Source organism: Rhinoraja longicauda, chromosome 10 (genome assembly GCF_053455715.1).
Source record: "Rhinoraja longicauda isolate Sanriku21f chromosome 10, sRhiLon1.1, whole genome shotgun sequence".
NCBI lineage: Eukaryota > Metazoa > Chordata > Chondrichthyes > Rajiformes > Arhynchobatidae > Rhinoraja > Rhinoraja longicauda.
The window spans coordinates 32,509,065-32,581,153 of record NC_135962.1 but is presented as its reverse complement, the minus strand read 5'-3'; positions in this window follow the sequence as shown (position 1 = coordinate 32,581,153).

Genomic DNA, 72,089 nt, shown 5'->3' with positions numbered 1-72,089 from the left:
CATGGGGAGAGACAGGGTTAGGTGGGCAATGGTTCAGAAGGAGATGAACCAAGAGAACCTACCTAACTAGAGTCCATAGCCCCAGACCAGGATCTGCTCAGGAGCAGTGCTATTAAAACATGGTTGTCCAGAGAAGAACTAATGTAATCAAATTTCTTTAGGACTGCTTTACAGGAGTATTGCATGGGGACACATAACAGGTGTCATTGGCAACTGGATGCAATTGAAAATTTAACTAGGTATTGCCACAACCATGTGTAGGAAAGAACTGCAGATGCCGGTTTAAATCAAAGGTAGACACAAAATGCTGGAGTAACTCAGCAGGTCAGGCAGCATCTCTGGAGAGAAGGAATGGATGATGTTTCGGGCTGAGTCTGAAGAAGGGTCTCGACACAAAATGTCACCCATTCCTTCTCTCCAGAAATGCTGCCTGACCCGCTGAGTTACTCCAGCATTTTGTGTTTGCCACAATCATGTTCCACATTGGTCGGCATGGACTCGGTGGATTCACCCAAATGAATTACTTTGTCCCAGCAAAAGTATTTCAACATTCGGAGGTGTTTTGGCAGCCTTAATGTGCTCCTGTTGTAAATATGTAATTCTATGAAGTTATTACATTGCTCAGAGTATTGTTTGATAGGCTGGAGGTTATAGTCTCCTCGAATCTTCTTGACTAATGCTTGACTAATCTTCTGGATTTTTTTGAGGATGTGACAAGTAAAATGGATGAAGGGGAGCCAGTGGATGTAGTGTATCATGACTTTCAGAAAGCCTTTGATAAGGTCCCGCACGGGAGATTGGTGACTAAAATTAGAGCACATGGTATTGGGGGTAGGGTGTTGACATGGATAGAAAATTGGTTGGCAGACAGGAAGCAAAGAGTAGGACTAAACGGGTCCTTTTCAGAATGGCAGGCAGTGGCGACTGGAGTGCCGCAAGGCTCGGTGTTGGGGCCGCAACTGTTTACCATATATATTTATGATTTGGAAGAGGGAATTAGAAGCAACACTAGCAAGTTTGCGGATGACACAAAGCTGGGTGACAGTGTAAACTGTGAAGAGGATGTTAGGAGGTTGCAGGGTGACCTGGACAGGTTGAGTGAGTGGGCAGATGCATGGCAGATGCAGTATAATATAGATAAATGTGAGGTTATCCACTTTGGCAGCAGAAACAAGGAGGCAGATTATTATCTCAATGGAGTTAGGTTAGGTAAGGGGGAGGTGCAGCGAGACCTGGGTGTCCTTGTACACCAGTCACTGAAAGTTGGCGTGCAGGTACAGCAGGCAGTGAAGAAAGCTAATGGAATGTTGGCCTTCATAACAAGAGGATTTCAGTATAGGAGTAAAGAGGTTCTTCTGCAGTTGTATAGGGCCCTGGTAAGACCACATTTGGAGTATTGTGTACAGTTTTGATCTCCTAATTTGAGGAAGGACATCCTTGTAATTGAGGCAGTGCAGCGTAGGTTCACGAGATTGATCCCTGGGATGGCGGAACTGTCAAATGAGGAAAGATTGAAAAGACTAGGCTTGTATTCACTGGAGTTTAGAAGGATGAGAGGGGATCTTATAGAAACGTATAAAATTATAAAAGGACTGGACAAGCTAGATGCAGGAAAAATGTTCCCAATGTTGGGCAAGTCCAGAACCAGGGGCCACAGTCTTAGAATAAAGGGGAGGCCATTTAAAACTGAGGTGAAAAAAAACCTTTTCACCCAGAGTTGTGAATTTGTGGAATTCGCTGCCACAGAGGGCAGTGGAAGCCAAATCACTGGATGGATTTAAGAGAGAGTTAGATAGAGCTCTAGGGGCTAGTGGAATCAAGGGATATGGGGAGAAGGCAGGCACGGGTTATTGATTGGGGACGATTAGCCATGATCACAATGAATGGCGGTGCTGGCTCGAAGAGCCGAATGGCCTCCTCCTGCACCTACTTTCTATGTTTCTATGTTTCTATGAAAGTCCTAGTGTGCAGAGGTCTATTTCAGTGTCCATGGGTGGGATGTGTCATTCCCCTGTGACCTGCCTACGTCTCAGCACTTCATTGCTCAGTGCTGGTCATGGGAGCCATCTGTCATCAGTGTGTCAAACACATCATTGATTCAAGTTTCTTCTAAGAAAGTTCACAAGTACATTTCATTCCTTTGATTTTCTCTTTCCACAACTGTGCTCGGTTTTACGCTGGTCAACTAGTAACTCTGATTGTAAATTAATTGTATTGTTGATTATTGTATATCTACTTATGTTGTATATTTATTGTATACTAGACCAAGTGGACCCATTGGGCCCAAACTTCTCCTGCATTGGTGCAGCACCCTCTCCTCCCCCCTCCCTGCCCTTCCCCCCCACTCCCCCCTCCCCTTCCCCCATCCCCCTCCCCCTCCCCATCCCCCCTCCCCCCACCTACACTGCCCTCTGCCTCCTCCCCCTCCACCCTCTCCCTCCCCATCTCCCTCCCCCCAGCTCCCTGCTCTCCCCCTCCCCCCTTCCCATCCCCTTCCCCTCCTCTTCCCCTCCCCCCTTCCTCTTCCCCTCCCCCCTTCCCCTCCCCCCCATTCCATCCCCCTCAACACCCCTTATCCTCCCCCTTCCTTCCAACCCCCTCCCTCCCTAGGAGATAGATTTAAATTTTAAAATGTGAATAACTTTAAAATAACTTTAAATATATAACACCGATTTCAAAGAAACTTCTTCCATTAGCAGCAAAGGGACGACAATGAGTAATGTGGGCCTAAAATTGTCGCGCTATCGTGTACCATTTTGGCTGTAGTTCAGGAACAAACAAACAAACAAACGAGAGTTTTAGATTTACTTGTGTTGTTGCATTAAAGCAGCGGGAAGAAAGAATGTAATTGTTCCCGGTGCACATTGGTCTTGCTTAATTCGCGTTACTTTTTGCATGAATTTATTATATAGAAAAATGTATTATTATGGTGACGTGAAACATTAGTAGGGCCATCAAGCTATAGATTTATATTATCTATGTCAGAGGGAAAACAGGTCTGACCAGGCCTTTTAATGTCAGGTTGATTGCCTGTTTTATAAAGAGATGAGATCCAGCACCGAGTTGCATTGTTATGACGACAACATTACAAGATGCATCTTGAAAGAAAAAGACATCAAGGTATTCCGCAAGCTGGAAGGAATCAGTTAAATCCATTGCTGCAGCTTATGAGCAGCCTTGTTATGCATGATTGCATCAATGCACAAACACATACAGTTTAGTAAATATGACCACACAAAATGCAAACACTGATTCGAGCAAATGTTTCTGGTTGGCTGTAACTGTGTCAGCATGTTGGAAAGATAAAGAATATGTCACAACCACTTCTTGCTCACCCCTTTACTGAAGCACATTACATTGTCATCTATGTGTGAAGAGAAGTGGTAATAACATGCATACACTGCAAGCAGAGAGAGAATCGTGGATTTCTAGCACAAAGAAAGAAAAATTGGCTCATTTTTACATTTTTGTTAGATCTTTCACTGCATCTATCTGAATCTAATTCCCAACATCCTTCTTTTATATTTTCTTCTTCAAATGTTTGTTTGATTCTTATGTTCCAAAAGTGATCATTGTCAAACATTCTATGATTCAAATTGATTTCGTTGTCAAAACATTTATTTTAACATTGGTGCAGCTATTAGAAATGCTGCCCCTCAGCGCCAAAGACCTGGATTCGATCCTAACCACGGGTGCTGTCTTGCGGAGTTTGCCTGTTCTCCCTGTGACTGTACGGTATTCCTCTGGGTGCTCTGGTTTCACCCCATATTGCAAAGACAAGCAGGTTTGTAGATTAATTGGTCTCCGTAAAAGTAAATTGCCCGTAATGTGAAAGGGTGGATATGAAATTGGGATAACATTGAACAAGTGAGAAGAGGTGATCAATAGTGAGTATGGACGGTGGCCCAAACAGCCTGTTTCCATGTCATTTCTCTAAACTAAACCAAACGAAACTAAACTAAATAAACTAAACCAAATCTCCCTGTGCTAATCATAAACTAATCCTCCGGTTGAATCAAATTTTTTTTTGTAATTGCCACAACTTACAGTTTGCATCTGTAGAATGGGTTCTGGTTCACAGGTATCATCCCTGCCAACTACTCTGAGCTCGCTCGGACAATACCAATAATATTTGCATTCCACTGTGAGAGCTGAAGCTTGACATCTCATTGTCAATTACTAAGGAAGACGCCAGTGCTGCAGTAACTCAGAGATTCAGACAGCACCTCTGGAGAATGTGAACAGGCCAAGTTTTGAATCAGGACCCTTCTCCAGTCTGAAGAAGGATCCCAACCCATATTGTCATCTATCCACGTTCTCCACAAATGCGGCCTGACCTGTTGAGTTACTCCAGCACATCATGTCTTTTTTTTGGTAAACTTGCATCTGCAGTTCCTTGTGTCTTCTATTACTAAAGAGATGAATTTTAACTCATTCACTGTTAAGGTTTCTTATGGCAATTATGCCATCTGTTTTCCAAAGCAGCAACATTTCAAAGAGGATAGCTCCATATCAATTGATTTTGCAGGTAGACACAGTTCCTAACACCATTTCTAGGAAACTCCAGATTCTAATTTCAAAGAACACATTTCTGTGTTTTACTTTAAAAGTACCTTTTCTCGGATTGATATCTAGATTCCACCTCCCCAAGACTCCCGATTAAGGCTATAATAATGCTATTCAAACTGAAATAAGCTCGGATGCCAAAACGAGTTACACTCTCCTAACTTGTGAAAATGGTTCTCCATCATTGGTGTTTATTTTCAAAAACTGGAGCCCATTTTTATCTTGATTCGCGGATCGTTCAAAACCTCTGTTGAAGCTGATGGCAAGTGGCACGGTAGTTGAGTTTGACCAAGTTAATGCATATTCAGATTACAATGTAATTTGAAATGGAGAGGACCAATGACAAAAATAGGTCTTATATTAATTGTATAGTAGCCTAAGGTATTTATTACAGCTCAATAGAGTCAAGAGTATTTAAATGTCATATTTACTGACAACAGAACAACAAAATGCTTACTTGCAGCAGCATAACAGGCATGTAAACACAATAGATAAAGATAATGTATAATAAACAAAAATTTAATAAATTGATAACCAAAATAAGTAAAAAATACAAAGTTCTTCGTGCAACCATATACAGTCCTTAGACATTGATAGTTGAGGTCAGTGTTAGGTAGTGTTCAAGAGCCTGATGATTGTTGGGAAGAAGGTATTCTTGAACTTGCTGGTCACATTTTTCAGACTCCTGTACCCTCTTCCTGATGGTAGATATGAAATGAGAGCAGGGTTAGCATGGTGTGGGTCTTTGATGATATCGGCTACTTCAAATAATGGCAGCTCCATCGCAAATCAACACGAAGGGAACATTTCACCCATCATTCAACCACACACCTCATTCCGGTGAATGATTAGGATTAGCTGCAGAATCAAGATAGGTTGATTCTTTCAGATATCATAACCATCTGCCTGTTGATCCAACCTATTTGCATCAAGATTCCCTCCAATGTGAGTTGGTATAGAGATGACTGATTCAGGCGTATATTTCAAATTACATCTGTTCACATTTTTTTTATTTAATTTAATTCTTAAAATTGTTACTTTTTGCCCACTAAACTAATTCACTTTGTTGGAAATGTGCTTACAAGTAAAATGAAGGACATGATGAAAGTATATTTGGAGTATTGGAAATGTGCTTACAGGTAAAATGAAGCATCTTGTGTTTTTCTCAAGATTCCAGCCTCTGCATTTTATTCTGTCTTTCCTTGAGCCTCCCTTTACCAGGCTTCTATTAAAAATTATTTTCAAGAGATACCGATCATTTGTACATCTGCCATTTGTTGCTAATCTTCATTGCCTTTGAGATGGTGTTACTGAGCTGTCATCTTGAAGTACTCCACTTCAGGGAGTGAAGAGTCCCACACAAAAAAAAACAGATAGCTTTTTAGAATAAAATTCACATCCATTCCATACTGCTTTATAACCAACAAGGTTCTTTTGAAGTATTGTTGCTTTTAAAATATTATAACAGAGCCAGGAAATTCCAAGTTATTTGGTATCAGTATGTTGTTGTTGTTCGTCCTTCGGGTTCGAAGATGACCATGACTTCACTTTCAGTTGGAGGATTGGTGACTGTGGGTCCGGAAGTGACTGGTGAGGCCAATCCGGGCCCAGAAGGCACGCCCACACGTAGGACACAAGTGGATGGGTGCTGCAGTGGAAGTGGAGGTAGCCCGGGCCTTGCGCGCGGTGCGTTTCCTCTGGGCCTCTGCAGTGCGTCTGTTCTCTGCTGCACAGGCTCCTGTGGTGAGCTTGCTACGCCAGGTTGGACGGTCAAGGCGAGTTTCACTGAGTGCTGCTATGTCCACGTTGTAGCGAGCTAATTCTTTAGCGACCAGTGCAGTTCTTCTTTCTGGTCTATCTGCCTTGATGTTATCCAGCAAGGTTTGCACGTTCCACGTGCCGAAGTTCAGCACCTTCAACTTGTTTTTCTTATTATTTCGACCGCTGATTGGGATCCCCGCCAGCCGAAGTGAAGGTGAAGTGAAGCAGGCTATGTTTGAGGCACTTTTTCTAGCCCCTTCCTCCTTGGAGGTGAGCAGAGCGAATCCTAAAGAGGGCTGCTCAGACACCCGGGGGGCTGCCGAACTCCACTGCTGCTTCGGTCCAGTAGAGAGCGACCATATGCCCTGGGCCGCCTGTGTGCAGGTTCGTGACTACAGCTTCCAGTGGATCCACACCTGCTGCTTCGCCACTCTCCCATTGCCACAGGACTTGAGGTTGCACGGTATGGGGTTGAAGTCATGACTTGCGCTTGACTTGGATTTAAGTGAGGGGGAGTTGCGCAGATCGTCGGCCTCACTCTTTCGTCCCGGCCTATCGGGTTCCAGCAGCAAGACATAGTCGGGACGGCTGGGGACAGACAGGTCAGGATGCAGTGGATGGTCAGAAGTGTCCCACGTATCTCACTCTGCCCTGTTTGCACTCCACGGCGCTTTGCTGGGATCGTCTTTTTGCCCGTTGAACCTTCTGGTGGTTTCCTCCGCGCAATCCGCCGAACCCTGGCTTCACATGCTAGGTAGACAAGCCCTAAAGCCGCTGGAACCAACGACTTGCCGACTGTACATGTGGCATGCACACAAGACAGTGGTATCAGTATATAGGTATCAGTATAATTGTGATTTCAAAAGCAACAAAAAGTTTCTCCAAAATACCCAAATTCATAGCTAACCTCGTAGCTAACTTAACATTTGACAGTGCCTTGTAACATGGAGAGGCAGAGAGGAATTTAACTTGACAGCTTTGGGGAGGACACTCTAAATAGACATAAAATAGGCCAGGATTGATATGTATGCTAAATGATTATTGGATGTGGTGTTGTGTCACGTGTGTTGTCAACTCACTGAAGATGATTAAAAAAATCTTATTTACCAGAAATTTGATGAAGATTTAAAGCTTGAATTGAAAAGGAATAAATAACTTATTTTTCCAGAAACATAATAAAGTTGTATATTGCATTTGGATAGGACAGGTGTAAAGGGACATAGGCCAAACGCAGATGGATGGGACATTTTGGTTGGTGTCGGCAAGTTGGGCCAAAGTGTCTGTTTTCACGCTTGTATGACTCTATGACACTGGTAATATAATAATATATGTTCGATGTTAATCAAGTACAGGAAAACTCCAATAATCTGCCATCCAATAGTTTGGAAATCCTGACATTTCAGCAAACGGCTTGCTATTTCCCATCTTCCTGCTAAGCACACCAAAGCTGGTGCACTCTCTTCACAGAGTCGAGAGTCACGATCATTTAATTGTTATTTGTACCGGGAACAAAAAAAAAATTCTTTACAGGTCCATTAAAGCAATAATACAACTGATTGTGTTTGCCGGAAAGTTGATTATACCACTGCTTAATGTCTTAAATACAGTGAATCCTGAATATTTGTCAAGAGTATTTCCAGAGGACATAGGTTTAAGGTGAAGGGGAAAAGATTTAATAGGAATCTGAGGGGTAACTTTTTCACACAAAGGGTGGTGGGTGTATGGAACAAATTGCCAGAGGAGGTAGTTGAGGCTGGGACTATCCCAACATTTAAGAAACAGTTAGATGGGTACATGGAGAGGACAAGTTTGGAGGGATTTGGCCCAAACGCGGGCAGGTGGGACTAGTGTAGCTGGGACATTGTTGGCCGGTGTGAGCAAGGTGGGCCGAAGGGCCTGTTTCCACACTGTATCACTTTTTGACTCTATGACACTATGAGTATTAATGGGAGTCCAGAATAGAGTAGTCCAGAAAATCTGGTAGTCCAGAGCTGCTGAATTTACTCCCAGAATGATCAAAAGCTGAAATGAATGTCAGAGATTTGATGTAAAAGCAGAGGAAAGCTGATGAAAGTGCTGATGCATTGTGTTTTGCTTGATATCATTTTTTCATAGATTCCGATTAAGATGTTGTATATTTCCAGTACTTTCAAGTAGGATATTTTGAAAGCTCTTCATTTCAAGGTTGCTATAACTCCCCACATTTTATTCAGCTAAATAAAACAGGGCAGGTTTGTTTTCTCAAAGTTTCCCACTCACAAATTTTGTTTACGGGTAATTGAAAGGCAGAAAAATCATTGCTACAATTAAATGATTTCTCTTTACAATATGCAGAATTGTAGGTGTACAGAGTCTGGGCTTGATATAAATGGATGAGTAGCTGGAAACAAGTGCAATTTGACAGCTGCACTTATTTTCATGCAAATTTATCCATGGACAAAAGAAACTGCAGATGGCTCAAGGGAAAATAATTTCTGTTTGTCTGTCACAATCGCTTCAGCTCTGCAGCAGCTGAGATTGATTGTATGTGGGACAAAGCACTACTGATATATGTTTTCTCTCCATTCCCTTGTACTTTTGTATGTGGATTGATTGATTTCACCAAGGCATTTGATAAGGTTCCACACAGTTAGATTGCATGGGATCCAGGGAGAGCTAGCCGACTGGGTAGAGAATTGGCTTCATGGAAGGAAGCAGAGGGTGATAGTAGAAGGATGTTATTCGGACTGAATGAATGAATGAATGAATGAATGAATGAATGAATGAATGAATGAATGAATGAATGAATGAATGAATAAATGAATGAATGAATAAACAAGTATGTACACATACAAGGAATGTGCCTTGGTGCTCCGCTCACAAATGACAACACAAACATACATTAACAATTAAGAATAAAGCATAAACACATCAAAACAATAAGGATACAACATTACGGTCTAAACATGTGGGTGAAAATAAACCAGAGCAAAAAAGAAAGTACAGACTTTGGTTATTGAGTAGAACTACCACTCGTGGAAAAAAAGCTGTTTTTATGTCTGGCTGTGGCTGCTTTGACAGTCCGGAGACGTGGAGGTCTATGACTAGTGGTGTGCGTCAGGGATCAGTGCTGGGCCCATTCCTGTGTATGGTTAACATCAACACTTTTGAATGAGAATGTAGTGGGCATGATTAGTAATTTTGCAAATGACACCAAAGTGGATGGTATCAAAGATAGTGAAGATGGTTACCAAAAATTACAACTGGGTCTTGATCGATCAGACAAGTATGCTGAGGAATGGTTGATGGAGTTTAATGCAGATGTGCGAATTGTTGCATTTTGTAAAGTCAAACTCGGGCAGGACCTTCACAGTGAATGACAGGGCCCTGGGGAGTGTTGTAGAGCAGAGGAATCTTGGAGTCGACATACATCGTTTCTTGAAAGTGGTGTCACAATTAGATAGGGTGGTCAAGAAGGCATTCGATACATTGGCCTTCATCAGTCAGGGTTATGAGTACAGAAGTTGGAATTTTATGTAACACTTATATAAAACATTGGTGAGGCTGCAGTTGGAGAATTGTGTTCAGTTTCCACCCAGTTGTGGTCACCCTGTTATAAGAAGGATGTTGTTAAGCTGGAAAGAGTGCAGAAAAGAGGATGTTGTCAGGACTTGAGGGACAGCTGTAGGGAGAGGTTGGGCAGGCTCGGTCTTTATTCTTTGGAGTGCAGGAGGATTAGCGGTAATCTTATAGAGGTGTATAAAATCATGAGGGAAGTAGACAGGGTAAATGCACAGAATCTTTTACACAGGTGGGGAAATCAAGAACCTGATCTGAGAGGGGAAAGATTTAATAGGAATTTAAGAGATAACTTTTACATAGAACGGGCTGCCAGAGGAGGTCGTTAAGGCAGATACTATAACAATATTTAACTGTCATTTGGACAGGTACAAGGATAGGAAAGGTTTAGAGGGATACAAGCCTAACACAGGCAGGTGGGACTAGTGAAGATGGGGCATTTTGGTCGGCATGGGCAAGTTGGGTGAAAGAGTACCGAGTCCACACTGACCATCAATCACCTGTTCACACTAGTTCTATGTTATCCCACTTTCTCATCCACTCCCTATTCAGTAGCAAGAGTTTTTACAGAGGTCAATTAGCCCAGAAATTCACACATCTTTGGTACGTTGGAGATAACCAGAGCAGTCAGAGGAAACCCACGGGGTCACAGGGAGAACATGCAATTTCCACACAGACAGCATGCGTCAGGATCCACCCTGGGCATCTGGTGCTGTGTGGCAGCAGTTCTACCACCTGCGTCTCTTTGTCACCGTAGGGTATAAGTGGGCATGTTAGGGAATGGTAGAATAATGGTCAAAATGTTGGACTGGTATTCAAAGTCCTGGGCTACTGTCCTGTTGGTCAGAGCTTCAAACTCATCGAGGCTATTGTAGAAATTTTAAATCAAAACAATCTGAAATGAGGCGATAACAGCAGTAATGGTAATCGGGTAACTGCTGGATTGTTGCAAAGTCCCATCTGGTTCAGTAATATTCTGCAGGGAATGACGTCTACTGCCATTATTCAGGCTGGGCCACCTATGTGGTTGATTCTTAATGTGTAGGAAGGAACTGCAGATGCTGGTTTAAATCAACAATAGAAACAAAATGCTTCGGTCTGAAGAAGGGTCTCGACCCAAAATGCCACCCGTTCCTTCTCTCCAGAGATGCTGCCTGTCTTGCTGAGTTACTCCAGCATTTTGAGTCTATGATTGATTCTTAACTTCAGGCTCACCAATGGAGTTAACTCTTATGACTCTTTTGAAATGGCTGGGGTTAATCAGGGATAAAGAATTGATACTGACTTCACTGTTGGTCAAATCACGGATGGTGATGAGTCAGCATACAGGTGAGAGATGGAACACCAGCCTGAGTGGTGCTACAACATCAACTTCCAGCTCAATGCCAGCACAACCAGTCAATCATTCAATCATGGCTGATCTATCTCTCCCTCCTAACCCCATTCTCCTGCTTTCTCTCCATAACCTCTGGCACCTGGGATAAATAGAATTAGTGTGAACGAATGATCAATAGTCAGTGGGCAAATGGGCCTGTTTCCATGTTGTATCTCTGAACTTAACTAAACTATATGAATAATGGAGAGGATTTAAAAAAAAATTTTTGCCCTCATTAAACCATTTTGTACTTTTGGGAAATTTATTTTCATTTCCAATACCTCCCCCCTCATACACAATCCCCACAGTCTTGATGCAGTCATTGATATTCTGACTTTGGTCACTGCATCAGTGCTGATTGCCCTTTGTACCAAAGAAGAACACCTTTTTTATTCAATCAGATGATTGAAAATCACCCTTGTTCTCAGAACCAGAAAGACCTTGCCATCATTTGCAAGATTATTAATGAACGTGCTATGCAACAGGTGATCGATAGTCAATAGTCACCGTCCGGCGCGCCCTGAAATAGGCCGCGGGATTTTTCACTGCTCGGCGGGGGCTTCAGTGTCGGGAGCCACGACCGCCCTGATGTGCAGCAACAGCGGCAGCGACAGCGTGTTCGCCCGCCCCGGATCGCGGGGCTTGGGTCGGCCCGCTGTGGACCTTTCACCGTCCGGCGCGGCCTGGAACGTGGCAACGACAACAGCCTGACCGCGGGAGAAGACGGCAGGGGAAGGGAAAAGACATTCTGGCCTTCCATCACAGTGAGGAGGGGACTGGAGGAGACTCACTGTGATGGATGTTTCTTTTTTTTTGTGTGTTGGTTGGGGTTGTGTAATTTGCTTGTTTTATTGCTTTTATTATTGGACTGTGGGTGACTAAATTTCGTCCAAAAAACTTGTTTTTTTGGATGACAAATAAAGATATCTTGAATCTTGAATCTTGAATGTGGACGATGGACCAAAGGGCCTGTTTCCATGCTGTATCTCCAAACTGAAACTCTCTAAACATGGAGATGCACTTCACAGCCCCAGTCTAATGTGCTCTGACTCAAGAAGATTTGAACCAGATATTTTTTAACACCCCTAAACCCAACCCAAACTGCAGGCTGCATGAGTGTGAATGATTTTAAAGCCCAAAGTGGTCTTCTACAACTCCTGCACCGCCTGATAGTTGCCAATAACAGACACAGAATAATTGTTGGGATCAATCCTACTTAATTCTATGAAGACACAAGGAGCTGAGGAAAAACTTTTTCACCCAGGCCAATTCACTGGATGTTTTAAAGAGTGAGTTAGATATAGCTCTTAGGGCTAAAGGAATCAAGGGATATGGGGGAAAAACCAGGAAAGAGGTACTGATTTTGGATGATCAGCCATGATCATATTGAATGGAGGTGCTGGCACAAAGGGCCAAATGGCCTACTCCTGCAACTATTTTCTATGTTTCTATGTTTCTATCAACTGGATGTGATCCTAGTCAGACGTGCCACCCCCAAGAACGTTCTCCACACACGCTCCTACCACAGTGTGGACTGCAACACAGACCACTCCTTGGTGTGTTGCGAGATCAGGCAGCAACCAAAGAGGTTCTACTGTACGAAGAAGCAGGGGAACCCCCGCATGGATGTCAGCAAGTTGCCCCATCCAGACCTCGTGCAACAGTTTGCAGAGGCTTTTGAGAGAGAACTTGGCACCTCATGTGCTGGAGACTCTGCAACAGAGAAGTGGGAAACTCTGCGGGACATCATGCACCGCACAGCCTTGGCTAGCTTTGGGAAGAAGATCTCAAAGACACACGACTCGTTTGAGACCAAGTCGACCGAGAGGACTCCCGTCATCGAAGCCAAGCACTCCGCCCTAGCCGAGTACAAGCGGTCAGCCAACGAGAAAAACCTGCAGATCCTCAGGGCTGCCAGGAGCAAGGCTCAGCAGACTGCCAGGTGTTGCGCCAATGAGTACTGGACACAGCTTTGTGAGGACATCCAGACGGCCGCCATAACAGGGAACATCAGGGGAATGTACAATGGCATTAAGAAGGCACTAGGACCAGTCCAGAGCAAGACAGCCCCCCTCAAATCCTCCACTGGGGAAGTAATCACAGACAAATGCCAGCAGATGGAGAGATGGGTGGAACACTACTCCGACCTCTACTCGAGAGAGAACACTGTGTCCCCCTCAGCCCTTGACGCCATCGAGTGCCTGCCGACCATGGATGAGTTAGATGGAGAGCCGATGGTAGAAGAGCTCAGTAGGGCCATTGACAGCCTGGCCTCAGGCAAGGCCCCAGGCAGCGACGGGATTCCCCCTGACCTGATCAAACACTGCAAGACTACCTTACTGCCTCCTTTGCATGAAGTTCTCTGCCAGTGCTGGCAAGAAGGAGCTGTACCGCAGGACATGAGGGATGCCACGATCATTACCCTCTACAAGAACAAGGGCGAGAGAAGCGACTGCAACAGCATCTCCCTCCTCAACATCATCGGCAAGGTCTTTGCTCGGGTCATCTTGATCCGCCTGCAGAAGCTGGCATTCTCTTGGGATTTTCTTCGCTCTGCTCCTGAAACATGCCTTCGGCACCGCAACAGAGGGGATCTACCTGCGTACTAGATCAGACGGCAAGCTCTTCAACCTCACCCGCCTCAGAGCCAAGACAAAAGTACGTGAAGCTCTCATCAGAGACATGTTGTTCACCGATGACGCAGCAGTTATGTCCCACACCTAGCAGGAACTACAGTCATTGATGGACTGCTTCTATCGGGCTTGTATGGACTTTGGGCTGACCATAAGCCTGAAGAAGACGAACATCCTGGGACAGGATACAGAGGCACCGCCTGTCATCACCATCGACGACTATGAACTCGATGCCATCAGTTCACGTACCTCGGCTCCACCATCACCGCCAACCTCTTCTTGGACACAGAGATTGACAAGAGGATCGGGAAGGCAGCTACAACTCTTGCTCGCCTCACAACTCGAGTGTGGACCAATTCAAAGCTGACAGTGAAGACAAAGATAGCAGTCTACAATGCCTGTGTCAACAGCACAGTGCTGTAGGGCAGTGAGACATGGACTACATATGCCAGACTGGAGAGAAGACTCGACACCTTCCACCTTAGAAGTATCTGCCGTATCCTGGGTATATCCTGGCAAGACAGAGTGTCCAACGCCGAGATTCTGTCTCACGCTGGCCTTCCGAGTATGTACACTCTACTCAGGCAGCACAGGCTGCGGTGCCTGGGCCATGTCCACCGCATGGAGGATGGCCATATTCCAATAGACATCCTCTATGGAGAGCTAACATCTGGGAGGAGAACCATCACCCCCAGCTACGTTACAAGGATGTCTGCAAGAGAGATATGAAGGTGCTCGACATCGATGTGGAGTCCTGGGAGAGCCTTGCAGCTGACCGTACAAGGTGGAGAGGTACCCTGAACCAACATCTCAAAACAGGGGAAGTGAAACTGATGAACGCAGCGGCAGACAAGCGGGCACGCAGAAAGGAGCGCAACAACTTCAACACACCAGAGACCACACACAAATGCGACCTTTGCGACAGAGACTGTCACTCCCGCATTGGTCTCGTCAGCCACAAGTGATGCTGCTCTAGCCGAGGTGTAGAGCAAGCAGCCAACATCTTGGATGCATCATCCATGGTCAGCCATGGGGGGGCCTAAGAAAGAATGTTTCTCGGCTGCTGCTCTTGCAATCTTGATAAAACACAAGGTGCTGGAGGAATTTAATGCGTCAGGCAGCATCAGTGGAGGGAACAGACAGATGATGTTTGAAGGGTCCTGACCTGAAACTTCATCTGTCCATTCCCTCCAAAGATGGTGCCTGACCCGCTGGGTTCCTCCAGCACTTTGTGTTTAGTTAATTCTACCATTTGCTTTTTAAGGAAACTCAAATTTCATCAGTGCAGTACTTTTGTTACACCATTCTTGACGCTGTCCATCCTTGCTTTAGGGATGCCTGACTTATGATACCCCCACATATGATCGAACCTCCATGATATTATTAATTTCAGTAGTCTGACACATGTACACAGGTTTGTTCCAACAATCAGTAAAATAGTTTCCCCTCTCTCCCCACATTCAGTAATTGTTCTTTCCCATCAGCATTCACTGCTTCTGATGCCATTTATTAATATATGGTGAAGATTTGGTTACCATATTGAGTATTTTCTGTATTTTACAGCATGTTGATATGATCGACTCATAGACATCTGTAAAATCAGAATCCATTCACTGCTTGGGGATGTCCCGAATAAAGTCACGCTTTAATCAATTACAAGGTTTCATTTTTTTTGTGGACATTATTTCACAGCACTGGCCAGTTTAAATTGATTTGGAAAAGCAACAGTAAAAACAATTTAGGTGAACAATTTGTACCAAGTCCATGATCTCCATGTATAATTCCAGCATTCGCTCTCATATTTGTTTGTATAGAGAATTTGTTCACTATGGCAAAGAAAACAATCAGGTGCCTCAATAAAGTGGCCCCATATTCACAGTAGTAAAAGGTCATTAAGAAAACTAACCATCACTCTTCCTTTCAAATGCAAAATGTTGGAAAACTGAAGTAAAATCCTTGTTCTGAAATATCTGTTTGATTTCTTCCTCAGATGCACTCCGAGTTGCTGAACACTTCCATCGTTTTCTTTTTAGTTTTAGAGATACAGCGTGGAAACATGCCCTTCGGCCCACCGAGACTACACCAACCATCGCTCACCCATTTGCACGAATTCCACCACTCCCTGCACATTCGCAGCTGCGGCTTGCCTGCAGTCCGTTGTCTTTTGTGTTTTTTGTTGTTTTTGTCTTAATTGTAGTTTAAATATGATGTAGTGTTTGCAGTTGTGTGTTATGTGGGGGGGGGGGGGGGAGGGTCTCTCCCGAACAGAGACATTGTCTCTCCCGAACGGAGACCCGACCTTTGTTTCTGTGTCGTGTCTCCGTTCCCGCTGCGGCCTACCACCGGCCATGCACCTGGAGCTGGCGGCCTCCAGCTAGGACCACCTGGGCTCTGGTTCCTGGAGCCCGCGGCCCGGACTCACCACCTGCGGCGCTGGCTGCCTTCGGATGCTGCGGGAGCGGCTGCGACTCGTCTCCGGAGGCTTCGGCGCGGGCCGCCTGGACGTCGGAAGCCCGCAGGCCCCTGGGTGGGGGCCGACATCGGGAGCTCCGGCAGTGGCAGTGGCAGCGTCTTCGCCCGCCCCGAATCATGGGGCTTGGGTCGGCCCGCCGCGGACCTTTCACCGTCCGGCGCGACCTGAAATAGGCCGCGGGATTTTCTCTGCCTGGCGGGGGCTTCAATGTCGGGAGCCCCGACCGCCCCGATGTGGCAACTCCAACAGCCTGACCGCGGGAGAAGGCGGCAGGGAAGAGAAAAAAACATTCTGGCCTTCCATCACAGTGAGGAGGTGACTGGAGGAGACTCACTGTGATGGATGTTTCTTTTGTTTGGTGTTGGTTTATGATTGTATGTGTTATTGCATTTTTATTGATTATTCTTATTGGTCTTATTGTTGAACTGTGGGTAATTTTTCATTTCACTGCACATTTATGTGTATGTGACAAATAAATTGACTATTGACTGTTGACTATTGAATTAACCTGTAATCCCGCCTGTTTTTGGAATATTTTTTTGTGTTCTTTTATTCACAACAGAAGTTGTGGAGGAGTGGTCTTGTTGATTTCAATACTTAAATCTCAATTAGCATACTTGTGGCTTCCTTGGCCCCACTGTAACTGTTTGTATGTCTGCAATAACTACAGGATTACTAGAGAAGCATGTTCTCCTTTAGGACTCTTCAGTAATTATATTCACTCATGGGAAACAGAGGATGTGCCTACATTCCTGTTGCCATGGGACGAACAGAATAGCAAATGCAGCTTTTCCACAAGAAATCCAGCAATCATAAAACATAACAACATCTGAGAGATCTGGACATATTAATCTCCAGCATGGCATCACATTATTACCACCTTTGTTTAACTTTAGAGATTTACAAGTAAACTGTAGACATTTTGGAACTAATTTCATTACAGAGCCGACGTGAGTATGATGAATTATGACATTTATTTGTTGCACATTTTGTTTGTTGATGTATTGCACAAAAACATGTAGTGAGTTTCTAACATAAGAACAAAAAGTATGTCAAATTAATTTCAGGGGAAAGCAAATCCTAATAATTGTGGTTGGCTTTTCGCCTCAGGTTGTGTTTTTAGATTTCAGATTTTCAGCACTGCATTCCTTAGACTCATCCCTTGTAAGCAGATGATTCAGGTAACTAGATTGATCAAGCCTCACTTATCTCAAGGTCTTTATCAGCATCATATACTGGCGGTTTTAATATTACGTTATATTAATATTAATATTAGGTTATATGGCTAGCTGAGAAAAAGTGTGATTAAGAAAATGATACCTGGATTAGGGAGTATTAGCTACAGGGAGAGGTTGGACAAACTTGGATTGTTTTCTCTGGAATGCTGGAGTTTCAGGTGAGACCTGATGGAAGTATACAAAATTATGAGAGGCACAGATAGGGTAGACAGCCAGAACCCTTTTCCCAGGATGGAAAACTCAAATTCTAGAGAGCATAGCTTTAAGATGAGAGGGGCAAAATTCAACAAACATGTGTGGGGCATGTTTTTTTTACACAGAGGGCAGTGAGTGCCTGGAACACACTGTTTGGAGTGATGGTTGAGGCAGGTGCAGATATAATAGTGGCATTTAAGAGACCTTTGGAAAGGCACCTGGATACGCAGGGAATAATATGTATTATGTGCAGGCAAATAAGAGATGGTCTTGGCATCATGTTCAGCACAGACATTGTGGGCCCAATGGCCTGTATGGTACTGTTCTATGTTCTGTTAGCAGATGATTCATGAAACAGAGTAACAAATGTAGACATTTGGTCAAAAAAAGTCAAGGGAATGTGTGAAACAAACGTATTTATTGATGCACAGAGTCATGCGACACCTTTTGCAAATTGATGTTGTTCTGTGGCACCATTTTGCCAGCAGCACAACAGCAAAGGATCAAATACAACAGTTCAGAGGAGATTACAAAAAGTGGTGAATACTGCACGGTCCATCACTGGTATTCACTCCCCACCATCAAAGGGATTTATAAAGGTGCTGTCTGACAAAGGCAGCCAGCATCATCAAGGTCACACACCACCCTGGCAACACTCTCCATTTCACTCCTGCCATTGGGAAGAAGTATCGGGAGTTTGAAAACTGTAATGTCCCAGCTCAGGGACACCTTTTTAACTATCCACAATACCACATTTCTTTCTGTCATTACTCAATTATTAACTTGCTCAGAGAATTGGTATAGTCTGAATGTCCTCCGCATGTCAGGTTGCCCATATTTCTTTTGGGATATTTTACGTTTTGAAATCTTTGTCGGGAAACTATGCTTTCCCCTGTGCCCTGTGAACTCACTGCCATCCTCCCCAACTCTCGGATCACCCTCCTCCATCACACTAGGGTCCTGTGGACAGATGAGTCGTGCCTCACTCTCATGGATTGCCACTGCTTGTAAACGTTGGGGAGAGGCTGCTGCTCTCAACAGTAAAGGATGCAGGCAAGAAGTTCAACTGAATTAGACAGGCTGCTGATAAACTTGTGAGGACTGAGTCCAACATGTACCCCATTTATATGAGAAAACCAAAAAAGGAAGGGAAGAGAGGGAGAGAGGGAGAGAAGGAAAGAGAGGGAGAGAGGGAGAGAGGGAGAGAGGGAGAGAGAGAGGGAGAGAGGGAGAGAGAGGGAGAGAGAGGGAGAGAAGGAAAGAGCGGGAGAGAAGGGGAGAGGGAGAGGGGAGAGAGAGAGAGAGAGAGAGAGAGAGAGAGAGAGAGAGAGAGAGAGAGAGAGAGAGAGAGAGAGGGAGAGAGAGAGGAGAGGGAGAGGGAGAGGGAGAGAGAGAGAGAGGGAGAGAGAGGAGGAGGAGAGGGAGAGGAGAGAGAGGAGAGAGAGAGAGGAGAGAGAGAGAGAGAGAGAGAGAGAGAGAGAGAGAGAGAGGAGAGAGAGAGGAGAGAGAGAGAGAGAGAGAGGAGAGAGAGAGAGAGAGAGAGAGAGGAGAGAGAGAGAGAGAGAGAGGAGAGAGAGAGAGAGAGAGAGAGGAGAGAGAGAGAGAGAAGAGAGAGAGAGAGAGAGAGAGAGAGAGAGAGACGGTCAGGGGGGTGGGATTTCCTTGTCGGTTTGCTCCTGGGCCTGGCCAAGATGGCCATTCGTGGGTCCAGGCAGCGGGGCGGTCGATGGTCACAACAGAGTCGGCTGCCTTCCCCTCTTCCCGGGCCTACGTCCGTGCCCGCGTGTCCCTAGAGAGGGAACATGCGGTGTCCACGGGGGACTGGAGGTCTTCCGTGAGGCCTGGAGGCCTGACGAATCTTATAGAATTTTTCGAGGATGTAAACTAGTAGAGTGGATAAGGGAGAACCAGTCGATGTGTTATATCTGGACTTTCAGAAGGTCTTTGACAAGGTCCCACATAGGAGATTGGTGTAACAAACTTAAAGCACACGGTATTGAGGGTTCAGTGTTGAGGTGGATAGAAAATTGGTTGGCGGACAGGAAGCAAAGAGTAGGAATAAACGGGTCCTTTTCGGAATGGCAGGCAGCGACTAGTGGGGTACCGCAAGGCTCAGTGCTGGGACCCCAGTTATTTACAGTGTATATTAATGATTTGGACGAGGGAATTGAATGCAACATCTCTAAGTTTGCGGATGACACGAAGCTGGGTGGCAGTGTTAGCTGTGAGGAGGATGCTAGGAGGCTGCAGAGTGACTTGGATAGATTAGGCGAGTGGGCAAATGCATGGCAGATGCAATATAATGTGGATAAATGTGAGGTTATCCACTTTGGCGGCAAGAACAGGAAAGCAGAGTATTACCTGAATGGTGACCGATTGGGGAGAAGGGGAGGATGCAACGTGACCCTGGGTGTGTCATGGTGCACCAGTCATTGAAAGCAAGCATGCAGGTGCAGCATGCAGTGAAGAAAGCGAAATGGTATGTTGGCATTCATAGCAAGAGGATTTGAGTTTAGGAGCAGGGAGGTTCATCATCATATCATCATATCATCATCATATATATACAGCCGGAAACAGGCCTTTTCGGCCCTCCAAGTCCGTGCCGCCCAGTGATCCCCGCACATTAACACTATCCTACACCCACTAGGGACAATTTTTTACATTTACCCAGCCAATTAACCTACATACCTGTACATCTTTGGAGGTTCTGCTGCAGTTGTACAGGGCCTTGGTGAGACCGCACCTGGAGTATTGTGTGCAGTTTTGGTCTCCTAACCTAAGGAAAGACGTTCTTGCCTTAGAGGGAGTACAGGGAAGGTTCACCAGATTGATCCCTGGGATGGCGGGACTTTCATATGAGGAAAGACTGGATAGACTGGGCTTGTACTCGCTGGAATTTAGAAGACTGAGTGGGGATCTTATAGAAACATATAAAATTCTTAAGGGGTTGGAGAGGCTAGATGCGGGAAGATTGTTCCCGATGTTGGGGGAGTCCAGAACCAGGGGTCACAGCTTAAGGATAAGGGGGAAGTCTTTTAGGACCGAGATGAGAAAACATTTCTTCACACAGAGAGTGGTGAGTCTGTGGAATTCTCTGCACAGAAGGTAATTGAGGCCAGTTCATTGGCTATATTTAAGAGGGAGTTAGATGTGGCCCTTGTGGCTAAAGGGATCAGGGGGTATGGAGAGAAGGCAGGTACAGGCTACTGAGCTGGATGATCAGCCATGATCATATTGAATGGCAGTGCAGGCTCGAAGGGCCGAATGGCCTACTCCTGCACCTATTTTCTATGTTTCTATGTTTCTATGTGAACGCTGGTCACCGCGGGGGGTTGAGAGCATTGTAAATAATGAAGGCAACATTGTATTAGAATGATTACTTGATATTTTGTAACCTCTGAAAGTGGTTTTGATGTGATGTATCATGTGTTTGTATAAAAAATATTTTAAAAAAGAGAGAGAGAGAGAGAGAGAGAGGAGAGAGAGAGAGAGAGAGAGAGAGAGAGAGAGAGAGAGAGAGAGAGAGAGAGAGAGAGAGAGAGAGAGAGAGAGAGAGAGAGAGAGAGAGAGAAAGAGAGAACAAAAGAAATAGGGGGAAAGTTTATGAGTAAAAGAGACCAAGTGAGTGAAACAAAGAAAGTGAGGGAATGAAAGAGAGTGAAAGAAAAAAAAATATGTGTAAAAGAATGAGGGGGAAAAAGACTGAGAAAGGGAGAGGTTAAACTGCGAGAGAGAGGGAGAGAGAGGTTCCAAAGTTCCATCCACCTGGGCACAGCATCCTGATTTGATTCCTTTAATTTAAAGATCTGGTCATTTCTTACCATTCTCCTTTCTCTTCCCCTTCCATTCCCCATATATTCCTTTCCTCGGTTTCTCCTGCTTTCTCTCTCACACCTTCGCCTCCTTCTCTTTTTCAGCCACTCCCCTCTTTCCCCACTCTTGTTAATTCAATCTCTCTCCCTGTTCTCTCCTTTTTTGTCTCTCGCTGTGTGCTGTTTTGGTCTTTCTCCCGCTCTCCCAGCCAATACTTTTCCTCCTTTCTTACTATTTTCATTCTGTTCTATCTCTCTTTTCTCTCCTTCCCCTCTCACCCTCCCTTCCTCTCCCTCTCCCTCCCTTCCTCTCCCTATCTCACTCCCCTCTCCACCCCTCTTCCCCACTTGCTCATTTTCCCTTTCAAATTCCAAATATTTTCTTTTGTCATGTTCAAAAATATCAGCATTCTATTATTATTGAACATTGTGATTAAAAAGACAATTAAGTTAGGAAGGATTACAATTAATTTTAATCATTTAACAGCCTTAATTATAATGTTATAATGTCAGACAGTAATAATATCCTGTTGTATTATTTTATATTAATATAATGTTAAATATGCTAATTATGAACACAATAAATGGTGGTTTCTTTTTTCAAATTTCAGTTAATAAACCAATTAATTCAGTATTTATTTCATCCATTTTGCTTTATTGTCAGAGTTTAAAAATTGTCTTTTGAGTCACAGCCAAATTTTGGCAGTATTGGAACCATTCCTGTCCAAAAGATTTTTTTTGTACACAATTTGGGCTCAGGATGACAGATATATCACTGCAAATAAGATATGGGGTGAGTGGATAGAGAACAGGACGATGACTTCAAAAGGGAATCAGATAGGGACTTGTGCATGCAATAAGGTGAACGTGTTGGAATTTATGTTCATTGTCCTATGAGAGAGGGTAGAAGAGGGAATGACTGGGGTTATAAAGTTGGCTGCTCTTTCCAAGAGGAATGAGGAGGCTCAGACACTGATTATACTCAAGCAGAGATTCATAGATATTTAGATATTAATGGAATGAATGCATATGGGGGTTTGTGCAAGTGAGGTACAAGATAAGCCACAATATTACTGAACGTTAAAGCTGTCAGTGTACATCTAACATCTCACTCATTCCAAACTTTACAAACACAAGAGCCTCCCAAAACATTCCCCACTGTCTAATTTTATTTTCATTATTAAGACACTCCTTAAAACTCACCATCTTTTCCAACTATGTGGTCCCATGTCCATATATTGCTCGTGAGACTCTGTCAAATTTTGTTTGGGTTGCTATCGCGTGAGACACCTTGGCATGGTTTAATGGGCTTAAAGATGTCATACAAATTCAAGGTCGGTTTTTTGATTCTCTGAGTCAAACAAAGCACTTGATGCTGATTACTTTAAATTATCCCTTGGGTCTAATTATTATTAGCAAGCAGGGATTTCCTATTCCCTTGCGACCAGCACCGGGACATGGCATTCAAGATCGCTTTCACTAGCTCTCATCCCCATCATTGCATAACAGTAATTTTTAGTTCATCCAAGTCAACCAGCTGTGAATGTCCATGGAGGTTTTATGGATAAGAAGGGTTTAGAGGCCCAAGGGCCAAACGCTGGTAAATGAGATTTGCCCAATATGGCAACTTGGTTGGCATGAACAATGTGGGCTGAAGGGCCTGTGTCTGCACTGTACAACTTAATAACACTCTGTCTCTAAGTCTGGCCTTCTTACCTTGTTTTCTTCTGCCAGAAACCAAAGAACTCTAAGAACCCCTGGGTGAGCTAGGACTGGACATTGAAACACTAAGTTGCAACAGATCAAACAACAAGAAAAATAGGCCCAAGATATTGTTAACCTTGGTTTTTCTATAATTACTCAACTCCTCAGAAGTGCAGACCTTCTAGGCTGTGGCTGTTCATATGCAATAGGTCGGCCTTGATACTGAATGCTTGATACTTAAGCCGTGCAGCTTAAACCTTCTTGGTTTTATAGCAAAACACAGTACTTGAGCAACTCAGCGGGTCAGGCAGCGTCTGTGGAGAGAATGGACCTGTGACTTTCCAGGTCCTTTTCCACCCATACCCCTCCCTCTGGTTTTACATTTCACCCCTCTTCCCTCGTTATCTGATACCTTTTTGTCTCCTTTGATCTGTATCAAATAGGGACCTCACTTGAGACACCTATTACTTACCAGACTTTACCCCAACCCCCTCTCTTTTCCAGCTTTCTCCCCTCTTCTCCAATCAGTCTGAAGAAGGCTCCTGACCCGAAACGTTGCCTGTCTATTCCCTCCACAGGTGCCGTCTGACCATTTGAGTTATTTTGTGTTATACTCAAGATTAGAGCATCTGAAGTTCCTTGTGTCTCCGTTCTCGGTGTTAGATCAGTGCTAACTTCCCTTGATTTATAGATCAAGGTCATCAGTGAGGTAATTATCAACCATGTGCATGAATGGGCAGGAGAAATGATCTAGAGCGGGTGGTCAGGAACAGTAGCCATGCAAGAATGCAGGGCAAGGGAACAGTAATACTCATTCTATAGGATGCTGCAGTATCAAGGGAATTATTTGTTCCTTCAAGTCTGCAGAACACAAGGATCAGTTTATATTTAATCCTTTCTTTCCTTTTCAGTGTACTTAGTTTTGTCTAATGAAATGAAGTGTGGTCATTTATTGCAAAGCTCTGAGTGAAATCAACAAACCCAACAGACACAGAACTCAGAATCTCATTAGGAGTTACAACTATTGATTTTTGAAATCTGGAAGACTGTCAGATCCAACATTAATAATAATGGCCTCGTGAAGATCTTTGTAGCAAGTTCATTGCTGACTAGTACTTTTAGAGCTGTTAAAGATTAAAATATTTACCGGATGACCCTGAAGCATAGGAACTCCGCTCAGTATATACAAGAACCACACTTTTTTTAACACTAGTAGTAAATGATCTGAAAGTGTCATGATAAATAAATGTACAATTAATTTATTTACTTCATCAAGTGTTTAACTGTCATCTGTACCAACAACAGAACAATGAAAGTCTTACCTGCAGCAGCATAAAACACAGGTAGATAATCTATAATAAACAAAAAATATGCAATAAATTAATAACTACAATACTAGTGCAAAAAACCCAAAGTCCTTAGTGCAACCAAAGACATTCCATAGAGTTACTGAGGTTAATGTGTTGTATTCGAGAGCCTGGCGATTGTTGAAAGAAGCTATTCTTGAACCTGGTGGTCACAGTTTTCAGATGTCTATTCCTCTTCCTGATGGTAGAAGCAAAATGAAAGTATGATCAGGTGGTTGATGATATTGGCTGCCATCTACAGATCCCTTTCATTGTGGGGAGGTCAGTTCCTATGATGGACAGGGGCAGTGTCTCCTGCTTTCTGTAATCTCCCTTGATTTCCCTTGTGTTTGAGTTGCTGATCAACATATCCGTCGGCATAGTGAATCTCCTCAATCTTCAAATGGAGGTTCCTACGGGCTTTGTGATTGTATCGACATGCTGTGACCGGAAGAGTTCTTGAGAGATATGCAGGACCAGGAACTTGAAGCTGTAGACTCTCTCCATGGCTATCCACTGAATAATTTGCTGAATAACATCACTAAATAATGGCAAGGCCAGCATTTAATGATAGTCCCTCACAGTAAATGTCAATATGAGGCTAGATGTAGTCGAATTTGCACCAAAAATCTGTACATATACAACCCTTCTAACGTAATTAACCATTATCACAGGACACTTCGGGTAAGTGACATCAAATAAAATCTGATTCCAAGCTGCACAGGGATTATGTCCAAAAGGGGAAAGAAACTAGAGAATCAAAGAGCTTCAGCAAAATAATTCCAGAGTTCACAACCTGGGCAGTTGCAAGTGATAGAGTAATTACAATGAGGCAGAAGCAAGAAGCCAGAACTCAAGAATTCTGACATCTTACCAAAAATCATATTTTTAGAAATGGTGGTAGGAATGTGAAAGCTACCATTGAGAGAATCACGCATCCATGTTCATTTTCTACTTGATTCATATTATATTCATATCCATATTCTATATCCTTAGAAGATTGAGGAGAATCGGTATGTTGACGGATACTCTATCGAACGTCAACATGTGTACGGTGGAGAGTATACTGACTGCTTGCGTCACGGCCATGATCACATTGAATGGCGGTGCTGGCTCGAAGGGCCGAATGGCCTACTCCTGCACCTATTGTCTATTGTCTATTGTCTATTGGCCTGGTTCAGCAACTCAAATACCAAGCAATGTAGGAGGCTGCATAAAGTGGTGAACACTGCCTGGTCCATCATGGGTACTGACCTCTCCGCCATCAAAGGGATCTACAAGAGGCCCTGCCTCAAAATGTCAGCCAATATCATCAAAGACCCACACCACCCTGGCCATGTTCTCATGTCACTGTTACCATCAGGCCTGGAAACCATGACCACCATGTACAAGAACCACAATTCTATTTCAGCAACAATGATCTCCTGTGGACTTTGTTTTGGTTGCACTACGCTCTTTGGTTGTCATATCATCATATCATATCATATATATACAGCCGGAAACAGGCCTTTTCGGCCCTCCAAGTCCGTGCCGCCCAGCGATCCCCGTACACTAACACTATCCTACACCCACTAGGGACAATTAAAAAAAAAAAAATTTTACCCAGCCAATTAACCTACATACCTGTACGTCTTTTGGAGTGTGGGAGGAAACCGAAGATCTCGGAGAAAACCCACGCAGGTCACGGGGAGAACGTACAAACTCCTTACAGTGCAGCACCCGTAGTCAGGATCGAACCTGAGTCTCCGGCACTGCATTCGCTGTAAAGCAGCAACTCTACCGCTGCGCTACCGTGCCGCCCTGTGCACCATTATGATCTGTTTATCTGGTATTACTGATTATTAATTTATTATATTATTGATTATTGTACATTTATTTTTTGTTACTGCATTGATGGGCATGTAAAGCTGCAGCAAATAAGAATTACATTGTTCTGTTGCCAGTATATATGACAATTAAGCATTCTTGCCTTTTGACTCACTTTTCCTGTCACTGATGCCCCGTGTCTGTCTCTGGCAAGGTGAAAGTTTGCTCCTTACAACCACGTTCCTTTGCAATCAATAACTTGCATGGTCTGTACTCGCTGGAGTTTAGAGGAATGAAGGGGGACCTCATTGAAACGTACAGAATAGTGAAAGGCTTGGATAGAGTGGATGTGGAGAGGGCGTTTCCACCAGTGGGAGAGTCTAGGACTAGAGGTCGTAGCCTCAGAATTAAAGGATGTTCTTTTAGGAAGGAGAGAAGGAGAAATGTCTTTAGTCAGAGGGTGGTGAATCTGTGGAATTCTTTGCCACAGAAGGCTGTGGAGGCCATCAGTGGATATTGTTAAGGCAGAGATAGATAGATTCTTGATTAGTACAGGTATCAAAGGTTATGGGGAGAAGGCTGGAGAATGGGGTTAGGAGGGAAAGATAGATCAGCCATGATTGAATGGCGGAGTAGACTTGATGGGCCGAATGGCCTAATTCTACTCCTATCACTTCTGACCTTATGATCTTATGGCTATTTCATACACCAGGTGAGTGTTCAGCCACTCCCATGTGATTCTAGAGTCACACAGAGGCCTGGCCGTGAATGGCAACGTCCCTTCCCCACGGAGCATTTGTGAAGCAGATTTTTCATAAGTCTAGCAGTTGAATGACCAGAGGATGATTGCATCTTTTTCATTATAATTACCGATTCATTCAATCAATTGAATTTAGATTTTGAAATGCTCGTCTGTGTTTTGAAAAATTTCCAAATCTTTTTCCAAGTCCACATTAGGAACCCAACAACATACCTATAGGCTTATATACCCATTAAGCAGATTTATTGAATTTATTGTTGTAGTTAAATTTAAAATCACAGGGCTAGAAGTTGTAATCCCTTCAATGTGCTGGATAAGCACAGGCCAAAGGGCTGCAAGGACTGTCTCCTGATGCCAGAATAAGGCATTGGGGCAAGAGGGAGCTACATGCCCAGTTGGAGCTGACCTGTGGCCAGGTTGTGATAAGGGCTAGGAGTAGCCAAATAAGGTGTATGGTATGCTAGCCTTCATTAGGTCTTGGCATTAAGTCTTTTGGATGTGGACAGAAAACGGAGCACCCAGAGGAAAGCAACTCAGTCACAGGAAGAACATGCAAACTTCACACAGAAGCACCCGAGGTCAGGATTGCACCAGGGTCTCTGGTGCTTGTGTGGCAGCATCCCTACCAGTTGCACACCATTCCGCCATACACAACTGCTCCACTGTGCCCCACGATGGCATTCAACTTGAAGGGAAAGCTGCAGGGGCTTGATCTCCTTTGCATCTGTCCTCTCATCCCGCTTAACAATAGATTCATTAAGTTGGAAGACATTGATAAAATAACTGAATTAACTCAAGTAAAATCCACAGTGAAAGAAGTGAATGTTGAGGGTGACGGTGGTGAGCCGATCATTCGGGCTGCTTTTCCTGGATGCTGCTGAGTTTCTTGTTTGCTGTTGGAACTGCGATCAACCAGGCAAGTAGCTCTGTGCCTTAGAAATAGTGGAGAGTCTTTAGAAATGAGAGGGTGAAATAATCATCGCAGGGTAACCAGTCTCTGAATTTCTCTTGTAGCTACAATATTTATTGGGCTGGTCCAGATAAAGTGACTATTACATTTGACAAAGTTGCAGTTTTGAAACGGAGACTGTTTCTCTTGAGGTCGAAGTCCATAGTTCCCTGAAAGTGGTAGCACAAGTCAATATGGGTTGGATTTTCCCAGGATTTGTCCAATATTTTCAGAAGATCTTTGATAAAGTACCACAAGTGAGGCTGCTACACAAGATGAGAGCTCATGGTATTAGAGGTAGATATTAGCATGGATAGAAGGTTAGCTGCCGGTGACTCGTGGCGTTCCACAAGGGTCAATGGTGGGTCCGCTACTCTTCACACAGTATATTAATGATTGAATGATGGAATTGATGGCTTTGTGGCCAAGATGACGGATGAAACAAAGGCTGATGGAGGGGCAAGTAGTGTACAGAAAGCAGGGACTCTGCAGAAGGACTTGGACAGGTTGGAAAAGTGGGCAAATAAATGGCAGATGGAATACAGCATAACAAAGTGTGTGGTGATGCACTTCGGTAGTAGGAATAAAGGCGTAGACTATTTTCTAATTGGGGAGAGGATTCAGAAAGCAGAGGTGCAAAGGGACTTGGGAGTGCTGCCATAGGATTCCCAAAAGGTTAATTTGCAGGTTGAATCGGTAGTAAGGAAGGCCAATGCAATGGTAGCATTCATTTCGAGAGGACTAGTATATGAAAGCAAAGATGTATTGCTGAGGCTTTATAAGGCACTGGTCGGACCCCATTTGGAGTATTATAAGTAGTTTTGGACCCCACAACAGAGGAGGGATGTGCGTGCATTGTAGAGGGTCCAGAGGAGGTTTACCAGAATGATCCCGAGGATGGTTAGGTTAACGTATGATGAGCGCATGACGGCTCTGGACCTGTACACGCTGAGGTCTAGGATGAGGAGGGATTTCGCTGAAACTTACCGAATAGTGAAAGGGCTGGATAGAGTGGATGTGGATTGGATTTCCACTAGTGGGAGCCTCCTAATAATAGGATATATTTTTATAAAGGAGATGAGGAGGATCTTCTTTAGCCAGAGCATGGTGAATCTGTGGAATTCATTGCCACAGACAGCTGTGGAAGCCAAATCATTGGGTATTTTTAAACGGAAGATTGGCAGGTTCTTGATTAGTACAGGTATCAAAGTTTATGGAGAGAAGGCAGGAGATAGGGTTGAGAGGGAAAGATGGGCGGCACGGTAGCGCAGCGGTAGAGTTGCTGCTTTACAGCGAATGCAGCGCCGGAGACTCAGGTTCGATCCTGACTACGGGTGCTGCACTGTAAGGAGTTTGTACGTTCTCCCCGTGACCTGCGGGGGTTTTCTCCGAGATCTTCGGTTTCCTCCCACACTCCAAAGACGTACAGGTATGTAGGTTAATTGGCTGGGTAAATGTAAAAATTGTCCCTAGTGGGTGTAGGATAGTGTTAATGTGCGGGGATCGCTGGCACAGACTTGGTGGGCCGAAAAGGCCTGTTTCCGGCTGTATATATATGATATGATATGATATGATATGATATGATATGATATGATATGATATGATATGATATGATATGATAGATCACCCATGATTGAAAGGTTGAATAGACTCGATGGGCCGAATGACTCCTATGACATGACCATGAAGATAGAGTGATGAGGAAGGCATATGATATGCTTGCTGTCATTAGTCAGGGCTCTGAGTGTAAGAGTCAAGAGGTCATGATGCAGCTTTATAGGAATTTGGTTAGGCTGCATTTGGAGTATTGTGTGTAGTTCCGGGTCACTCTATTAATGGAAGGATGTTGGGCTTTGGAAAGAGTGCAAAGGAGGTTCACCAGAACGGTGCCTGGATTAGTGGATATTATCCACATGGAGAGGTTGGACTGACTTGGTTGAGGTTTCCGTGGCAACCTGATAGGAACGTAGAAAATTATGGGAGGCATAGTTCGGGTAGACAATCAGAACCTTTTTCTGAGGATGGAAATATCAAACAGTGACAGTCAGGGTGCAGGTGGCTGGAAACTCAGCCATAGTCACTCCATTAAATGCCAAGGGTTGATTAGTTAGACTGTCTCGCAGTCAACATTGCCTGCCGCTTATCAGTTTGTAAATGTTTTCTTCGTCGTGTATTTGCTGAGATGTGAATGGAATTAAACATCCTATAATCATCAGTGAATATACCCACGTAAATGATCGCAGGGACATCACTGATTAATCAGTTGGATTATCCTAGTGCAGTGATTATTTGGCTACCTTATCAAAGAGTGATAGTATTAGCTGTAATTATAACCTAATACCTTTTAATGTAATTATTCAAGTGTACAGCTTTGTCTTTTGAGTTTGTTATCGAGTGTCACAGTTGCTGGCACCTCATTTCAAAGGTTTGTTGCTGTGAAGAGCTGATATACTGTTCACTTAGAGACAATTCCCTCTTTGTTATAATTATCTTCTAGATCATTTATCATTTCCTTTCAGTGCATGTGTGCTTTGTTTGGAAAAAAAATTGTATTTGTGAAATGCTCATTTTTTGTTTCACTTTGAATCTTTTGCCATTGAGAGCTGGCCAGTTCTGGCAGTTATTCACATCGATTGGAATTGGCAGACTTATTAAAGTTCCTCTCGAGCTTAAAACTGTACACATTCATGTCTGAGTGGCTGGCGCCATTGACTGATATTGCTGCTTAAAGTGCAGTCAGCGTGCCCTGCTTTGAGGAGTAGTAGTTGTTGTTTATTGCTTCTTTCTGACACATCATCACTTGAGGTACCCCCTGTTTATATCTGCAAACAATCTACACTACTAGTTTGTACCAAATTATTCCATCTTTGGAGACACAAGGAACTTGTGGGAAGTACAGTTATGCAACTGGTAGAGCTACTGCCTCAGCGACAGAGACCAGGGTTCTACCCTGACCCCGGATGCCATCTGTGTGGAGTTGGCAAGTTCTGCCTGTGCCGCATGAGTTTACTCTGGGTGCCCCAGTTTCTTCCCACATTCCAAAGAGGTGCTGGTTTGTAGGTTAATTGGTCTCTGTAAATAGCCTCTAGTGATCAGGGAGTAGATGCGAAAGTGGGATTACACAGAGCTAGTGTGAATGAGGGATCAATACCCAGTGTGGACTTGGTGGGCTGAAGGGCCTGTTTCCATGCTGGATCTCTAAACTAAACTGCAGATGCTGGAATCTTGACAATAATCTGAACTGATCATGTTCCTTTTGTTATGGCACTCGATTGGGGCAGTCTCCCGGTGATGTCTCAGGAGGTTAATAGTGCCTGTAAGGCTAAACTGGATTGGTCTAAGCTCTCAGATGAGGATGTGATGTTATACTATGGGAGAACTGATGTCCTTCTAAGTAATGTATATCTACCCAGAGATGCGATTATGTGTACTGATGTGAATTGTAATAACAGCGCTCACTGTAAGGACCTCTGTGCTATGTATAATTGTATTGTGGGTGCTGTGTATGAAGCTAGTAGGCCATGCTTTACTCACTCTGATAAAAGACACAGCATTAAGCCAGGGTGGAATAAACATGTGGCTGCTCATCATGCTGAAGCTAAGGATGCCTTTAAGGCTTGGGTCCTGGCAGGTAGGCCCAGAGAGGGGCCTGTCCTGGATCACAAAAAGCTTAGTAATGCTCGGTATAAATATGCAGTTCGTTATATCAGCAAACACGAACAAGTAATGAGAGCAGACTCTATGGCTGATAAGCTCCTTGGTAACGATGTTACTGGCTTCTGGAAGGAGGTGAGAGCTCTGAACAGAGGCAGTACATCGTTACCATGTACCATAGAAGGAGTCTCAGGAGCCGACAACATAGCTGATTTGTGGAGGCAACATTACTCTGAGCTATTCAATTGTATTAAAAGTGATCCCTACAAAGTGGGCAACATTGCCAACAGTGACAAAGTGGGAATCACAGCCAATAAGGTCTATCAAGCAATCACACAGCTAGCTGATAACAAAGCTAGCGGCTTAGATCAGATCACTGCAGAGCACCTCAAACTTGCAAGCCCGAGGGTTGCTGTCCTTCTTGCAATCAGTTTTACTGGCCTTATGAATCATGGTCTGTTACCAGACTCCATGTTGTCCGTTACTCTGGTGCCTGTCATCAAGGACAAAGCGGGCAAGGTGGGGAGCTTGGATAATTACAGACCGATTGCTCTAGCCAGTGTGTTATCCAAAGTCCTGGAAAGAATTTTATTAGATAGATTATGTTTTTATTTGGGTACTACAGACAACCAGTTTGGCTTCAAGGCTAAGCATGGTACTGATTTATGTATCTATGCCCTGAAGGAAATGGTTGAAATGTATAGAAGGCAGAATTCCTCTGTGTTAATTGGTTTTATTGATGCCTCTAAAGCTTTTGATCGAGTCAACCATCATAAACTGTTCCAAAAACTGAGTCAAAGAGGAGTGCCTAACAGTATAATTAGGGTCCTGGCATATTGGTACGCCAACCAGAGCATGCAGGTCAAATGGGGTAATGCAGTCTCTGTACCATTTGGTGTTGGTAATGGGGTTCGCCAGGGGGGGCTACTTTCACCAGCCCTCTTTAATGTGTACATGAATGATTTATCTGACCAGCTTAGAGGCTGTAAAACAGGATGTATGATTGGTAACACCCTGGTAAACCATCTTATGTATGCCGATGATCTGGCGGTTTTTTCTCCCAGCAGTGCTGGGTTTCAGCAAACGTTGAATATATGCTCTGAGTATGGTGTCCAATTTGACGTGAAATACAATGCTAAAAAGAGCGTTGTCATGATTTGTAAAGTAAAAGGGGACAAAGATCTAGTCTTCCCATCATTTTACCTGCCAGGGCAGGTTCTATCTGTCTGCTGTAAAGCTAAGTATCTGGGACATATCATCACAGATCAAATGTCTGATGATGAGGACATGTATAGACAGCGCCGCATGTTGTATGCACAAGCTAACATGTTGGTTAGGAAATTCCACTGGTGCTCAGGAAATGTCAAGATTAACCTGTTTAGAGCGTACTGTACTCCTCTTTACACTGCTCCTTTGTGGATAAAGTTTAATAAGTCAAGCATCCATAAACTTAAGGTTGCCTATAATGACTGCATGCGCATATTGCTTAGAAAGCCAAGGTGGTGCAGTGCAAGTGAACTGTTTTGTAGTGCAGGAGTCAATACGTTTCATGCCCTGTTGAGGAATCTCATGTTTAAATTTATATGCCGATTGAATGGTTCTCAGAATTCCATCATTGTGCTGCTGGTAAATCCTGGTTTCAGTGCCGTGAGATACCTGTCACCTATGTGGAAACATTGGTATTGTTGCCTTTTCTAATTTAATTTAATTTTATATGTATATACTGTGTACTGTATGTGTATTCTAATGGACCATGAGTCTGCTTAATAAAATTTTAATTAAAAAAAATTTAAATAAACTCAACTAAGTGCTGGAGGACTCAGCGGGTCAGACAGCATCGCTGGAGGGAATGGACAATTGAAGAAGGGTCATGACCCATGACATGATCAGCCCATTCCTTCAACAGGTGCTGCATGACCCGTTGAGTTTCCTCAGCACTTTGTGTTTTATTTCACTTTCGGATTCCTAATGCCCACATTTTGACACACAAGGAACTGGAGATGCTGGAATCTTGAGCTGAGTGCCCATTGAACTTGTCAGGTCAGGCAGTATCTGTGGAGGGAATGGACAGGCCTGAGTCTGAAGAAGGGGGCCCAATTCAAAATCTCACTGTCTATTTCCTCCACAGATGCTGCCTGAGCTGTTGAGCTACTCCAAATTAATTCATTTGACAACCTTAGATCTAGCAGGGATGTTAGTCAAGCATTAACTTCCTCAAACTCAATTGCAACAAATCTGAAATCATCATCATTGGTCCAAAAATGCTCACCAAATCCACCCAAAACTTCATCCTCAACATTGATGGTCTCCCAGTATCCACCTCACCTCACATCCGGAATCTTGGAATCATCCTTGATCAAACCCTCTCCTTCGACAAACACATCAAACACATCACAAAGACAGCCTTCTTCCACCTCAAAAACATTGCCCGTCTCCGTCCATCCCTCTCCTCCACAGCTGCAGAAACCCTCATCCACGCCTTCATCACCTCCCGTCTGGACTACTGCAACAGCCTCCTCTATGGCGCACCCTCAAAAATCATCAATAAACTTCAATACATTCAAAACTCCGCTGCCCGTCTACTCACACACACCTCGATCCGTGACCATATCACCCCCGTCCTTTATAAACTCCACTGGCTCCCCATCCCCCAGAGAATCCAGTACAAAATCCTCCTCATAACCTACAAAGCCCTCCATAACCTGGCCCCATCCTACCTGACCGACCTCCTCCACAGGCACACTCCCATCTGCACCCTCCGCTCTGCCGCTGCCAATCTCCTATCCCCCCACATCCAGACTAAACTCAGATCCTGGGGGGACAGGGCTTTCTCCATCGCTGCTCCCACCCTATGGAACTCACTACCCCAAACCGTTAGAGACTCCCCCACACTCACCACATTCAAAACATCGCTGAAGTCTCACCTGTTCAGTACTGCCTTCAACCACTGAAGGTCACCTCACCTACTGTCTCCTTTCTCTGTTCATTTATTTATTTACTTATTTATCTATTTATTAATTTCCCTATGTTCTCAAAATCTCTGTAAAGCGTCTTTGAGTATATGAAAAGCGCTATATAAATAAAATGTATTATTATTATTATTATTATTAACGTGGAAACATTGAAAAATAGGTGCAGGAGTAGGCCATTCGGCCCTTCGAGCCAGCACCGCCATTCAATATGATCATGGCTGATCATTTGGAATCAGTACCCCGCTCCTGCTTTTTTCTCGTATCCCTTAATTCCTTTAGCCCTAGGAGTTAAATCTAACTCTTGAAAACATCTAGTGAATTGGCCTCCATTGCTTTCTGTGGCAGAGAATTCCACAGATTCACAATTTTCTGGGTGAAACTTGGAAGAATGATAATTATTTTGTTTTCCTGAACTGGATTTAACATTTCATCCAAAGGACATTGCATGAGAACATAGTCTACAAAATTATTTGGAAATGGTAATCCTAATTAATGGATCCACTACAAGTCTAAGGGGAGTAAGAGGCAACCGTGGCTGACAAGGGAAGTCAAGGACAGTATAAAAATAAATGAGAAGAAGTGTAACATAGCAAAGATGACTGGAAAGCCAGAGAATTGGGAAAAGTTTAAAGAGCAACAGAAGATAACTAAAAAGGCAATACGGGGAGAAAAGATGAGGTACGAAGGTAAGCAAGCCAAAAATATAAAGGAGGAGAGTAAAAGTTTTTTTAGGTATGTGAAGAGGAAAAAATTAGTTAAGACAAATGTGGGTCCCTTGAAGGCAGAAACAGGTGAATTTATTATGGGGAACAAGGAAATGGCAGACGAGTCGAACAGGTACTTTGGATCTGTCTTCACTAAGGAAGACACAAACAATCTTCCAGATGTATTAATCACCAGAGGACCTAGGATGATGGAGGAACTGAAGGAAATTCACATTCGGCAGGAAATGGTGTTGGGTCGACTGATGGGACTGAAGGCTGATAAATCCCCAGGGCCTGATGGTCTACATCCCAGGGTACTTAAGGAGGTGGCTCTAGAAATAGTGGACGCATTGGTGATAATTTTCCAATGTTCTAAAAATTCAGGATCAGTTCTTGTGGATTGGAGGGTAGTTAATATTATCCCACTTTTTAAGAAAGGAGGGAGAGAGAAAACAGGGAATTATAGACCAGTTAGCCTGACATCGGTAGTGAGGAAGATGACGGAGTCAATTATAAAAGATGAAATAGTGGCACATTTTGATAGCAGTAACAGGATTGGTCAAAGTCAGGATGGATTTACGAAGGGGAAATCATGCTTGACTAATCTTCTGGAATTTTTAAGGATGTAACTAGGAAAATGAACAAGGGAGAGCCAGTGGATGTAGTGTACCTGGACTTTCAGAAAACCTTTGATAAGGTCTCCTATTGGAGATTAGTGGACAAGATTAGAGCACAGGGTGCTGACATGGATAGAAAATTGGTTAGCCAACAGGAAACAAAGAGTAGGGATTATCGGGTCCCTTTCAGAATGGCAGGCAGTGACTAGGGGGATACCGCAAGGCTCGGTGCTGGGACCGCAGCTATTTACAATATACACCGATCAGCTAAAACATTATGACCACTGACAGTTAAAGTGAATAACATTGATTATCTTGTTACAATGGAACCTGTCAACGGGTGGGATATATTTGGCAGCAAGTGAACAGTCAGTTGTTGAAGTTGATGTGTTGGATGCAGGAGAAATGGGCTGGAGTAAAGACCTGAGCGACTTTGACCAGGGCTAAATTGTTATGGCCAGACGACTGGGTCAGAGCATTACTGAAACGGCAAGGCTTGTAGGGTGTTCCCAGTCAGCAGTGGTGAGTACCTACTGACAGTGGTCCGAGGAGGGACAAACCACAAACCGGCGACAGGGTGTTGGGTGCCCAAGGCTCATCAGTGGTGGAGGGCAACAAAGGCTATCCCGTCTGTTCTGAAACCAACAGAAGGTCTACTGTGGCACAAGCCACAGAAAATTTTAATGGTGGTCACGGGAGGAATGTGTCACAATACACAGTGCATCACACCCTGCTGCACATGGGGATGCACATGGAGGACCAACAGCATATTAGGCAGGTGATCATAATGTTTTGGCACATCAGGTCATAATGTTTTGGCTGTTTTAGATGAAGGGATTAAAAGTAACAGTAGCAAATTTGCAGATGTCACAAAGCTGGGTAGCAGTGTGAACTGTGAGGAGGATGCTTCCTCATAGCATCCACTTCACAGTTCACACTGCCACCCAGCTTTGTGTCATCTGCAAATTTGCTAATGTTACTTTTAATCCCTTCATCTAAATCATTAATGTATATTGTAAATAGCTGTGGTCCCAGCACCAAGCCTTGCAATACCCCAGTAGTCACTGCCTGCCATTCTGAAAGGGACCCATTAATCCCTACTCCCTGCCATGAGGAATCCTGCAATGAGGTAGCAGGGTCACTTGGACAGGGTGGGTGAGTGGGCAGATGCATGGCAGATGCAGTTTAATGTGGAGAAATGTGAAGTTATCCACTTTGGTGGCAAGAACAGGAAGAGCAGATTATTATCTGAATGGTGTCAAATTTGGAAAAGGGGAAGTACAACGAGATCTGGGTGTCCTTGTACATCAGTCACTGAAACATGCAGGTACAGCAGGCAGTGAAGAAAGATAATGGCATGTTGGCCCTCATAACAAGAGGAGATGAGTATAGGAGCAAAGAGGTCCTTCTGCAGTTGTACAGGACCCCCCCTGGTGAGACCGCACCTGGAGTACTGTGTGCAGTTTTGGTCTCCAAATTTGAGGGAGTGCAGCATAGGTTTACGAGGTTAATTCCCGGGATGACGGGACTGTCATATGTTGAAAGAATGGAGTGACTGGGCTTGTATACACTGGAATTTAGAAGGATGAGAGGGGATCTTATTGAAACATATGATCATTAAGAGATTGGACACTTTAGAGGCAGGAAAAATGTTCTCGATGTTGGGGGAGTCCAGAACGAGGGGCCACAGTTTAAGATTAATGGATAGTCCATTTAGAATGGAGACGAGGAAAAGCTTTTTCACCCAGAGAGTTGTGAATTTGTGGAATTCTCTGCCTCAGAATTCTCTGGATGCTTTCAAGATAGAGTTAGATAGAGCTGTTAAAGACAGCGGAGTCAAGGGATATGGGGAGAAGGCACGAACGGGGTACTAATTGTGAATGATCAGCCATGATCACAGTGAAGGGTGGTGCTGGCTCGAAGGGCCAAATGGCCTACTCTTGCACCTATTGTCTATTATCTATTGTTTATTGTCTAATCCCAGTGTAGACTTTTGTCGAGGAGAGCTCTTCTCAACTAATTAAAAAAACAAAACTTGCAAGTTCAGTGAATCTGACAATTAAAAGAAATATGCAGGAAATTGTTTTTTTTTGGATTAATTGAAAGATTGATTGAAAGATACAGTATGGAAACAGCCCCTTCAGCCCACTGAGCTCACGCTGACAATCGATCATTTGTTCACACTAGAAGCAAAGTAGAACAGCACAACATCAGAGCAGGTGCTTCCGCCCATAATCTCTGTGCAGTATATGATGCCAAGACCAACTCTTATCTGCTTGCCCCTAATCCATACAGCTCCATTCCCTGCATATCCATGGGCCTATCCAAAAGCAGCTGAAATCATATGATTGTATCCTGTTCCGCCACTACCCCAGGCAGCATGTTACAGGCACTCGCCACCCTCTGCATGAACAAATTACCCACATCTCCTTTAATTTTTGCCCCTATCACCTTAAAGCAATGCCCTCTAGTATTTTTTTTCCATCCTGGGAAAAAATGTTCTGACTGTCTATCTATGCCTCTCATAATTGTGTATACTTCTATCAGGTCTCCCCACAACCTCCAGCTTTCTGGAGAAAACAATCCAAGTCTGACCAACCTCTCCTTGTAGCTTATCGGTGCTGCAGACATCTTTCTGGTAAACCTCCACTGCACCTTTCCAAACCCTCCTCATTCTTCCTATAATGGACAATAGACAATAGACAATAGACAATGGAGTGACCAGAAGTGCATGCAATACTCCAAATGCAGCTGAAACCACAGTTCTATAAAGCTGCAACATGATTCTTATACTCAATGTCCCAACCCATGAAAGCAAGAATATCATATGCCTAAGAAAGACACAAAGTGCTGGAGTAATTCAGTGGGTCAGCTAACATCTCTGGAGGAAAAGGATCGGTGATGTTTTAGGTCAGGACTCTTCTTCGTCTACTTGTGTTCCCTCTTTCAGGGAGTTATAGACTTGGAACCCAAGATCCCTCTGCACATCAGTTCTATATTATCCCACTTTTGCATCCATTCCCTGCACACTCCGGCCAATTTACAGAGGCCTATTAACCTGCAGACCTGCACTTCTTTATGAAACCTCAGTGATGGTGGGCTGCTTTAGACCTAAAAAGGAAATTAGTATGTTCTTTCATACTTTTATTTTAATGTTTTTTATTACTACACGGAGCAAACAAACTTTGCTGAAGGTAAATACCTGGTCTAGCAGGAATTGCTGCAGGTAGGTTTGGATTTAAGATAATTTAATGCTGCTCAGTAGAAGAATAGGTAATGCCATTGTCTCATAGCTCCAGAAACCCAAGCTCATTCCTGGCCTCCAACACTGTCTGTGTGGAGTTTGCATGTTCTAAGCACTTAAGTTTCCTTCCGCATGTGGTTCGTGAGCATAATTGGCCACTCTGAGTTATCCTTGGTATGTAGGTGATTAGTGGAACCTGAGGATGAGGTGGGATGGCGATGGGAATTTAATAAATGCTATCAGTGTAAATTGGCACTGCAAGGTCAGCGTGGACCCAATGGGCCAAAGGGCCTGTTTCCATTGGTGAATAACTCATTAACAATTTTCATCAATCAACTGGATCTATGGAGAAGAGAGCAACGATAGTCATCAGTAACAATAAAGTTGAGACAATAGATCCCCTTCAGAAGCTCTGGTGACAATTTCAGTTGCACTGTTGTTCCTTACATGGCATCTGTACTGATTCTGGTTTGTTTTCACTGACGATGTGCTCTCTTTTCTATTAGGTCTTAATTAGCGCTCCGTGGTTTTATCTCTCACAACTTCACTGTTTGATTAACATGATTAAGACACTTAATTTCCTCTTGCTCGTCGCAATAGCAATCGTGTACCTGCGATAGAAGAAGAAATTATTCAGATAAAAACTAGATTACAACAAGTGCAGCTACATTATAAATCCTGTTGTACATTAAACCACTGAACTAGGTTTCAACTGCTGCAAACTATCAAGTCAATTGTAATATTCTAGGTGGAAAACATCAACTTATCAGCCATAGGTTAATTCTCTACTCTCTATTACTTTCTCTGTGAGTAGAACAATAGACAATGGGGTCCTGGCGTGGGGGGGGGGGGGGGGCGGGCGTGAGGATGGGGGAAGAACAATGCACATTGAAGTGCCAGCATAGGGGTCCACTGTGAGGGAGGGGAGAGGGGGGGAAAGAACAAAGGGGAACTGGCACGGGGCAGGGGGTGGGGGGGAGAATTTGTAATGTTGTAAGCGCCCTTTATGGGTGACTATTTGCATATCTTGGCAAGGAATTTCACTGTGACCTGTCACATGTGACAATAAAGTATTCAATTCAATTCAATTCAATTATATTTCTCTTCTTTCCATTTTTCCGATGTCTTTCTCTCTCTCTCATTCTATTTTTAAACCACACTCTGAGGGAATCATGTCTAACTCCAATCGTCCTAGCAAAAATTAACATTCCTAATGGCTTAAATCGTCAACTCGAACAGAATCTCTAAAATGATTCACTCATTGGTTTAACTGAAACTACTCCATTGTCTATCCGAAGATTTCCAGCTTACGCTGATCATAATAACAGGTGGAAGTGCAAATGATTGACCATTTGCTGATTGGATATAATTGCATTGTCCATTAATCAAACTACATTCACTTCCTCGTAGATCTGACAATTCATCGCAGTTGGTGCATTCCCAACCTCCAACTAAACTGGTAAAAAGACTGTATGTGCTTGAAATCAGCCATAAAAACAGAAAATGCTAGTAGCATTCAGCATGTCAGAGGGGCATTGGTGAAAAAATAAAAACAGAGTTAGCATTTCCTGTTTGACTCCATTTGGGAAAGGGGAAAAGGGTAAATACAGGGCGGAACGGTGGCGTGGTGGTACGGTTGCTGCTTTGCAGAGCTTTACAGTGCCTTAAAGAGACCCGGGCTCGATCCTGACTATGGGTGCAGTCTGTCCTGAGTTTGTACATTCTCCCCGTGACCGCGAAGATTTTCTCCAAGATCTTCGGTTTCCTCCCATGCTCCAAAGACGTACAGGTTTGTAGGTCGACTGGCTTGGTGTATGTGTAAATTGTCCCTTGTGTGTGTAGGATAGTGTTAACGTGCGGGGATCGCTGGTCGGCACGGACTCAATGGGCCGAAGGGCCTGTTTCCATGCTATATCTTGAAAAAAAGGAAACATTTCTGACAGGGTAAAACAAAATAGTTTACCCAGGAACGAGAAGTGATATGATGGTTTATGGACAATGCCCAGTGATGCGATGATTAACCTACAATATACCATGTTATAGGAAAGATATTGTCAATCTTGAAAGGGTTCCGCAAAGATTTACGAGGATGTTGCCAAGGTTAGAGGGTGTGAGCTATAGGGAGAGGTTGAGTGGGCTGGGTTTCTATTCCATGGAGCACAGGAGGATGAGGGTAGATCTTATAGAGTTACACAAAATCATGAGAGGAATAAATCGGATGGATGCACTGAGTCTTTGGCCCAGAGTAGGGGAATCGAGGACCAGAGGACATAGGTTCAAGGTGAAGGGGAAAAGATTTAATAGGAATCGGAGGGGTAACGTTTTCACACAAAGGGTGGTGGGTGTATGAAACAAGCTGCCAGAGGAGGTAGTTGAGGCTGGGTCTATCCCATCATTTAAGAAACAGTTAGACAGGTACATGGATAGGACAGGTCTGGAGGGATATGGACCAAGTGCAGGCAAGTGGGACTAGGGTAGCTGGGACATTGTTGGCCGGTGTGGGCGAGTTGGGCCGAAGGGCCTGTTACCACACTGTATCACTCTGTGACTCTATGACAATATCCGTGATGTGTTGGCTTATCTGAAATGCCCAGAGATGTGATGGTTTACCTGCAGCAGACAGTGAAATTGCTTTTGAAATTTGCGCTGTAAAAATTTACATTATATTAAAGTCAGCTTAATGAGAAGTTGGACAGGATTACACTTCTCAGTTATTGAGAAGACCATCTTAGGATGTCCCTTTCATCTAATCTTAGAAACTCTCCAAGGCCAGCAATGCATGAATTTGGAAATAACCTCCAGTGCAGCTACAATGATCTTAGATGTTACAATGATGAGGTCGACAGGAAGAACTTGCTGTAATGTTAATGGTGAGGCAACATTGTCCTTTCACTTTGCTTCTTGCCTGAGGTTGATGTATGAATTCCTAATAAACAATGACAGGCATCACCACCCTCACCGTAACATTGAAGGGGAAGTCTGCATTAGCTGGAAAGCCAGCTAAGCTGGGTATTGTTTTGATTTTAACAGAGAATATAGAATAGTATAGCACAGGAACAGGCCCTTTGGCCCATTATGTCTGTGCCGAACATGATGCAAACTAACAACGAATTCCTCTGCCAGCACATGATCCACAACCCTCCATTCACTGCAAATCCCTGTGCCCATCCAAAAGTCCCTTAAGTGCCACTATTGTGGCTGCCTCCACCTCCATTTACTGGAAACGGTAGTTTTGCTGTTACTGAAACAGCAGACAGAAGGGAGTGTCAGATTGTTCTCATTTCAGAGAGATCATAGCAAACATTTTCTAAAAGTAATTTCAGTCTCCCAAATGATCACTATCATAAAACCCAACAGAGATGAGAATGTCTGAAACAACACTAAAGGGATTCATGATGACATTTGAACCAAATCAGGAACAAGTTGTGTTTAGTGGTGAAACATTAGCACATTGATTGTAGGAAAACTGAGAATTGGGTATATTTCTTGACAATTTCATTCATGAAACTTTCTTATTGCAATAATAGATTTTTATGCATGATTTTGGGAATGTTTCCCCTTGTGGTAATACTCTCCTTTCAGTAGTGTCACATTTAGTGCAGGATACTGTCTCATGTTTTTTGCAAAGCATCGTTATTTAGAGAAATGATAAAATACAGAAAGGGAGAAATCACTGCAATGGCAACTTGTGCAAGTAACCATAGAGTATTATAGAGCGATACAAATGTGATGCAGAATACGTGCACCATCAAACTCAGAAACAGCTTCTTCCCATCTGTTATCAGCTTCTGACTGATCCTTCCACAACCCAGGGTACTGCCCAATTATCCTCTACCCCATTGAGGACATTGGCCTCGTCTATGGCACAGGTGTGCTACAATGCAGAGAACTACAGTATATTCTGCACTCTGTATTTTTCGCCTCACTCTAACTGTGTAGGAAAGAACTGCAGATGCTGCTTTAAACCGAAGATAGACACAAAATGCTGGAGTAACTCAGCGGGACAGGCAGCATCTCTGGAGAGAAGGAATGGGTGTCGTTTCAGGTCAAGACCCTTCTTCAGTCTGAAAAAGCATTTTGTGTCCAGCATTTTGTGTCTACCCTTGATCTATCTATTGTATTTGAGTTTGGCTTGATTGTTTTTGTATAGTATTATCTGATGTGATTGGATAAAATGCAAAACAAAGCTTTTCACTGTACCACTGGGCAATAATAAACCTAAACCTAAACCCTTTGGGCTATTAAACATAGAAACATAGAAAATAGGTGCAGGAGGAGGCCATTCGGCCCTTCGAGCCAGCACCGCCATTCATTGTGATCATGGCTGATCATCCACAATCAGTAACCTTTGCCCAACTTCTCCCCATATCCCTTGTTCCCACTAGCTCTATTTAATTCTCTCTTAAATGTATCCAGTGATTTGACCTCCACTGCCCTCTGTGGCAGAGAATTCCACAAATTCACAACTCTCTGGGTGAAAAAGTTCCTTCTCGCCTCAATTTTAAATGGCCTCCCCTTTATTCTAAGACTATTGTGTCCATCCCAACCGTTAATCAATCACAGTAATGTTTTCTTTAAGATTTAACTTGTTCTGTGCATGTGGGCATCAGTCCAGTGAATGTTCAGTACCCATATATGTATTTTATGGAAGAGTAACAGTGGGCCACTTCACCAAAGTGCTACAGTCACTAACGTTTTGATGAAATTCAGGGGCTTGTTAAGTCGCTTCAGGGAGCGTTCAAGAGTCAAAAGCATAGTTCAATATCAATCTCTTTCTCTTTGCCTCTGATTTTGCAAACTGACCCAGAGAGATCACATGTACAGGTAAATTGATACGCAAACAACGGCAACATTTACCCAATAATGCCAGCCATCAGGAATGCCTGAAAAATAGACTGCCCCAGTGAAACATTACAAAGTACAAAAAAAATCTACAGACAGTTTACAGTGCAAATTTCAAATGTTGCCTGAAGATGATGAACAGAGTCGGTAAACTGGTTATGCCTAAAGCAGTGATACTTATTTTTGTGAGCTGCTTGGGAGCCACAAGAATTCTTAATTGGGCTCTAAACACAGGTTACAAAAACAACATACTCAGACTCTAAAAAACTTAAGATAAGAATGGAAATACCTATGCAGCATTTGTACTAATACATCCATTGTTTATTTGACTGGTCAATCCAGCTGACATTTATTTTTTCTGTCATTAGCTTCCCAGCTTGTTATTATTTTGACATTTACTTTTTCTTTCTTAATATTTCCCTTCTGTTCTCCAATGGTATACTTATCATCAGTTCCTTTGACTAATTAAACAACCTTGGTGAGAAGTTGCCAATAAATCTGTCTTCTGTTCTGTAGAGAGTGAATTTGTATACTAAAATTCTTGTTTGTTTGTTTGTTTGTTTGTTTGTTCCTGAACTGCAGCCAAAACGGTGCATGATAGCATGACAATTTTAGGCTCACATTTACTCACCGTTGTCCCTTTGGTGCTAATGGAAGAAATTTCATTGAAATTGGTATTTTATTTTTAAAGTTATTCACATTTAAAATTTAAAATCTATCTCCTAGGAAGGGAGGGAGAGAGGGGGGTGGAGGGAGGCGGAGGGGGGGAAGGGAGGGGGTAGGAGGAAAGGTAAGGGGGTTGAGGGGGTTGTAGTGGGGGGAGAAGAAGGGGGAGGGGGAGGGGGAGGGGAAGGGGAGGGGGAGGGAAGGGGAGGGGAGGAGGGAGGGGGAAGGGGAGGGGAGGGGGAGGGAATTTGGGAGGGGGAGGGGAGGAGGGAGGGAGAGGAGGGAGGGGGTAGGGAAGGGGAGGGAGTAAGGGGAGGGGAGGAGGGAGGGGGGAATGGGGGAGGGGGTGGGAGGAAGGGGAGGGAGGAAGGGGGAGAGGGGAGGGAGGAAGGGGGAGAGGGGAGGGGGAAGTGGGGGAGGGGTAGGGAGGAAGGGGGAGAGGGGAGGGGGGAGTGGGGCAGGAGAGGGTGCTGCACCAATGCAGGAGAGGTTTGTGCCTAACGGGTCCACTTGATCTAGTGTTACATAAAATAAACTTTGTTTGCAGCTATGGGAATGTCTTTTGTCTCTGAGTTTCTTTGTCCTTTTTCTCGAGTCATATTCAATTTGTTCTGTCTTATTATTTTAATATTTTTTACATTCAATAGTGATGTACATTTTATATGTTTTAATTTATTTCTAGAAAATGTACTCCAGTTACTTTAGTCCAGTTACTGTACTTTGCATCATTAGTTTAAATTCATGTCTAAAGATAATATACGGATACTTAATGCCGTTATCTAGAATTCCTCTAATATTTTGATGTAGGGCTTAATCCCAAAACAACTAAGTGAGGGAAATTTTAGATGAATCTCAAATGAATATCCCACAGCCCTGGAACATTCAGGTCTTCAGACCCCCCTCCTCGCTTAAATGTCAATCCACAGTGCTTTTGACAAGTTCAGTTCATAATTATCTCCATTAGATGTTATAAATTGAGCTCTGTAATCTTGATTTAATTTTCCCTCAGAAAACAAGTCCCCAGGATTTGAGAGATATCTCAATGATATAAAAAAAGTGTTGGGTACGGTGGTGCAAAGTTCTTGAATTGAACAGATAGATACAGCACCTGACCATCGATCACTCCTTCACGCCAGTTCTATATTATTCCACTTTCTTATCCACTCCCCACACACTAGGGGCAATTTGCAGAGTCCAACTAACCTACGAACCCACACGTGTTTGGGAGGTGGGAGGGAATATGAGAACTTAGAGGAAACGAACAGGGTCTCAGGGAGAATGGACAAACTCCACCCGGACAGCACCCAAGATCAGGATTGAACTCGGGTCTCGTGATATGATGCAGCAGCTCATCCATATTGTTATTGGATATGACCTGTGACGTGGGTTCCAATCCTACCATGGCAGCTGAAGAATTGTCATTCAAATATTTAAACAAAATGGGTAGCACATTGTCAACCATCGCAGAACTGCTGCCTCACAGTGTCGGTGTGTCAGGATCTATCATGATCATGGGTGCTGTCTGTGTGGAGTTTGCCATTCTCTCTTTGACTCATAGAATCCAGTTATTGGAAGCCCAGAAAAGAAGGATCTGCAATCCTGCGTTGGATGAAGTGTTCAGACTTTATAATGTACACCCTTTTCACTTTAACATGCCCTTTAAAGCATACTTCTTTAATATATATTGTGATACTCTCTTATGTGTTTCATTATCAGTTGTTGCTTGATAATGGTCCATATAGCACTGTGGGACCATTCATTACTTTAAAGGTATGAAGAGAACGCATGTTGCTGCCATGTAATATACTACGGGTATCAAATTCTTGATGGTCCATTGATGAGCATCAAAACCACCTCAGAAATGCAAAGACACAATGTTATTTTTGAAAGAAGAGCAAGTTAGTTCTGTTCTGTCAGGTAAGAACAGCCCAGTGTGAAAAGAATTTCTCTAGAGCTTCTAAGGGGAACAATGGCAGCAGATGGGAACAAGCTTCAAGAAAATTCACTTTCTTGAGTGCTTGGCAACATAATTATTCTTATCCACAATCCACAGGCTGAGAAATGCCAAGTGTTTGCTTTGTCACTGCTTGACTGAAGTTCTTGTTCTCTCCACTGCACCAACTTTCAACGGACAGGTTTGCAAAATGCGAAATGAACCATAACTTCTTCTAATGATTTAATACTCTATCATCTATCTATCTATCTATATACTACTAAAACTCAGATCTTGTAGCGTTGTATATATATTCCACTGATGTCGGCTGAATACGGCAACACGGTGAACCGTAGCGCCACGATTTTTGTACCGCCTTAATCACCACGCGGGCCAATGCTGGAAAATGATTTTTTTATTTAATTCTGTCGCATATTTTTTAAGTTACACAGGTTTTAATGCAATGCTCCCCCCCCTTATTGAGGTTTCGATAGAGGGCGCTGCGGTGAGGCAGTGCTCAGTACGCATGCGCGGAATCTCCTCACTCTGTGCTCAGCACGCATGCGCGGAATCTCCTCACTGGACGCCGTTAGCGGCGCCAGCCCGCGATCACCGGCTCACCTCTCCTCACCCCCCCTGCTTCTCTCCTCTCTCCCACACCCGGGAGAACATCTCCCCGCTATCCCCCCCCCCCCCCCGGGTCCATCCTCAACACCTCCCTCCCTCCACCACTACCTCACCGCCCAAGGGGAGGGTGTGGGGAGAGTAAGAGTGGGGCTGGGGGAGGAGAAAATGGGAGGTGTGGGGACGGGCCCAAAGGGCCCGCTTTGAACGGGCACACTTGTTCTAGTATATTACTAAAACTCAGATCTTGTGAATATATCTGTTTCTATATACGTAACAGTGATTACGGCAAAACGGTGAACCGTCGCGCCACAATTTTTGCACCGCCTTAACCGACAATCTCGCGCTCGCTCGGCCGTGATATTTTCATTTAATTTGGTCGCATATTTTTTAAGTTACGGAGGTTTAAAGCGGATTTATTGAAAAAAACGGTGAACCGTAGCGCCACGATTTTTGCACCGCCTTCATCACCGCGCTGAACTCTGCTGGAAAATGGGTTTTTTATTTGATTCGGTCGCGTATTTTTTAAGTTACAGAGGTTTTAGTAAAAAAAAAATTAAAAACAGTCAAGTCAAGTCAATTATATTTGTATAGCACATTTAAAAACAACCCACGTTGACCAAAGTGCTGCACATCTGATTAGGAAAAAAAAAAAAAGGAAGTTATAGTGGTCACTTGACATACACAGATCAGGAGGACGGGCCCAACGGGCACACTTGGAGAGTAAGAGTGGGGCTGGGGGAGGAGAGAATGGGGGGTGTGGGGACGGGCCCAACGGGGTCTGAGAATGGGGAATGGGCAACAGGGGTCGTGCGGAGGGGACTTGGTGGTGGGGGAAAGAGGGGTACTGGGAAAAGGGGAGGTCCATGTCCCTCCCCTCTCACCCATCCCTCCCTCCCCCCTTCTCTCCCCCCCTCCCTCCCTCCACAAATACCACCCCATCTTTCATCACCCTCCCCCCTCCCTCCCCCCTCCATCCTCAACACATCCCTCCCTCCACTACTCCCTCCCCCTCGATCACTCCACACCTCCCTCCCCCAAACCTCCCTCTCCCTCCCTCCCCCCTTCACTCCCTCCCCCCTCCCGGATACAATGGAAACCCTAAGAGGACGGGCCAAAGGGGAGAGTGTGGGGAGAGTAAGAGTGGGGATGGGGGAGGAGAGAATGGGGGAGTGGGGAATGGGCCCAACGGGCCCACTTTGTCTAGTATACTATTAAAACTCAGATCTTCTGTATGAATATATTTGTATGTTGGGTTTCTTTATATATCAGTGATTTCGGCAAAACGGTAAACCGTCGCGCCACGGTTTTTGCACCGCATTAATCACCGACCTCCCGGCTGACCGGCCGCGATATTTTCATTTGATTTGTTCGTATATTTTTTAAGTTACAGAGGTTTTAAAGCGCTGCCCCCCCCCTGATTTATCGAAGGTTTTACAGAAGGGGGGCGCTGCGGTGCGGATTTAGTCTTCAGCTTGTGACGGCTACATTGTTTCAAAAAGTTTCCAAAAAAGCACAGATTGTTTTAAAGTAGTGTTTTTTGTTATTGCAAGTCACTTGACAGATCAGGAGGACGGGCCCAACGGGCACACTTGGAGAGTAAGAGTGGGGCTGGGGGAGGAGAGAATGGGGGGTGTGGGGTCGGGCCCAACGGGCCCGCTTTGCTAGTTACCTATAAAGCAAAGATATTTCTTGGCAAAAAGGTCATTCTATGCGATTTTAATGGATATTATTACAATAGAATTGATGTTGGGTTATTTCCAATTAATCCCCCAGTTTACATTATCCCAGGATTCCATGAATCTACCACGGTGGCACCAGCAGAATCTCAGGCAAAAATAGCCGATTGTCCCACTTGTTCATGTTGCAAAAGTAAGAGGGGCAACTCCTACTGAATTTCAGGCCTGTAAATTGCATCATGGAAAAAAATAGGCTGAGCTATGTTGATACTGGTAGACGTAAAAGCACAAGTTAAAACATAGAAAAGAGGTGGTAAATATTCTTCTTTCAGTAACCCATAATCTGGTGATGCAGATTGGAAGACTTTGGTGATGAGACAGAGTTAGTGAACTTAATGAAGGATGTGCAGACATTGGGTGAAGGGCCATTGTGATGCATGTTATGTAAGAACTGTATCATAGAAGATATCTTGCTGCATCTGCTTTACATTAGTAGTGAGATGTGTTTAAACTACAGAAGCATCCAGAGACCATTTTCATCCAGAGACCATTTTCATCCTCGCAACACAGGGCATTACATTAGCGCAGTGGGTAGAGCCACTGCCTCACAGCACCAGAGACCCGGGTTCGATTCTGACCTCAGCTGCTGTAGTGTGAAGTTTGCACATTCTCCCTATCATCACATGAGATTCCTCCGTGTGCTCCAATTCTCCCCCACATCCAAAAGATGGGCAAGGTTTGTATGTTACTGTCCTCTGTAAAACTGTCCCTAATGTTTAGGGTATTGGATGCAAAAGTGCAATAACATAGAACTAATGTAAATGGGTGATCAGCGGACTTGGTGGCTGAAGGGTCTGTTTCCCGGCTGTATCTCTAAACTAAATTAAACTAAACACATTAATGAAACAGTGGTATTTATTCACAAAATGCTGGAGTAACTCAGCAGGTTGGGCAGCATCCCAGGAAAGAAGGAATGGGTGATGTTTCGGGTTGAGACCCTTCTTCAGTCTGAGAAGACTGACCCATTCCCCATTCCTTCTCTCCTGAGATTCTGCCTGACCTGCTGAGTTACTCCAGCATTTTGTGAATAAATACCTTCGATTTGTACCAGCATCTGCAGTTATTTTCTTACACTAAATGAAACAGTGGATAGTTTATCCGAAACTCTGAGAGCCAAATTCAACTTATTTTAATGATAAGCAAAGACAATCACGAGAATCAGAAGCCATAGAAGATAACTCTTGAAAGGTTGGAACTAGAAAAGTTGTTTTCTGCTTAGATCAGCAAGGGCCTTGTGTCTCCTTCGAGACAAATTGGCCAGGAAGTCAATCAGCAACGTGGTACTACTCAGGATTCATTACTTTCACACACTTCCATGATTAGCAGCAGGGAATGGATCATGAATTATAAAACGTGTACTTCATGTCCACAACCAAAACGACACGGGGTACTTGATTAATTCTGCATTTCACCATCCAGAATAAGAGCAGCATGGGAGCTGAGGGCAGACACTTCCCTGAACTGCTCACAATGCAGTAAGCATCGATCAAAATATACCTAAGTTCCCTTCACAAAGAGTAAACAATTGAAAATGTTTGCGGAGTTATAAATTTCTATGATTTGATCTGGGCGACAAAACAATCATTTTCCATGGGTTCTGCTCAAAGGATGAGGCAAAGGGGAGGTGTAGATGAAAAATGAACTGATAAAGAATGGAATATAAAAACATAATAAGAAATAGTGGCACTGGACATCCCCACGTGTCTGTCTTGCATTACTCTTTTACCTCAGCATCGTTCTCCTGCCTTTTCCCTTTCAGTTCTATCCATTTCCATCTGATTGACCAGGTGGGCTGAGGAATTTAATACAGAGAAATGTGAGGTGTCGCATTTTGGGAAGTCGAACATGGGCAAGTCCTACACAGTGAATGGTAGGGCTCTGGGGAGTGGTGTAGAGCAGAGGAATCTAGGAGTGCAGGTGCATTGTTCCTTGAAGGTGGAGTCGCAGTAGATAAGGCTTTTGGCGCATTGGCCTTGTTTCCATGCTGTATCATTCTATGTCTCAATGATCCTATCTGGAAGGTCTCTCTGCCTTGACTGCAAGGCGTTGGAAAACCTGCAGTGTGGGAGGCAATGAGGCTTTGTTGTGAGGCAATGGGGCTTTGCTCGAGTAAATATTACAGCTGAGAGTGTGGACCCAAGATCCCTCTCTCTTTGGGTCAACTCTACACAAGAGCTGCAAGCTTCGCACTCTGACATGGATGGTTGCTCCAAGATTTTGCAGCCCATTACCCCAGACAAAAAGACATTTAAAAATGTCTCCCTGTAGTGGGCAACTCCGTCCAGTTGCCTAAAATTAATCTGTCATTCAGCTGGAAAGGGTGCATAGAACATAGAACAGTGCAGCTCTGGAACAGGCCATTTGGCCCACAAAGCCCATGCCAAACATAATGCAAAGTTAAACTAATCTCAGGCAGCATCCCAAGAGACCAGCAATAGACAACAGTTTAGGTCGGGACCCTTCTTAAGACTGATACATGTATATTAAAGGATTCGAGAGATATAGACAAAAACAGGCAAATGGGAATAACTCAGACTCTTATGTTGGTCGGCATGAAGAAATTGAGCTGAAGGGCCTGTTTCCATGCTATATAACTCTATAACTCTAATACATACAATTAATTTTACAAATAATTCCATATCTACTAAATAAAATGTCATTAAAAAATTCAATCACAACAATGACAATGTTATTAAATGGGTATTAATATTGTGGACACAAACATATTTCCTTCTTTCAACTGATTATCTTGAAATATTAGTTTTTCATACTTCTGTTTCTATTTTAATTCACAAACATTTTGCAGATTGGAGCAGCCAGGAAATTCAATTGAATTACTTTTTTTTGCAGCTTTATGCAGTTAAAAATTGATTTTCTTTTCTGAGATGAAACATGATAATGACTTTCTGTGAGTCATTTTAAGCAAAGTCCAAAGTGCTGGAGGAACTCAATGGGTCAGGCATCATCTATGGAAGGAATGGATAGAAAACATTTTGGGTTGGGACCCTTCTCTAGACTGGAATTCTTCTTCACTCCTGACCTGAAAAGTTGCCTGTTCATTTCCTCCACAGATGCTGCTTGACCCGCTGAGTTATTCCAGCACTTTGTGCTTTCCTCAAGATTCCCATATCTGCAGTTCCTTGTGCCTTCACTCGCGAGATTGGATTTGTCTTACGTTTTGTGAATGGAACACTACTGGGCAATTTTTCCCATATTCTGGTAGATACTAATGTTAAAACAAGGCAGCAGTAGTTTGACGAGAGGCACAGTCGACTTTGAACTACTGTATTAGTGTTGTTAGCCATTCCTTAATGTCAAGTGGAGTAAATAAAAATTACACTGAAGTCTGGTTTTGGAGACAGAAGGAATCTCAGGAGGTAGCTGAGGCGGATTGACACGTGATTTGACACGTGATTAAAATGATTGATTCATCCACACCTGGGGCAATTTACAGCGACACGTCTTTGGGAAACTGGAACACGTGGAGGAAACCCATGTAATCACAGGGGAGAATGTGTAAGCTCCATACAGACAGTACCCAAGACCAGGATCGAACCCGGATATCTGGCAATGTGAAGCAGCAGCTCTACCAGCTGTGCCAAACTGATGCCCGATTGCTTCAGCTTATTGGCCTCGCTGCTGAGGGTAAGCATGTTCTTGAGGCTTTCTCCTCCAGTTAGCAGTATAATTATCAATGACGATTCAATAGCAGATATGGTGGCACTGTAGAGTTTTCCTCTGGTCTTTAGATAGTTAGATTGCATTGCTCCATCTATTACATGCTGTTTTTGTGGTTTTATAGGCATAGCGTTCTGTATTGCAGCTTCACCAGGTTGGCAACTCTTTATTTAGTTAGACCTGGTGCTGCTTTGTGCATTCCTACACTTTTGACTGAACCTGGGCTGCTGCTGCCTGACTCAACAGTAATGTTAGACTGAAGGACATGCCAGGCCATGAGATGATAGGTGGTGTCGTTGGGTCCCCAGGACCTCAAGGATGCCCACTGCTGGTCAGTTAGGCCTGCTCCAAATCTAACTCCTTCAACCCCATAGTAATGCCACATATTGCTCACAGGGATGGAGTTAGATATCGTTCTTAGGCCTGGAGGAATCGAAGGATCAAGGGATATGGGGAGAAAGTACGAGTGGAGAATTGAATTGGAATGAAGAGTTAAGTTCAAGTTCAAGTTCAATGTCATATGCGAGTAAGGTGAGGCCTGGTTACAGTGAAAGATCTTGTTTGCAGCAGCATCACATAGATTCAGGTATAGACACACAAAAGGTAAATTATACAGAAATTATACAGAAATTAAAATAGAAAAATAACTGCAAAAGTCAAGACATTAGGTCATACTGAATAGTGGAGCTAGCTTGAAATGGTGAGTGTCTTATTCGATATTTTGTTTTCTATCTTTTGATATTTCTAAGCCATGGGTATTTATACACCTGATTTTCTCAAACACCATTTGCCAGTCTGACCAACCTCTGGGCTCTGATGCCATCCCCTTTCCCTAGCTCCACCGACAGTCACAGGATCAGCCTCAAACCCCACCGTCTGAACTTTGAGAAAGGAACCTCAAGCTGTACGTTTTCAACCAGAGTCATAGACATACTGCACAGAAACAGGCATTTTGGCAAGCCCCATTTGCCCACATTTGGCCCATATACCTCTAAACCTTTCCTGTCCACATACCTGCCAAAATGTCTTTACGATGTTGTTATTGTACCTGCCTCAACTGCTCCTCTGGCAGATAGACACAAAATATTGGAGTAACTCAGTGTAGATTAGTGTAATTGTGTCACTCATGATATGTGTCATGCTTTTGTAGTTACGCCCCTTTAGCTTTTGAGTGACCGCTGCTTGGGTGATTCGGGTTAGTGTAAGTGGAACGTGCAGGCATGAGGTCATGCTTGCTATGTAGTTAATAAAGTATTTGGATCAAGTCAAGTCAAATTTGTTTGTCACATACACATACACGATGTGCAGTGAAATGAAAGTGGCAATGCCTGCGGGTTGTGCACAAAAAAGAATTACAGTTACAGCATATAAATAAAGTTAATAAGTTACTATTAGTGTCGACAAAAATTTAGTCTCTGGGGTTATAAAAGTTGACAGTCCTGATGGCCTGTGGGAAGAAGCTCCGTCTCATCCTCTCCGTTTTCGCAACGTGACAGCGGAGGCGTTTGCCTGATCGTAGCATCTGGAACAGTCCGTTACTGGGGTGGCAGGGGTCCCTCATGATCTTGCTTGCTCTGGATCTGCACCTCCTGATGTATAGGTCCTGCAGGGGGATGAGTGTAGTTCCCATGGTGCGTTCTGCCGAACGCACTACTCTCTGCAGGGCCATCCTGTCCTGGGCAGAGCTGTTCCCAAACCAGACTGTAATGTTGCCGGACAGGATGCTCTCTACAGCCCCAGAGTAGAAGCAATGAAGGATCCTCAGAGACACTCTGAATTTCCTCAATTGTCTAAGGTGGTAAAGGCGCTGCTTAGCCTTACCCACCAGTGCGGCAATGTGCGTAGTCTAGGTCTAGGCAATGTGCGTTGTCATTATCTAGGTGTACGGATTCTGTTATAATACAGTCACCACAACACTCAGCATCTCTGGAGAGAGGAAATAGGTGAAGTTTTGGATCAAGACCTTTCTTCAGACTGGGATTGCAGAACTCTCAGCGGAGTGATGAGGAGAATTTCTTCAAAGTAGGCATACCTTGAGGAGATTTTGCAATGGAGCAGACAAAACCAGTCTGAAGAAGTCTCCACCCAAAATGTCGCCTATTCCTTTTCTCCAGAGATGCTGCCTGACCCGCTGAATTGCATCAGCATTTTTGTGTCTATCTTTGGTGCAAACCGACATCTGCAGTTCCTTCCTACTCCTCTGGCAGCTCATTCCACTTAACCATTAACCGCTGTGTGAAAAAGATACCCCCCTCAGGTTCCTATTAAATCTTTCCCCTCTCAACTTAAACTTATGCAGTTTAGTTCTTGATTACCCTATCCTGGAAAAAAATATTCTGTACAGTCACCCTATCAGTTCCCCTTATGATTTTATACACCTCCTTAAGTTTCGTCCTCCTGTGCTTCAAGGAATAGAGTCTTAGCTTACCCAAGCTCTCCCTGTACAGTGCATTCAGAAAGTATTCACACCCCTTCACTTTTTCCACATTTTGTAACGTTACAGCCTTATTTTAAAATGGATTAAATTCTTTTTTTTTAATCATCAATCTACATAAAATACCCCAGAATAAAGAAGCGAAAACACGTGTTTAGAAATTTTTGCAAAGTAGTTAATAAGAAATAACTGAAATATCACATTTACATAAATATTCAGACCCTTTGCCATGACACACAAAATTGAGCTTAGGTTCATCCTGTTTCCATTGATTATCCTTGAGATGTTTCTACAACTTGATTGGAGTCCACCAGTGATAAGTTAAATTGATTGGACATGATTTGGAAAGGCACACACCTGTCTATATAAGGTCCCACAGTTGACAGTGCATGTCAGAGCAAAAACCAAGCCATGAAGACGAAGGAATTGTCCGTAGATCTCCGAGACAGGATTGTGTTGAAACACAGATGTGGGGAAGGGTATAAAACAATTTCTGCAGCATTGCAGGACCCGAAGAGCACAGTGGCCTCCATCATTCTTAAATGGAAAACTTTAGAACCACCAGGACTCTTCATAGAGCTGGCAGCCCAGCCAAACTGAGCAATCAGGGGAGAAGGGCCATGGTCAGGGAGGTGACCAAGAACCCCATGGTCACTCTGACAGAGCTTCAGAGTTCCTCTGTGAAGATGCGAGAACCTTCCAGAAGGACAACTATATCTGCAGCACCACCAATCAGGCCTTTATGGTAGTGTGGCCAGACGGAAGCCACTCCTCAGTAAAAGGCACATGACAGCCCGCTGGGAGTTTGCCAAAAAGCACCTAAAGGTCTCTCAGACCATGAGAAACAAGATTCTCTGGTCTGATGAACCCAAGATTGAACTCTTTGACCTGAATGCCAAGCGTCACGTCTGGAGGAAACCAGGCTCCGCTCATCACCTGACCAATACCATACCTACGGTGAAGCATGGTGGTGGCAACATCATGCTGTGGGGATGTTTTTCAGTGGCAGGAACTGGGAGACCAGTCAGGATCGAGGGAAAGATGAATGGAGCGAAATGCAGAGAAAAACTGCTCCAGAGCGTTCTGGACTTCAGACTGGGGCGGAGGTTCACCTTCCAACAAGACAATGACCCTAAGCACACAGCCAAGACAATGCAGGAGTGGCTTCGTGGCAAGTCTGTGAATTTCCTTGAGTGGCCCAGCCAGAGCTCGGACTTGAACCCGATCAAACATCTCTGGAGGGACCTGAAAACAGCTGTGCACCAACGCTCCCCATCCAACCTGACAGAACTTGAGAGGATCTGCAGAGAAGAATGGGAGAAATTACCCAAGTACAGGTGTGCCAAGCTTGTAGCATCATACCCAAGAAGACTTGAGGCTGTAATCGCTGCCAAAGGCTTCTGAGCAAAGTATTGAGTAAAAGGTCCGAATACTTATGTAAATGTTATAATTCAGTTATTTATTTTTAATTACTTTGCAAAAAATTCTAAACACCTGTTTTCGCTTCTTTATTATGGGGTATTGTGTGTAGATTGATGATTAAAAAAAAAGAATTTAATCCATTTTAAAATAAGGCTGTAACATAACAAAATGTGGAAAAAGTGAAGGAGTCTGAATACTCTCTAAATGCACTGTACTCAGGACCTTGAGTGCTGGCATCATCCTCGTAAATCTTCTCTGCACTCTTTCCGGCTTAATGACATCCTTTCCATAGCAGGGTGGCCAAAACTGAACACAATAGTCCAAGTGCGGCCTCAACAACATCTTATACTGCTGCACGATGTGCCACAACTTGCTTGTTGTGCTGGATTTCATGGGCACTCGTGTTTTTGGCAAAGATCCATTGATCAGAGTGGCCATTGTCACCATACTGCTCCTCACTCTTGCACACCCTCAGGGTACACTTGAATACCTCGGCATCCATAACCAAACTCCGTGAAAATCCCCAACTTACATTACCTGGTCTTAAAGCCATTAGTGTTTGGTCATGAGGACATCAGGAGAGGCACAATTCAAGTCATGTTCAGTATCAATGTACTCTCTAAACCTGAATTGAATAGATCTTTCATGTTGAAGTGCTTAAATGCTTTTCTATTTTTTCTTGTGGAAGCCCTGTATTCATCTATTTTTCAATCTCCATTTTTTGGATGGAGTCACCAACCTTGTGGGTAAAGGTCAGTGCAGTCAAGTTTCTGAAGTATTTTACTTTAGCTTACTTCAATTCATTAACTTTACCTATAAATCAATATTTCAAAGAGTTTCACACTTAAATTTATTGCAATTATTTTATCTTGTGTTTCTACCAGAAGCATTTTTAAACAACATTATAAGTGATGTAATGACTTTTATGGGGTGTCTCTGCTTTCTTTGAGTACTTTGGGTTGATTTTGAACTTGTATTGTGGTTATTAATTTATTGAATTTCTGTTTTTTTATATCCTATCTATGTGCATTGTGTTTGCAGGCCTGTTGGTATTGTTGGCGGTAAATATGACAATGAAACACTCTTGACTCTTGAATAGCCAACAAGCAGTTGAAAGCAAGTCAACTCATTGTGAGAGTGGAGCCTCTTTGGCACCTTCCCGTCGTACACAACAAATTATCCTCCAACATTTCCGTCACCTCCAAAGGGATCCCACTACTGGCCACATATTCCCATCTCCTCCCCTTTCTGCTTTCCGCAGAGACCATTCCCTCCCTAACTCCCTGGTCCACTCGTCCCTTCCCATCCAAACCACCCCCCCACCCCCCCAGGTACTTTCCCCTGCAACCGCAGGAGATGCAACACCTGTCCCTTTACCTTCCCCCTCGACTCCATCCAAGGACCCAAACAGTCTTTCCAGGTGAGGCAGAGGTTTACCTGCACCTCCTCCAACCTCATCTATTGTATCCGCTGTTCTAAATGTCAACTTCTCTACATCGGCGAGACCAAACGCAGGCTTGGCGATGGTTTCGCTCAACACCTTCGCTCAGTCCGCCTTAATCAACCTGATCTCCCGGTGGCTCAGCACTTCAACTCCTCCTCCCACTCCCAGTCTGACCTTTCTGTCATGGGCCTCCTCCATTGTCATAGTGAGGCCCAGCGCAAATTGGAGGAACAGCATCTAATATTTTGCTTGGGCAGTTTACACCCCAGCGGTATGAACATTGACCTCCAACTTCAGATAGTTCCTCTGTCCCTCTCTATCCCCTCCCCCTTCCCAGTTCTCCCACTGTCTTCCTGTCTCCTTCTACATCCTATCTTTGTCCCGCCCCCTCCCCTGACATCAGTCTGAAGAAGGATCTCGACCCGAAACGTCACCCATTCCTTCTCTCTTGAGATGCTGCCTGACCCGCTGAGTTACTCCAGCATTTTGTGTCTATCTTCCCACATCTGGAATTCACTTTGCTTTACTGGAGGGTCAACATGTTCAGCTCTCAGCATCCTAATGGATCAATATGAGCTGGCAGAGGGCTAGAGGCATTGAGAGTGGACAAGGTTTAGCTGTTCTCCTCCATTGATGCATCGCACCTTTATCACGTTGGTGTTGAGTTTTGGGCCACACTGCATGTCCCCAACCTGAATCCCACCAATGCATTTCTCTTTTTTCTTCTTGTGGATCCCTTGTATTTCTCATTGAAGGGAGACATTTGAAGGGAGACAGATGGAATGCAGAGGTAACATGGTGTCATGTCCTTTTGTGATTCAAACATTTTTCACACCTCCAGTCATGTTTAATTAAAAAGCGCAAGGATGATAAACAAAACAAAAAAGTACTTGGAGAGGCTTTAACTAAAAATAGTTCCTTTTCAAAGCTGCGCAGCTGAACCGGATATTCAAGGAGCGTGATGTCGTCAAGATTAATTAGATATGGTCTTGACTAGTTGTACTCGCTAAATTTAGTCAAAGAGTTTCTGCAAATGTCTAACTTATACAGAGACGGGTTTAGTCAGCTAATCAGAACTTCACCACCACCTCAGTCGACTGACAGTGATTGATAACAGAAGTGAAGTTCTCATCAGTGAGGCAACAATGCCCAAATGATATACAGTCAGAATGCGTTCGCCACATTAAATCTTTAATCAGCTACATTCCTTATTCTAATGTTAAAATGTCAGAATGAGTGAAAGAAATTTGAAATAATAAATGAGGGGTCCCTTGACTTTGATTATTACACTATAAAAGACAAAAGAAAAATGTGAGTGTCCTTAAAGAATATTCCAAATGGGTTTTACACATAGATTTTTTATATATTGGGCGTATTTAAAATGGCAAAATATCAATGGAAACATTTTTCTATTTCAAGGCATTCCAAATCATAAATTATGCCAAAATCCACAACCATTAGATTCTATTGTAGCTGCGTCAATCATTTTTTTATGTAAGGTAGTCCACCTTCTAACAATGCATTAAGAAGCTTCTTCAAACCTCATTCCTCAATTAGCCTTGGTGACATGTGTCCGAGAAAGTAGATTTTCTCTATTCAATTGCCTGATACTGACCTCCTCCCCATTGAAGGGATCTATATACCAAACCACTGCCTCAAAAAGGCAGCCAGCATCATATTATACCAGATAATACAATACATAAATATAATCAAGTCAATCTCAAGTACAATCTCACGGTAAAGCAAAGGGGAAGATACCGAGTGCAGAGTATAGTCAATAGACAATAGACAATAGGTGCAGGAGTAGGCCATTCGGCCCTTCGAGCCAGCACCGCCATTCAATGTGATCATGGCTGATCATTCTCAATCAGTACCCTGTTCCTGCCTTTTCCCCATACTCCCTGACTCCACTATCCTTAAGAGCTCTATCTAGCTTTTTCTTGAATGCATTCAGAGAATTGGCCCCCACTGCCTTCTGAGGGAGAGAATTCCACAGATTCACAACTCCCTGACTGAAAAGGTTTTTCCTCATCTCAGTTCTAAATGGCCTACCCCTTATTCTTAAACTGTGGCCTCTTGTTCTGGATTCCCCCAACATTGGGAACATGTTTCCTGCCTCTAACGTGTCCAACCCCTTAATAATCTTATACGTTTCGATAAGATCCCCTCTCATCCTTCTAAATTCCAGTGTATACAAGCCTAGTCGCTCCAGTCTTTCCACATATGACAGTCCCGCCATTCGGGGAATTAACCTAGTAAACCTACGCTGCACGCCCTCAATAGCAAGAATATCCTTCCTTCGTCTCAGCATTGTAGCGCAACAGCTCCACAGGCAAAGCACAATGTCCGTAATTGGGTACAGGTGAATAGGTCAGTACCCGAGCTTATGGAAGAAATCTGATAACAGAAGGGAAGAACCTCGTCCTGAATCTGCTTGATAAAGTTTAAAATATGTTAGCCTGAAAGCAACTTGAGAATCAAGTACGTTGCTGCAGTCATGAGAATGAATAAAACATCCGGAATATAATCAGCACTGATCCAAACAATCCCAAACAGCCATAAGAACTGACAAAAAGAAAAGAAATTGCCAATTGGCTTCCCCCATCATCTCAATTATCCAAACATGAAAATGAAATGCAGAAGTAAATATTAAAAACTATTATTAGAATTACCCTGTTAGAGATCATATTACAGAATACTTACTGTGTATGACGGCAGACAATACTTACTCCTTGAGCTAATTACCACAAACTTGAATTTTCTGCACTGTTAAACACTAGGTACAATGAGTAAAACACAAATTAAATCTATTACTACCAGACAGACTGGATGAGTTTAAACCAGTCAGCTTCCTTTGGCATTGTACACATTGTAATTAGAGTCATTGAGTCATACAGAATGGAAACAAGCCCTTCGTCCCAACCTGTCCATGCTGACCATATACACCAACCTCATTTGCCCGCATTCAGAAATAACAAAAGCCATTGTAAAGATAATTCAAGTTTAAATAACTTGAGAATCCTCTTGAGCATTGGTTGATAGAAAGAGCCCCCCGGTCACTGTGACACCCTGTTCCCCTGCATGGCACAGTGAGTGGCACATTGGTAGACTTGCACCAGAGACCTGGGTTTGATCCTGACTACAGGTACAGTCTGGACGGACTTTCTACATTCTTCCTATGGCTGTGTGGGTTTTATTCGGGTGCTCCAGTTTCCTCCCACACTCCAAAGATGTACAGGTTTGTATGTTAATTTAGTTTAGTTTAGTTTAGAGATACAGCGTGGAAACAGGCCCTTCGGCTCACTGAGTCTGCACTGACCAGCGATGCCCGCATATTAACACTATACTACACACATTAAGGACATTTTTTACATTTACCAAGCCAATTAACCTACAAACCTGTATGTCTTTGGAATGTGGGAGGAAATCGAAGATCTCTGATAAAACCGACCCGGTCACAGAGAGAACGAACAAACTCCGTACAGAACAACCTGGGTCAGGTTGAGTGAGTGGGCAGATGCGTGGCAGATGCAGTATAATATAGATAAATGTGAGGTTATCCATTTTGGCGGCAAAAACAAGGAGGCAGATTATTATCTCAATGGTGTCAGGTTAGGTAAGGGGGAAATGCAGCGAGACCTGGGTGTCCTTGTACACCAGTAACTGAAAGTTGGCGTGCAGGTACAGCAGGCAGTGAAGAAAGCTAATGGCATGTTGGTCTTCATAACGAGAGGATTTCAGTATAGGAGTAAAGAGGTTCTTCTGCAGTTGTATAGGGCCCTGGTGAGACCACATCTGGAGTATTGTGTGCAGTTTTGGTCTCCTAATTTGAGGAAGGATATCCTTGTAATTGTTTCAGTGCAGCGTAGATTGATCCCTGGGATGGCAGGACTGTCATATGAGGAAAGATTGAAAAGACTAGGCTTGTATTCACTGGAGTTTAGAAGGATGAGAGAGGATCTTATAGAGACATATAAAATTATAAAAGGACTGGGCAAGCTAGATGCAGGAAAAATGTTCCCAATGTTGGGGGAGTCCAGAACCAGGGGCCACAGTCTTAGAATAAAGGGGAGGCCATTTAAAACTGAAGCAAGATGGAACTTTTTCACCCAGAGAGTTGTGAGTTTGTGGAATTCTCTGCCACAGAGGGCAGTGGCGGCCAAAGCACTTGATGGATTTAAGAGAGAGTTAGATAGAGCTCTAGGGGTTAGTGGAATCAAGAGATATGGGAAGAAGGCAGGCACGGGTTATTGATTGTGGATGATCAGCCATGATCACAATGAATGGCGGTGTTGTCTCGAAGGGCCAAATGGCCTCTTCCTGCACCTATTTTCTATGTTTCTATGGGTCTCCGATGATGCGTGCTGTAAGGCAGCAACTTTATCGCTGCGCCACCATGCCTTTAACTTTGATAAAAGTGTAAATTGTCCCTAGTGTGCAAGATAGTGTTAGAGCGCTGGTTGTTGTGGATTTTGTGGGCCGAAGGGCCTGTTTCTACGCTGCATCTCTAAAGTAAAGTAAACTAAATAAAACAAAGGTAAAATTATAGATGGAATTCATTACTAATTTCTTTAGAGAATTTATTGATCAAAGTCTGATTATTCAAAATTGATAGAAATATGGACCCTGAATAGTGGTTGCTCATTCTTGCCTGAATCAGTAAGTTATCGTTTTAAGTACCACTTTACAGACAAAATTCTAGCTTGTCATTTGTTTGCAGGGCAGAGAGATTGTTCACTGTCAGAGATTCAGTCCTTTAAATGAGCCGTTAAACAAGGGCTGGTCTCTTCTATCTGATGGATGTAAGTAATACCATATCATTATTTCTAAGAAAATCAAGGGAAATACCTGAGATACCTTGGCCAAACTTTACCCTGAAAAAAGATTACCACAAAAAAAACCACATTGTTGGAAGAACTCAGCAGGTCGGGCAACATCTGTTGAGGGAATGGGCAGGTGATGTTTCAGGTCTAGACTTTTCTCCAAACTTAAGAGTCCAGCGTCTCAAATCTGAAGGAGGTCCCTGATCCTAAACCTTGTTTAGGTGTTGATAAAAAGCTAAACCTAAAAATGCACTGAGATGATCTGAGCTTCCAACATATTTTTCAATAAGTATTGGAGATGACCAGGGGACCACTAAGGAGAGGCTCCCACACCACATTTGAAATGGTTTGAAATTTATCGCAGTTTTCCAAGGGATTTGGAATCCCAGCGGTAAAATGATGTGGCCGTTCACCTTGTTGACCAGCAGGGATGGGAATGCTAACCCTGATCTCTCAAGATTTACTTTAGATCACATTTTTGCAGAATTTCATCCTCCATGCAGGTCCTCCATTCATAAATCTCCCCACAAACCCCTGCTCCAGTCAGCTGAGTAAACTTTCGTTACCTACCTTCTGATTGCCAGCGTCTTAGAGTCATAGGGCATAGAGTGAAACAGTGTGGAAACAGACCCTTCACCCAACTTGCCCACACTGGGCTACGTGTCCCAGCTACACTAGTCCCATCTGCCCGTGTTTGGCCCACATCCTTCCAAACCTGTCCCATCCATGTACCTGTCTAACTGTTTCCGAAATGCAGGAGAAAGAGAGCTGGGTTGGTGGGGGGTATTAATTGAAATAGGAAAATTCAATGTTCATATGTTGGATTCCAAGTTACTCAATTGGAATATGAGGTGCCTTTCTTCCAATTTGTGTGTGGCCTCACTCTGGTAACGGAGGAATCCCAGGACAGAAATGTAATTATGGGAATGGGAGCTGAAATGGTGGGTAACCGGGAGATTCAGTAGTCCTTGGCAGACAGAGCAGAAGTGACCAGCAAAATGGTCACTTTGTTTCTGCTTGGTCTTGCTGATTATCCTCTTCCAATCGCATCTACAGCATGCATTGTGTCGCATGTGGCCTCCTTTACATGGGTAAGACCACACGTTGACCAGGCAACTGTTGTGCCGGACACTTGCGTTCTGACCACCCAGCCCTCTGGAGCTCCCAGTTGCTAACTATTTTAACTCCCCTCCCACTCTCCCCATACCATTCAGTCTCTGACCTTATTTGATACCCTTGTGTCTCCTTTTCACCTCCAACCTTTGTCACTTACTCCACTCATCTGCTCATGATCGCTCCGTGCCCATCTGTATCCACATATCACCTACCAGGTTTTGCCTCGCCTCCAACTCTCTTTTCCAGCTTTCTCACCCTCTTGTCCATCAGTCTGAAGAACACTACTGACCCAAAATGTCTTCTGACCATTCCCTCCCCAGGTGCTGCCTGACCGGCTGAGTTCCATCAGCAAGCTGTGTTTTGCCCAATCTGCTGGAAGAACTTAGCAGATCAGGAAGTATCTGTGGTGGGATCTGTGCATCCCTCCACAGATGCTGACTTGCCTGCTGAGATAAAATATCATCAAGGTACATCGAATGTTGGCCTTTACATTTAGTTAAGCTACTATCCAGGCAGTGAACAAAACTGAGAAGACATCTCCATTACTGTTATCAGTTTAGTTTTAGTTTAGTTTAGACATACAACATGGGAACAGGCCCTTTGGCCCACCAGCCCACCACAACAATCTGTTCATACTCGTTGTTATCATATTTCCTCATCGACTCACTACACATTAGGGACAATTTAATTCACAGTGGCCAATCAGCCGACAAACTAGCACGTCTTTTGGATATGTGGGAGGATAATGGAGCACCCGAAGGAAATCCACACCGTCACAGGCAGAATGAGCAAACGCTATACAGTGCAAACTCCACATGGGACACCACACAGAATCTTAGTGTAAAACACTGTTGGTAGCTTATACTGGCCCTGAATAGTGCATTAACTCCTGCACACCAGGAGTTAAATTACAATGAGAAATTACTGGGGCTTTTCTTGCTTTGACTGTAACCAGAAGTGATTGATATCACGGCATATTCTAGGCAGCTATTCTCTCAAAATCACGAATTGCTACCCACAGTACACAGTGATGCTTGAAAATTATGCATTTGGCAGAAGCAATAATAGGATTTAGTGGAAGCATAGGAGTCTCACTAGTGTGTGGGATGGAGAGCAGAAATAAACAGCAGAGGTGAGAGGGTAAATGGATGACTGCGGAAATAATAAGAAAACTGGCATGAACCAGGGAAGGGGAGGGGAAAGCTGATTAGGAAATGGTAAAGTTTGAATCAAAGAAAGGACAGAAGGTTAAGCAACCTTTGGGCATTCCATTTCACCCGGCTTATTGGGTGAGAGAAACTCGAGCAAGAAGTTGGCTCTGAAATTCTGAAAGCTAGTGAGTATAAAACTTATTAGGCACAGAGGTTGGGATGTTATGTAATAATTGTACAAGATGTTGATGAGACCACATTTGAGGCAATGTGTTCAGTTTTGGTCATCTTGCTAAAGGAAGGATGTCATTCAGCTGTAGAGAGTGCAGAGATGATTTATAAGAATGTTGTCAGGACTCAAAGGCCTGAACTATAGGGAGAGATTGGATAGGCTAGGATTTTATTCCTTGGAGGACAGGAGGCTAAGGAGTGATCTTACAGATGTCTATAAAATCACGAGGGGCATAGATAGGGTGCATGCACAGAATCTTTTACCCAGGTAGGGGAATCAAGAACCAAAGGACATAGTGTAGCGACCATAGAGATTGGTCCTGGGTGTCGAACCCTCAGATTGGCCAGCAAGGTCACGTGTGGGTGCGACCGTAGGGATTGGTCCAGGGAGTGAGACCGCTGATTGGACAGCGTCATCATGTGCGGTTTTGGCGCCCAAAAGAGTTAGTTGGGAGACTTCTTCGAAGTGAACAGTTAGAATTAATGGTTGTCTGTAATCTCGTTAAGTAAACTTTGTGATCGAATATTGCTGTCGCAATAAACTTCTTCAACAAAGAACGAGCCTCCATACTCGCCATATTGGTGACCCCGACGTGATCCAGCCGATCATCTATCATGAGTGAACAAGACGCCTCGTCTTTGGCTCTTACGCCCGGCACACCGCAGCTAAGCGTGGTCAGCGTTCACCTTCCGTCGTTTTGGGCACATCAACCACAATCTTGGTTTGTCCATGCCGAAGCCCAGTTTCACTTAAGAAACATCTCAGCGGACGCGACAAAGTACTACTACCTCGTCAGCGCTCTACCGCCGGAGACGACCGCGCGGGTGATGCGGTTCATCGTCAACCCTCCCGCAGAAGGCAAGTACGAGGCAATGAAGGTACTGTTGTTACGAACCTTCGGATTCAGTAGGCATGACCGAGCTAAGAAGCTTATACACCTACCCGATCTCGGAGATCGGCTGCCGTCCGTTCTCATGGCTGAAATGTTAGCGCTAGCAGGTGAACACACGGAGTGCCTCATGTTCGAGCAGGCATTCCGAGAGAAGCTTCCCGAAGATGTCAAACTCATGCTCACCGATTGTTCTTTTAAGGACCCCGTGGCATATGCAGAAAAAGGTGATGCGCTCATGGCGTCCAAATCAAAAAGAAGCAGTTCGATCAACAAGGTCTCGGCATCAGCGGCCGCGCCACAGCGGCATCAAGATGGCGCCGCGTCTCCCGCCATTTCTCCAAAAGCCCGCCAAAAGGATCCGCACAAGCGCGGCTGGTGCTATTACCATCTACGATGGGGCGGAGAATCCCGCAACTGCCGCTCACCTTGTACCTTCTCGGGAAATGCCTCGGCCAATCGTACATAGAGGCGGTTGCGATTGGCCAGAACCGACGCCTCTACGTCCGAGATCGATTCACGGACACAGAATTTTTGGTTGACACGGGAGCCATAGTCAGTATCATATCGCCAACCGACAAGCTGGTGGTGGCGCGGGCAGAATTCAGGAAGATGGAAGAAATGGGCATTGTCCGTCAGTCCGACAGCCCGTGGGCCTCGCCGTTGCATATGGTCTCCAAAGCATCTGGGGGGTGGAGACCATGTGGCGATTACCGGCGCCTCAATGCCGTCACCACGGCCGACCGCTACCCCATACCGCACCTCCAGGACTTCTCGTCTGGGCTGGAAGGTGCCTTGGTGTTCTCCAAGATCGATTTGGTGCGGGGCTACCACCAGATCCCTGTGCGTCCGGAGGACATACCAAAGACTGCCACGATCACTCCGTTCGGGTTGTTCGAATGGTTGCGCATGCCTTACGGTTTAAAGAACGCGGCACAGGCCTTCCAGCGACTCATGGACCGTGTTGGTCGAGATTTGCCTTTTGTTTTCATTTAATTAGATGATATCCTGGTCGCCAGCCCCTCGGAGCAGGAACACCTGGCCCACTTGCGGACTGTATTCCAGCGGCTCCAAGACCACGGGCTCATCATCCAACCCTCCAAGTGTCAATTTGGCCTCCCTTCTCTCGATTTCTTAGGGCACAGAATCACCCCTGCCAGCGCCACCCCTTTGCCCGAGAAGGTGGAGGCTATCCATGCATTCCCGCGGCCCACCACAGTGAAGGGTTTGCAAGAGTTCGTGGGCATGGTGAACTTCTACCATTGGTTCGTCCCGGCAGCAGCACGGGTCATGCGCCCGCTCTTCCAGTGCCTCGCGGGTAAACCTGTAGAGTTGGTATGGTCCTCGGCCGCGGAGTCGGCCTTTGCAGCAGCTAAGGCGGCTTTGGCAGACGCCACCATGCTTGTCCACCCGAGCGCCTCCGCCCCCACGGCCCTGACGGTTGATGCGTCAGACGTGGCGGCGGGAGGGGTTTTGGAACAGGTTGGTGGCCTTTGGCAGCCCTTGGCGTTTTTCAGCCGGCAACTGAGTTCGGCTGAGCTGAAATATAATGCCTTAGACCGAGAGCTTCTGGCTCTCTACTTAGCTGTCCGTCACTTTAGGTATTTCCTAGAAGGCCGCCCGTTTGTGGCCTTTACGGACCATAAACCGTTGACTCCAAATTGTCCGACCCATGGTCGGCCCGCCAGCAGCGGCACCTGACTGCCATCTCTGAGTTTACCACCGATGTCCATCATGTCGCGGGTAAGCTTAATGCCGTTGCTGACGCCCTGACTCGGCCTGCTGTTTCCCCCATTTCAGCGGTGGACTGCGAGGTGGATCCCCAGGAGCTTGCGGAGGCACAGCTCCTGGCGGATACCGCCTCGGCATACCAGTCCGCCACTTCAGGGTTGAAGTTGGCTCAGGTGGCCTGCGGGCCGGCGGGCACAAAAGTCTGGTGTGATGTTTCCCTTCCCCGTACCAGGCCGGTGGTGCCGCCCTCCCTTCAGCGCCGGGTATTTGATGCCATTCACGGGCTGGCGCACCCGTCCATCCGCTCCACCTCTGCCTTAGTAGCCGCTCGGTTTGTGTGGCATGGCCTGCAAAAGCAGGTAGCCGTTTGGGCCCGTTCCTGCGTTCCCTGCCAGACCGCTAAAGTTCAACGCCATGTCCAGCCCCCGGTACAAGAGTTTGCAGTCCAAGCGGTCAGTTTTTTCCATATTCATGTGGATTTATTCGGACCTTTACCTTCCTCCTGGGGCTACACCCATCTGCTCACAGTGGTGGATCGGTTCACCTGGTGGCCGGAGGCTTTCCCATTGTCAGATACCTCCGCTGCCTCTTGTGCCAGGGCTCTGGCCCTCCATTGGGTGGCCTGTTTCGGGGTTCCGTCCATTATTACCACCGACAGAGGGCCACAGTTCACCTCTACCCTCTGGGCCACGCTAGCAGAGCTGTACGGCTCCCGGTTGCAACACACCATGGCGTACCACCCTCAGGCTAATGGGCTCGTGGAGAGGTTCCACCGACAACTCAAGGCGGCCCTCAGTGCGAGGCTGGAGGGCCCGGACTGGGTAGACCAACTTCCCTGGGTCCTTTTGGGCATCCGAACCGCTCCTAAGCAGGATCTCGGTGCTTCGTCCGCGGAACTAGTATATGTCTTGCCACTTCGAGTGCCCGGAGATTTGCTGCTGGAGTCCTCTGGTCAGCTGCCTTCAGTTCCTTCGGTTTTAGCATCACTCCGGGCACGCGTGGGTTCCCTGGCTCCGGTTCCGACTTCACGTCATGGGTGTCTCATGGTGCACGAACCGCCTGCCCTGCAGGGCTGCGAGTTTGTATTTCTGCGTAAGGATGCCCATCGTTCCCCGTTGCAGAGCGTCTATGAAGGGCCGTTCCGGGTTTTGCGTAAGGGGACGGTCACCTTCACCTTAGACGTGGGCGGCAGGAGTGAGCTCGTCTCGGTGTCCAGGCTCAAACCTGCGCACTTGGATCCGGACCGCCCGGTCCTGGTCGGCCAACCTCCTCGGCGAGGCCGTCCTCCTGCAGTTCCGATCAGTCCAGGACCCCCCGCTCCTGCAGTTCCACCCGGTCCAGGACCCCCCGTTCCTGTGGTTCCGGCTGCCCATCTCCTTACTCGTTCTGGTCGTGAAATCCGGCTCCCTGCTAGGTTCCATACCTCGGGTTCTGTGGGGGGTCATGTAGCGACCATAGAGATTGGTCCTGGGTGTCGAACCCTCAGATTGGCCAGCAAGGTCACGTGTGGGTGCGACCATAGGGATTGGTCCAGGGAGTGAGACCGCTGATTGGACAGCGTCGTCACGTGCGGTTTTGGCGCCCAAAAGAGTTAGTTGGGTGACTTCTACGAAGTGAACAGTTAGAATTAATGGTTGTCTGTAATCTCGTTAAGTAAACTTTGTGATCGAATATTGCTGTCGCAATAAACTTCTTCAACAAAGAACGAGCCTCCAGACTCGCCATAATAGGTTTAAAGTGAGAGGAGCAAGGTTTAATAGGAATCTGAGGGGGAACTTTTTCACTCAGTAGGTGGTGGGTATATGGAACGAGTTGCCAGAGGTTGTAGTTGAGGTAGGTATTATAACAGCATTTAAAAGACACTTGGACAGGTACAAAGGTAAGAAAGGTTCAGAAGGATATGGGCCAAATTCTGCAAATGGGACTAGCTTAGATGAGGCATCTTGGTTGGCATGGATGAGTTGGGCCAAAAGGCCTGTTTCTGTGCTGTATGACTCTATGACTATCATCGAAAGAAAACGCTCACCAGCCATTGGTCTCTATCTCAGTCTTAGAGCAGAAGAATATTCAGGTTTGGATTTGTTACGGTACTAGTAAAATCTCTCAAACAGGCACGAAAATATATATGTACCAGACAAAGTGGTGACTGGCTCCATGTTTTGTTCAGTTTCTTTCCAGGGCCTATAGCAGGATCCCCAACTGACCTTATTCCTGAAAGTAAATAACTAAATCAAGCTTCTCATTGACAAGGAAAAAAAATAGTATTTTTTTCTGAGCAAAACACAAAGTGCGGGAGTATCTCAATGGGTCAGGCAGTATCTGCGGAGGGAATGGATAGGCAATGATCCGGCTTGGGACCCTTCTTCAGACTGATATCCTGCTGAGTTACTCCAGCAAGTTGTATTTTACAAACCCTGCCTAACCCACTGAGTTACTCCGGCACTTTGTGTTTTTCTCAAAAATCCAGCATCTGCAGTTCCTTGTGTCTCAGTATTTTATTCAGCCTCTGTCTCTCTTTCACCCTCTCTCCCTCTCCCCTTCTCTCGCACTCCCTCTACCCTCTCTCTCAAAATGCCAATGTTTGTAAAGTGATGCAGACATTGATAGTGAGATCAATCAATCCAATTAATGTGGTTTGGAACCACCAGGGATTATGATTTTATATTGCGTAGGCCAAAATACAAGTTGGACTTCAGTAGGACTTCTCCAGAGAAAAGTGGATCTCTGCCATCTTATGCAGTGAATGCCAATTTGACCAATCATGTTGAACAAGAGCAGAACCTGTTTTTGGTTAGGGAAGTTTGTCCCTTCCTATCAAAAGTCAGGCATGTTTGAGTATCCAGGTTGGTCTTCCAAGCATGTTTTAACCAGTCAATTAAGGCCGTAGAGAATTTCTCCTATTCTCCACACCAAATGATGGCCCGCCATTAATTTATTACCTTTTCCTCCCTCAGGGAATTCATGGTTATTTATTCTACAAATATACATGACAGCCCCCAAGACTTTGTATAATAATGCGGGAGTAAGGCACAAGCATTCTTTACCCGTCCATTGTTATTCGAATGTTGGACTCGGATTTACAAGGGATCACACAAACATCCCAGCTTTCCACTTATGGCAGCCTTTGCTCAGCCTTTGCGGGAACTAATAGACAATCTTTTGCAGGATCACGGATAATTGTGGTTCTTCAGTTCACGAATCTAAGATGGCTCTCTCACACAGTCATTCATCAGAGATATAATGAGCTCATTGTCTTCACAAAACCAAGTAAAAGAACTTGTGGTGGCATGGAGGTCAGGGAAGATTGTGCAGCAAAATTGAATTAAAACTAAATGAAACCTAAAATGCTGCAGTTGCTCTGTTGCTCCATACAGCTTCCATGGGGGAGAGAAGCAGAGTGAACATTTCAGCCTAATGATTTTTTTGTTGATGTAAGAAAATTTGGAATTTGGACAGAGAAGGTGGGAGATATGAGAGAACAGATGATAAGGGGGAAACCAGAAGCAAATGAATGATACAAACTAGTATCTACCGAAAGAGGGTGGAAAAGGGTTGCTAATGGCATTCAATCTCTCGAAAGTGGATATAAATAGAGGTCATAAGGTCATAGGGAATAGTAGCAGAATTAGGCCATATGGCCCATCAAGTCTACTCCGCCATTCAATCATGGCTGATCTATCTCTGCCTCCTAACCCCATTCTCCTGCCTCCTCCCCATAACCTCTGGCACCTGTACTAATCCTGGACTTCTGACTTGTACAGAGGGAGAACAGAGAAAAGAAAAACAATGTACCAGATGTTGGTGTGCATTTCAAGTGGCTGAATGTTAGGGAAAAATCCTTAACAGCATTAATATCTAGAGGGAGCTTGGGGTCCAAGTCGATAGCTCACTGAAAAACATAATACAAATAGGTAGAATGGTAATGAAAGTCTATGGTCTGCTTGCCTTTGTCAGTCAGGGCGTTGAGTATAAGAGTCAGGAAGTCATGATGCAGCTTT